Here is a 72,089-nt window from a genome sequence, read left to right as displayed (position 1 = left end):
TCTGGTTGCAGCCAAAAAGTCATTCCTCCGATGTGGAAACAACACCAAGCGACTCAACTTTGATTTTAAATGGGAAATATTTAGGTGTAGCAGAAGTCAGTTTGTTCGCTGAAAGGCTGTAGTGAAACATGGTGGAGGCTACTTGCAAGTTTGGGGCTGCATTTTTGCAAATGGGGTTGGGGATTTGGTCAGGATAAATGGTATCCTCAATGTTGAGACATACAGGCAGATATGTATCCATCATGCAATACGATCAGGGAGGCGTGTGATTGGCCCAAAATTTACTCTGCAGCAGGACGACCCCAAACATACAGCCAATGTCATTAAGAAATATCTTCAGCATAAAGAAGAAGTAGTCCTAGAAGTGATGGTATGGCCCCCCCAGAGCCCTGACCTCAACATCATCGAGTCTGTCTGGGATTACACGAAGAGACAGAAGGATTTGAGAGAGTCTACATCTACAGAAGATCTGTGGTTAGTTTTCCAAGGAACAACCTGCCAGCCAAGTTCCTTCAAAAACTGTGTGCAAGTGTACCTAGAAAAATTGATGCTGTTTTAAAGGCAAAGGGTGGTCACACCAAATATTGATTTGATTTACATTTCTCTTCTGTTCATTCACTGCATTTTGTTAATTGATGAAAATAAACAATTAACACTTTCATTTTTGAAAGCATTCTTAGTTTACAGCATTTTTTCACACCTGCCTAAAACTTTTGCACAGTACCTTATTTTGGAAATATTTCCATGAATCTTTTGCATTTGATTTTATGCAAAAGTTATTTTATCAAGCCCTAATTGTTTTGCATAAATGCAGGAATTTTCAGTAATTAAATTAGGCGACACGACAGATGTTTCTCTATGCTTCTTTTACGGATTTTAAATGCTTCAATATGAATATGAAATGTGTTTTTTGCTTGCTATATAATCTATATGGCTAAAAACATTGTTGTACTGGATGTGCAAATCCAGTGACCAAATTCTGAGTTATATACAGCTCTAAAGTAAAACAAAAAGTATATTTAAATATTAGTATTATTAATGTAGTAATATTAGTATTAGTATATATAATTTCTTACCAGTATTAGGATTCACTGTTACCCTTGATTGGTCTGCTGAGATAAAGCAGATCACCTAAATATGACCATGAAGGACATGTGGGGGGGACTGGGTACTTTATACATTTTTAAGGACAATGTTGTTTATTGCAATAATTCTAGTGACGATAAGCGTTTGTCTGAATTTACATTAATGCCCAAGCCTACTGTCAATTTGTTCTGCACTGAAGACTCTGCTTTTCCTTTTTCTGTCAGTTAGTGTGGGTCTGCAGTGGTTTATAATCTATTAGCCCTGAAAATAATAATCATATTTTTAGAAAATACATACTTTTATGGTCACCTGGTAACTGTACAAACAAAATTAGGGTTGTCCTATCACCTATCATCATCTCATTTGGCAATGCAGTTAAATAATGTTTAAATGATTCAGAGGAAGCTGTTTGCACATTCAAACTCAATATCATTCTTCTAACCAGTGTTAATTTCGTTGAGGAAAATTTTTCGTCAACAAAGCTTTTTTTCAAGACGAAAACGAGACGATAACTAAATAAACACCGCATAAAAAAATTAAATGAAATGAAATTAACTTTGGCAGGGACGAAATCCAATCAGAACTGATTTCGATATATTTCTCTTTTGACGTTGCGAAAAACAAGATAACGTGTAAACCGTGTGGAGCGACTCCATCTCCGGTAAAACACCACTAATCTTTCAGACTTCTGCAGACCAGAGTCACATAGATCACGCAAAGATCAGCGTTTTAATGCTAATATTGTTTCATGAGCTGATGGTGTGTTTAACTTGGCTGTGTACTAAAAGACTCCACTGCTGTTCTGTAAAGTTAATGTTACTGATACAGATTAACTCACTCATTAAGATCAGATCATCTGTTTAGTCTCACAGTGGGAAACATATAGCTAATGTTAAAGCAGGAACAGGTCAGAAAGAAACTCAATAATATAACAAAAATAAAACAATAAAATAAGTGAATATATAAACCCAAAAGTCTGTGTAAAGTTCCTTACAGCACTTTCTCATCAGTTTCTCACTTTAACTCATGAAGTCTCTCAGTACATCCTGAGAGCATCTCTACAGGACAGTGTGTTAATGTGTGTTTTTGAGCTCATTTATAGACTGTAGCTCCAGTAGATGTGCTGGGTTAGTGCTGGAGATAAAACTAGATCATTTAAAAGCTGTTTTTGCGTCTACAGCTCTGTTCAAACTATAATTTAACTATTAAAATGTTTTATGACCTGATTTCTAGAACAAAATTTTAAATATAAAATATTTATAGTCACATACCTACAATAATAATATACATTAAATCATATATAAATATATTTCACATTCAAACATTAACAATATTACACAACTGGTTTATAAATGTGTACAAAACCCAAATGAGAAACAAATTACAGTATATAAACAGCAAAATGTTTTTTACATTCACTTTTATTTGCTAAACAGAAAGGTACAACAGCCAAAGTGTAAGATTAATGCATTCCCAAGTAACAAAATGGGAAAATGTGAATTGGACCTTTTTGGGTTAATTAAATCTTGTTGTTTCTGTTTTTAGGTGTACAATACAAACTGTCTGGATCAGCCATGCCTGGATTGTTGTACTGAAGGTCCCTGATACATAGAGTTGGTGTGTGTGTGTGTGTGTGTGTGTGTGTGTGTGTGTGTGTGTGTGTGTGTGTGTGTGTGTGTGTGTGTTGAATATAAAAAAAATATGTATGTATAAATATATATGTGATTCATCTGAAGACATTTAACTAAGCTACTACTGTTATGCTTGAATAAATCAACTTATCTTTAAAGGTCTTACTCCATTTTTTTGCATTGTTGAACATGGGTTCATTAATCTCCAGATACTAGTAAATTTCTTTAATGTAATTGAAAGGATATAAAGTAGCCTGGTTGCCCTTCACCCTTTCCCGGATTCAGTTATCCCCTACCCTGGTCTGGTTCTTCTGCCACACCCTAATTTAACCTCGAGGGAGATTGAAAGGATCACACACACACAGTTGCTTCCCTTAACAATCTAACTTTATTCAGATTTTACACAGTTCTTTATAGCATTTAGTACGTGCATCCAGCAAGGGCCGGTCCCTTGAAGGTGTGAAGATTACAGAGTATTTGCTCATCCCAATGTCTAGACTAAAATGTCTGGTAAGATCACACTGTACAATGTGTCTCAGCTCATATCACACAGAAGAGAACATATGCAAATTAGAGTTCAACACTTCTAGGCTTCTTGTACAGGCCAAAGAATCAAGCCATAAAAAGACAAAAGGAACAAAGAGTCTATGTGTGGTTTATCAAAAGCAAGCGAGTAGAACACATATAGTAGTATGTAAAGCAAGCAAAAAACTTGTGCTGCCATCAATTTCCTATTCCCACTGCACAGGACAATAACATAATTAGGCAAGAACAACAGCGGAAGGATGCCTTGGAAAATTGAGCTGTCGGGACTTGAGCAGAAAACAAAACTTTTGTAGTAAAATATACTTTGCAAGAAAAAGAGAATTGAACCTAAAGAAATCTGCAAGTTTTTCCAGATGTGCATAATTCTTATCTAATGCTAATTTAGAAAAGTAAGCATGAAGTTTCCAGGTTGTGCTGAAGTACACAGTCATAGTTTATCTTCTGGAAAAACACTGGTGTCATGCATGTTGAAGAGTTTTGTTAATGTAAGAGTTTTATTGTCATAACAGGATTTCGTCCTTCTCCAAAGGTAGGTCACGTTTTCCTGCCTATATAAACGGTTACTACTGCCCCCCACCCTGCGTAGTTGAGTGTGAGTCAAGGGATCCTGTGTGTAATTCTAGCGAGGTGCTTTGCTTGCTACAGTACGAAACTCAGTGGCCACATTTTGCATGTCTCAGCCATGTGGCGTATAATGATGGTAGCATCTGAACTGGCGAATTAATGTAAGACTAAAAATCTAACAGTCATTTGGTTTTGGTTGTGACAGTTTGTACAATGTGTAACATTTGTATTGAAGTTCAGTGTTTCTGACTGGTAATTGGTGGAGGCTGGAGAGGAAAAAAGGGGGAGGAGAGAGACGAGAGCGGGAGGCTGCGGCTGGTGTTCGGAAAAGAAAGAATATAAAAGTATTAAGCATGAACTTGTTTGTGGGTCCTTGTGTTTAATTTCACCCACGTCCACGCTACCTACACTCCTAAGACGGCATTAACATACCAAATGTCCTGCATAACGCAGACGTGTAAACGACGTATCTGCGACCTAGCAAATTAACATACCAAATTTCCCGCATAAAGCAGATGTTTCAGCGACGTATTTAGGGGTGCGTTCGGCCACTGGAGCACAGCGATGTTAATAAGACCAATATAAGATCTATTCAAATGAGGGGCGATGCATTTAAGATGTTCGGACCTTTCCAAGACGTCTTGGAGACGTACGTGTGCTATCAGGGACTACTACTACTAATAATTATAATAATATTAATAATATTATTATTATTATTATTATTATTGATAATATTATATTCTCTATAAATTATTTTCAATGTCCATTCATCATTATCTGATTTGGCTAACCTTACATCTTTAAAAGTGGTGCCTGATAATAAAAAAACCCCACAAAAACAAAACTATAAGAGTACAGATTCTCCAACTGAACCGTTCCAGAACCGCAGTTGCAAAATGCAGACTAAAATTATTTATTAATTATAATATTATATATAATAATATTATTATATTATAATATGATATATATAATATTATAATATTATTTATTTAGACCAGGGGTCTCAAACTCATTTTTGCCAAGGGCCACATTGGCATATTGGCTGTCCTCTGAGGGCCAGATGTAGCTTATAAATATAAGAAAATGTAACCAGATGTAATATAAAATGAATGTAATTACTCCTTAATGTTAAATAACTCTCAATATACTATTTATTCAATCAAATATTACAGTTGCATGGAAAAATGTTTGCTTGTTGCTCTATTAACATAAATCCTTTTAATTTGTCATGTTATGAAATCCAAAAACTCCATCAATCAAGAACCAAACTATTCAAGCGAATAGAAATTACATCAAGTACAAGTTATATTAACTTTGATCAAAACGTTTGATACTGAAATAAGGCTTTATAAATATAAAATCAAAAATTGTGAGCTGTGACAGATTTAGCATTTCCTCAGATTTAGCAGTTCCTCATCCAACCACTAGTCGGAGCTGCAGCAGCAGCACCACAAGCCCGCAGTCTTTGCTTAGTCAGAGCTACAGCCCAGCCACGGGCTACAGGGCTCAGCTGAGCCAGTCTGGAGCGTTTTTAAAATTTTTAAGTTCTTCTGTGTATGAAATAAAATAACCCCACTAACCGGATAATACAGCTCTCTACAGTTCATCTTTCAGCCCAATCAGCTAACAGCAGCAGTTTAGAGCAGCGTCACGGAGTCACTGCTGGGATTACATTATAAACAGGTCAGTTAGCGCGCTGCTAACCTCAGGATGTTTATAACTACGGAGTTTAGAACACACCACGGCTGCAAGGTTAGACTGTTGAAGGCTACTGAAGACTATTAAAGCAGGCAACGCAGCGTAAGCAAAAAAAACAAAAACCACACACACACACACACACCAAAATACAAGTTAAGATAAAATATGAAAACGAACATAATAAAGCATAAATAATTAAATTGAATTGCGGGCCAGATGTATGTTTATTTTGTTAACCCGTGAGGGGCCGTATGAAACCGCGTCGCGGGCCGGTACTTTGAGACCCCTGATTTAGACCTTCCAGGTAGCTAGCTCGCCGCTATTGTATGTTAGCATGTTAGCTAGCCCACTGCTAAAGTTAGCTAGCTCTCCCCTAACCTCAGCTCTCTCCCCGGCAGCTTAGCTAACTCCCCGGTAAGGTCAGTAAGTTAGCTAGCTCTCCCCTAACCTCAGCTCTCTCCCCGGCAGCTTAACTAACTCCCCGGTAAGGTCAGTAAGTTAGCTAGCTCTCCCCTAACCTCAGCTCTCTCCCCGGCAGCTTAGCTAACTCCCCGGTAAGGTCAGTAAGTTAGCTAGCTCTCCCCTAACCTCAGCTCTCTCCCCGGCAGCTTAACTAACTCCCCGGTAAGGTCAGTAAGTTAGCTAGCTTTAGCAATCGTGTTAACAATGCAGGTATCCGGCTGTAGATAAGTTCAAACAAAAACATATGTAGCCGAGCTCCTATTTACTTCAGACTTAACAGAAAAATGCCAGTACAGCACAGAGAACAGTATAAAGCCAATACTTACACGTTTTTATCGATCTGTTGTGCTCTGATGTCCGCCTCCGCCGCTGCTGCCGCCGCCGGTCAGAGCGTCCCCCACACTGAAAATTGCGCGCCCGTTTTACAGAACAACTTCCGGAGCACAGAGCTGCCGCTCAATACCCAATTAGCCAATGGGGACAGCCCCTAGAAAACCCCGCCCACGCGAAACGTTTGTGCCAGAATCGCAAACAAAAAGTCAGGCAGCGCAAAGGAGAGAGCTGGAAGCGTAACTGCAAAACTGAATCTGAGAGCAAAAACCTGATCAGCGAGATACAATCCGAGAGACCCGTAAGCAAATAATTGTTTTGCAAGTAATAATTTTTTTCTTTTGAGATGAATTTTTTTGCTTCAGTAAGGTTTACTTTCTTACAGATACTAAGTTTTACTTTTGAGATGACATTTTTTTTTGCTTCATTGTGTTTTATTCTCATATATATTCTCGTTTTTGATTTACGATTTAAAAAGTTTTGTTTGATAATTTTGGCACAAATCTGATTCCATACAACACCACCATGTTCTTTTTCTTTCAACTTAGCAAAGAGTTCCTCACTTTTGTCATATGAAACAGACCTTGGGCTGTTGCAGAATGAAAATCCACTTATTTGTAGATCATTTTCAGTATGACTTGACTGTATCCATGTTTCTGTCATGCAAATAATATCAGCTTCCATATACCTTTTGTCTTCCAGGTGACATGACAACCCTTGAACATTGTGCAGAAGTGCTTTACATGATAATGATGACCGATGTGTTTCTCTAAGTGGCTCCACAAATGCGGGCATAGTTTGCATGAAACTTTCTATATCAGGTTTTGCATAAATAGCTGTTTCCTTGAAATCTTCTATAATGAGACCTTCCAGAGAAGTCACACGACTTAATGCCACATATGCTTGTCCAGGTGCAAATATCTTTTTAAGTGACAAAACAGCTTTATCCACAGTTAGACCTTGTACTTTGTGAATAGTGCAAGCCCAAGATAATTTCAGGGGAAATTGTCGTCGTATGCCACCACGTCTTGTGACTCTCTCTTCTTCTGGTTCAATTGGTGTAGCCTTTTCCAGTCCTGGGTTTAAGGATGGCCGTTTTGCTCGTAAGCCTCTACCAGCTCTTTCATTGTCAAATGTCACATATACTTTTGTTGGGAAATCTTCTCCAGGATTAAAATGTATATCACTAACTGTACCAAAAGCACCATTCACAAGTCCATCTGAAACATCAATGTTTTTAAGGAGCATGACTCTTGCATTAACTGCAATGTGAAGTGATCGTGAAAGACATGTCTTGCAAACATTGCTGTGGTGGCCCTTTACTTTTTGAAAGTGTCCAGTTTTCGGGTCTCTCTCATAATCTTGTGCTCGAATAACTATAGTATCTTTGCATGTCTTGTGAAGCATTTCTCTATTGTGGTCATCAACTTCATTATTTGTGGCATAAATATGCAAATTGTAAGTCATGTGTTCTTCACCAGTTTCACACTGTTTCAGCATACTTATATCTTTTTCCAGCAATGGATGAGACTTCTGTCGTTTCCTTAATCGATTGAGCAACTGTGCGAATTCCACATCTTTCTGTCTCATTATCTGACTCAACTCAGCCAAAGCAAAATGGTCTTGCCACAGATTCATTCCCACATGATCAGCATATAAAGCTTTACCCTTAACTGGATTGAGCTGATAAAAGTCTCCAACTGCGATGATAGAAACCTTTCCAAAAGGTGAATAATCTCCAGTTTGTTTGATCTGCCTCAGTCTGCCATGAACATATGCAAGGAGTTTGTGATCAACCATTGAAATTTCATCAATAATTAATATATCCAGGTTTCCCAACTTTGTTCTCAGAGAATTAATTTTCTCATCTCCCAGTGGTTGATATGGTAGCTTTACATCTGTACCAATAGCTAAAGGAGTATGTATTGTTGCAGCATTAATGTTATAAGCACTTACACCAGTTGGAGCTGTCAGTAACACACGTGTGTCATCAGGATTATTTGATAAGCGAGATAGGATACGATGTGCTTCATAATGTATTGCTTTAATCAGCATAGATTTCCCTACACCTCCAGGGCCTGATATAAACACATGAAAGGGTTCTGGAGTATCACCACGTGCCTTTTGTAAACACCAGTGTCGGATTTTATAAAATATCTGGGACTGTGTCTCATTCATTGAACGTAGTAGAGCCATGGCTTCTTCCTTTGGCATGTTATGAGAATTATCCTGTAATGAATAGATTTCCTTGGGAAAAAGGTCAGGTATGATGACAAAGTTGTGCCCATGCATCTTCCATTGGACCATGTGCATCTAGGTCTTCCTGAGCTTTGTCTATGGAGTCACTCTCTTTTTCAAACATGGCCATATTTGTGTCTACTGTGTAGGGTTGTCACGATACCAAAATTTTGACTTTGATACCGATACCAACTGTAGTATCACAATTCTCGATACCAAAACGATACTTGGAAGAAAAAAAAACAATAAAAATATCTGAACATAAAATGTTTATTTTTGACTGAACTGGATTGAACACTGAACAATCGGTGCAAACGTTTTTATTCTAAAATGAAACATTTGAACAAAAATTAATCAATCGATTTATTTAATTAATAATAATTAATTAAATCAATTTAATTAAATTAATAATTTAATTGATTTAATAATTAATTATTAATCAACCGTTTACCATTTTTAATAAGCTCATGTTCAGTGTAACGATCAAGCAGGCTACATGCCTGACCACAGATTTGTGATGGAAACGCGAAAACGTGAACATCTTGAGTTCATGTTTCACAGCCAATGGGATAATGGAGAAATAGAGAAAACCACGGGTCCAAAACAAAACTCCTGCACACTCCTCTCCGTGTTAACGTGATTTACTAGCAGTCGCTAGTAAATCTTAGTAAAGCTACAGACAGAGTGTATCTTGACTAACTCCACTAACCTGTCGACTTCTCAGCTCTTTGTAGAGATCAGGGTGCTTGTCTGCTAAATGAATGAGCGAAATACGATCAGAATTATGTTAAATAATACTGTAACATAGAAGCATAGAACTATTATTTAATTAAAATGATTTTTAAGAACAGCTAAACACAGTGCTGCAGGTCAAACGCGGAGGCGTTCACGTGCGAGAGAGAGAGAGACAGAGAGAAAGAGACACAGCGAGAGTGAGAGAGAGAGAGATTTGCGTGTTCTGATGTGAGCTACTCACAGGTAAAGGTTCTCTTTTATCTCCTCGTGCTCATTTTCTAGTCCCACACACAAGTCTGCAGCTCCCTCAGTGTTTTCTGTCGTATTTTGCGGCTAGCGCGAGCGCTTACAACTAACACCACCACGAGGTGCCGCCGCGATTGTGCCGAATCCGCTATTGAATCCGACTCCCGCTTCTCGGACAGAATCAGCACAACACCCCCCGCTGTACAACTGCGGGAGTGAAAACAGCGCTTATAAATAAAGTAGTTTAGTTTCACTTTCAGTTTTCGTTATTTTATTTAAAAATAAAAATATAAATAAAAAACAGATGCCTACATCTCAGACTATTTTCCCACACTTCACTCCTCGCGCCCGTTTTGTCCACAAGTCGCGGACGAGAGACATCTGTTATTTTAGCCGTCGCCATTCTACACTCGCTGCTGCTCTGCTGGCTTGCGCGTGCGTGTGTCGCTCTCAGCCGAGTCAAATGAATCGATTCACACGTGAATCGATTCATTTGTTCAGAACACTAAGTTTATCTGAATCCTGCCACACTGACTGCTGCGGTGTGAATCAGTGTTCTTATGAACTGAATCAAATCGCGCCTACTAATTTGACTCATTTGAAGCTAGTGACTGGGCTATATACAGTATCGAAAGCATCGAACGCTAAAGAACCGAATCGTTTGTGATGACGTAGTATCGAAAAAGAATCGAACCTTCGGTACACCGTGCAACTCTACTACTGTGACTTTCACTGAGACAAGTTCATTATCAGAATATTTCACAGACCCAGCTTCATAAAACTCTTGATATGTCTGGAAAGTGGATGGTTTTAGTTGTGATTTGAGGCAAAAACAACTCTAAAATGCTTTCATAATATTTCTCTGGATTTTTTGTTGGTGAGAAACGGGCATATCGAATCACAGCAGCTTCTGTTCGTGACCTTTTCTTGGCAAATCCTGATCCTTTCAAAAGTTTGATGCTGTCACTGGATGAACGCTCCGATTTAGACAATATTCTATATTCTGATGCAAACCTTGCCAAACACATTTCTTCAAATTCCTTGCTTTTAGGTCTGTTCTTATATCTGTCAGAAATGCTGTACATCCAAATATTGTCACCGTCACCATAGCCGCACTGAGCTTTCCTCTGTATGACATTTAGTGGAAGACTCATTCTGATTGTGTCACCAGTTGGAACAAATTGCACTTTGCGAGATGCCTGTTTTAATTTCATATTCGTTTCATATTGTGTTTGCTAATTCTACTTCCATCGTCTTTGTGGATTTGCTAGCTTTTTCATTTTCATCATTATTGTCATTGTAGATCCATGCGGTTCTTGACTCACTTTCCAACTCGTGTTTTGGGTTTCCAAACCAAAGATTTATTTCTTTAAAAAATAATACACAAGAAACCTGAACAAAACGATTAAAATGCTTATAAACAGAAAACTAGGTACTTATATTCATGTTCCTTATTCCTAAATCCTGAAACTGCGGTCAGAAAAGGTGAGGCTCCTTCGGCTTTTTTCTGCTTGTCTTGTTTTTTCTCCTGCACGAGCCTAATTGTTAATGACCTTCAAAAAACACTGTAATTATCAGAATCTAACTCACTACTGCCACCTACAGGTGCCTAGTGGTAACACACATTTCTAATGCCATTACTGTTATACTAATACTGGCCCTTACACATCCGGCCCCTAATTGTCTTGTAAATAAACAAACAATTACAATAAACCATATAATTCCTTAACACTTAATAGCAGTAAACAATTTCTTAAATAAACAGTTTTAAACAACCAAATATTGTATAATTATCCTTTTCCTTTCTTTCTCTTTTTTTCAAAAAGGGAATTTCTCTATTAATGTCCAATATGTCTTCATAAACTGGAACAACATGGAGTCAGAGGTTCAAGCACATGACTCACCGTTGGAGATCAGTCTTTACCACTGTCTCATGCAACAAGCAATATGCTACATATCCGCTTCAAGTAAGAGACACAGCTTAGTGACTGGTCTCAGGAGAAGATTCACGCTGGTCTTCAGTCGGACTTGACGAACTCTCCCCTTAATGTCCTGGAGGGTCTCGATGACTCGACCCATGATCCAGGAACTTCTGGGAGCAGAATCATCAATCAGCAGCACAATGTCACCAACTGCAACATTACGCCTTGGGTGCAGCCACTTTTGCCTTGGTTGGGTGGTAGACCCCATGATGTGGGATGTACCACATCCTTGCTTCATCTTCCTTGTTGTCGAGCTCGTCTTTGTCACTCATGTCACTCATGAACTTGACGTAATCCTGACAGAACTGCTCATTTTTCATGAACTTCCTTCGCAGGTGCTCTGCCCTTTGCACAGCTATCTTGCAATTGTTCGGAAACTTGGCATCCACCGCTTTCAGGGGAAGACCAATGCTAAAGCGTCCGTCTACCAATTGTACTGACTTAGACACCGAATCCATGAATCGTCTGTCTTCTACAGACATTTCCATTTTCTCTACATGCTGAACGTCAGGAAAGTCAAGCTTCATCTGATGGTGTATGAGATCATCAAGACATGCCACAGAAATTCTGTTCGCTGAAACTTCTGGCCATTCCTCTGCCTTCTCCTTATGGTTTTCCTTCTGCAGAGGGTCATTTACAACCCACTCAAGGACGGTTCTGATAGCATAAGGCCCATTACCTTCACTATTAAAAACCTTCCATGGCTCCAAGGCCTAAGGCACATTGGTTCCTATTAATAATCCTACCTCAAACCAGCCTCAATCTCCTGGACATGGATTTCCTTCAGGTGTGGCCATTTATCCACATATTCTTGTCTAGGAATGCAGTCATCCTTGACAGGAATCTCCTTTTGTGAATACACTTGGGGAAGTGACACATAGGAATCACCTTCCAATCCACAAATCTCAAGTCCTGTGACAACATGTGTGCTAACAGGTCTTTCTTGTCCCATAGTGCGAAGTAAGATATTGGTCTTTCTTCCAGTCACATTGAGATCACGCATCAAGTCTTCAGAACAGCAACAAGCTGAACTGCCTGAATCTAAAAATGCGTAGGTCTGCACAACATGTGCTCCTTTCTCAGACTTAAATTTCACTGGCACTACAGCTAGGGCACATTTTGCATGTTATTTTCTGCTCACAAGTCTTGCTCAAATGCCCAGGTGACAGACAACCAAAGCATAAGCCTTTGGACTTCAGAAATTCCAGCCTCTCTTTATGAGGTTTCTGCACAATAGACTTGCAAGATGCCAACTTGTGTTCTTTCTGACAGTAATTACATTTATCACTGGAGTAACTCAAGTCCTTTGCCTTGCTTGTTGACTGTTTAGTGTCATTCATGGGTTCAGCACTGGTTACAAATGTGCTTTTACTTTTCTTTGGACCTTTGTGGGTGGCCAGATTTAGCTATGCCTTTGTCCTTTGAACTTGCAGGCTCTTGAATGTTGCCAAATAATGGATCAGTAGCTATTCTTGCCTGTCTCTCCACAAAGTACACCAAATCTTCAAACCTGGCTCTGACACCGGTCCTTTCTTGTATGTCACACGCGAATCCCCTCCATCTTTCTCTCAGCCTGAAAGGGAGTTTTGCAATTATTGCACGCATGTTAGTTTGACTATCCATTTCTTCTTTAAACTCCATTCCTTCAACTGTATTAAGACAGCTTGTGAGGAAAACAGCAAATTCTGTTATTGATTCTCTGTCTTCTGATTTTAAGGCAGGCCACTTCAAAGCCTTCTGCACATACGCCACAGTGATGGTGTATTCATTTCCGCAATGGTGGTGCATTAGCCTTTTGGCTTCTTTGTACCCTACGTCAGGATGCATATGCTGACAACTCTGTACCAGAACTTTGGGCTGACCGCTTGTGTACTGCTCCAGAAAGTATAAACGATCTTTACTACTGGAGGTTCTGTCTTCAATTCCATGCTCAAAGGCTTTAGTGAAAAATCTGTATTCAGTTGGGTCACCACTAAAAACAGGAATGTTTACTGATGGTAAGGATGACAACCTTTGCTGTTTCACCAGCAGCTCAGTGATATCATTCTGATGCTTCATAACATCAAGCAGATCTCTAATCTGCATGTTGTCACGTTGTCTTCCAGCAATATTAGCTCCACTATCAGCATGTGAGCATGGGGGAGATGAAACAATGCTGTGTGCGTTTTGCCTTCTACTCACATAGTAATGTGGTCTTAGCTGAGAAGAATGCCTTGCTGGTCGCTGTAGAGGAAAAGCCACATCATCTTCCACAACTTCAGAGAATGCCGCTTCAGCATGCAAATTCCTCACCTCAGGAGGCCTCACTTGTTCTTGCTCTTCCACATCGGACTCATGTAAACCAAGCACTTCAATTTTAGCATTCGCTGCATCAATAGCTGTTTGCAATTCTAGGTCCTCTTTCTTTGCTTGCAACTTGGCCAATTCTGTCAATTTCTTGCTTTCGTTTCAATGCACTAGCCTGTGCAATCAAAGCTGCTCTCTCAGCCTCGTACTTACGCTTTGTAGATGAGGCAGTTGAAGACACAACTGAAGCTGCTCTGCTTGTGTGATAAACTGACCATTGAAGCACTATCTGCAGGGCTCACTTCAGCTTCATACTGTCTTGCTTCTTTAGCTTGCTCATCAGCTCTTTTTAACCATCTCTCAACATCTTTCACAAACCCATTAAGATGTTTGGTCCTAGGTTCATACCAGGTTTCCTGGTCTTTAATCATATCCTCGTCAGACATGTATTCTTTTGCTGTTTTATTTAGTTTGCAAATTTCCACGTACACTCCTGTAAACTCAGTTGCCAATTTTCGGGAAACTGTACAAGCATTATTTTCAACTTCCATTAGGACATCAATATCCTTCATTATTCGATTGAGTTGTGCAAACTTGGATTTCCTATCTGCCAGTGTCATGCTAAGCTTTTGTTCAATTCCTTTAGCAGTCAGCTTTAATGTCCTCTTAGGACGAACAGCTTCATCACTTTGTTCATGCACTTTAAATCCTCAAATATTCCTCTTTTCCACAAACACAAATTGTCACTGAGTCACTGGCTAACTCCATTAGCAAAGCCAGACACATTTCTACCTTGTTCCTTCAACAAAAATCCAAACTTGAGGTCAGTACTTGCATATAGATGACTGAATCCACTCTTCAGCACATCCACAGGGTTTCTTCATCCACTTGGAGCTCTTTTCTGACTATTTATGTAGATCCATGCGGTTCTTGACTCACTTTCCAACTCGTGTTTTAGGTTTCCAAACCAAAGATTTATTTCTTAAAAAATAATACACAAGAAACCTGAACAAAATGATTAAAATGCTTATAAACAGAAAACTAGGTACTTATATTCATGTTCCTTACTCCTAAATCCTGAAACTGCAGTCAGAAAAGGTGAGGCTCCTTTGGCTTTTTTCTGCTTGTCTTGTTTTTTCTCCTGCACGAGCCTAATTGTTAATGACCTTCAAAAAACACTGTAATTATCAGAATCTAACTCACTACTGCCACCTACAGGTGCCTAGTGGTAACACACATTTCTAATGCCATTACTGTTATACTAATACTGGCCCTTACAGTCATTTTTACGTTCCTCAGTCTTACATCGTGTAATAAATGTTCTGTTACTTGGAGGACGTGGAAAGTTAAATCTGCATGTCGTTCCCTTTTTCTTGCATGTTTTTGAGTGTCTCTTGCTGTGCATCTGAACTTGTGACACTTCAATGTCATGCATTTCTTTGTCCTCATCTGAAGGCAATTCACATGTGACATACTGATCAATAACCTGACAGACACGGAGGTCATCATCTCTGTCTATCTGTGGAGCATCTTTTACTCAGAAAAGACAATGAGTGTGAGGTAATCCGCGATTCTGGAACTCAACTCTCATTAAAAAATCTGTTATCTCTCCAATTGGTTTGGCTTCAGACATGATGACATCTTTTAGGAAACAGTGAAATCGATGGTCAAACTTTCTAGCAGCAGTCACAGGGTTACTTTTCAGCAGGTGACATCTCTCAGACCAATCAAGCTCATCAGCTGATACATGTTTTCCTTCTTGTTTCAGGATTGTTTGCATGAGTTCTGGCCACCGGAGGTCAGCAGAGGAAAACGAAGCAAACCAGGTTGGAAGTCCTAGTTGTCTGACCATTGCAAACAAATCTTTCTGCACGCTTTGCCAGAACACTGGAGCACCTCTGATAGGTTTCAAGAATTTATAGCCTTCATCAAAATGTAAAATGCGTCGTAAGGATTCTTCAGCCTTTCTGGTCTTGTCTCATGAAAAGTACCTGTGCCTTTAGGGAACAGAACTGGGAAGCATTTGGCCTCGTTTGACTCATCAGTTAATAGCTTGACTGGATTATTTCCTTCTGCAGGTGCTACAGACATGATTCCATCAAAATGCTGATCCAGAACCTCTTGTGCTACATCAACAGGTTGTAAACAAGTATCCATAAACATGCCATGCTGTTGTCGGTCAAGAAGAGTTTCATCAATGTTCTCATCCTCATTGGTATGCTCAGTGTGTTCCTCATTACCAGCTTGTTCACTTTGGTCATCACACTCATCTGCTTCTGCAGTGTTGCTCAGTGGATTAATCCAATCATTGTTGAATTTAACATCACTGTAGAATTTGTTATGGTTTTTGAGGTACATCAGTGCATTTTGAATTTTCTCTGGGTGGACAAATTCATACTTATAATGCCCCTTGTATGTCAACTTTCTTTTCAATTTCACACGGATCATGAGATCAGCATGTTCTGATCTTGGTAAAAGCTCAGCTGCATCAGCTACATTTGATGGCACACAGGTTATTGGGCCTACGACAGAGCTCTGTGATCCTTTTGGCAGTGGCACAATCTTCATGAATGGTATATGCATAGCAATCAAATGACATTCCAATGAATTTAATGTTTGCAATTCATGAGGAACTGGATCTAGTGACAGATTATTCACAACACTCTGTTCTGGCATTTTTGCATTACAAATCTTTCTGTGACAAGTATAACAAATCCAAAGAGAACCAGCCGGGCTACTTTTAATGGCACAATCTACATCACAGCTCTCATTGCAAATATGCAAATAATCCTTTCCGCTATACATGCAACTGCTGGATCTTTTTTCAAATATTCATGTTTTCGACATCGTATGACTTGGTGTTTGAACAGAGCTCTGTGACAAACTGCACACACGTATTCTGGACCTGTGCTTATTTTGTTTTTGAACTGTGTAATTACATAATCAGTTTCTTTTCTTTTGTCTTCTTTCTATGTTTCTGTTTTTCACACCCTGGGCAAATGAGCTGTCTGCTTTGTATTTTAAAATGGAAATCTGCTTTACATGCTCTCTGTGCTCGTCATCTGTTCTATATTTCATAACACTGTTCGTTTTTACAATTTCTCGGTGTTCCTTGTCCGTATTGTATTTCATTACACTTGAATGTTTTTTGTGCTCTCTGTATTCCTGATCTGTGGCATATTTACGTTTACTTGTTTTTTTAAGGTGATTCCTGTAAAAAGAAAAATCAAAGTTTCACTTTGGGCTTGCTTTTTCTCGATGAACTGCATAATAAACGACAAAACTAAAATCGAAATGCACTGGTAATGTTTTTATTTATTTTCCTTTGCAATAGGCTGCATGTCTGACAGAATTAAAATGAAAACGCAAAATGGAAAAATAAATAGCAAAGTGAGAGTTTGTGATTGAGTTTTTGGTGTGGACTGCGCTTTAAGTGTCAAAATAAAAGGAAAACGCAAAGGAAGACTGGCGCTCCCTGCTGGTGATTTAGTTTTCTTTTTATACATTTCTTTTTCTTTTTCAACTTCACCAGCATGCAAATATATGTATACATTTGTGAAGCAAGTGAAACTTTGATTTTTCTTTTTATAATTAGCTTTTTCATTTTAGATTTGACAATGAAATATCCGAATGGCAATGAAAATGAAATGGCAAAAAGCCTATTTAATTTTTATTTTGTCACGTATGACCCATGCTCAAGTGAAAAATTAAACTGCAAATGAAGTGATTTAATTCTGTTTTTAATTTTGTCATAATATTTTCACACATGTTTGGGAAAAGAAAGAGCAAAACGGTATTTGCATTTTCATTTTAGTGTTTTCATTTCAGTTTTATTTTTGGCAGGATTTACCTCCCATACAGCAAGTGTTTCCACTGCAATACTCCTTTTCACCAACAGGAAATTTCCAAAAACACAAAGAGATTGGAATTAGTAAGAAGATTGGAAATCAAGACATTTTGATAACTCTACACAGTTTGCAACCCTTGCAATACACATCATAAAATGTTACATAAAGTATTCCCCACAATGCTGCTAACACTACCTAAAAGGTGCATTTCAACAAAAGTGTATTTACCATTCTTACCATGACATTTTTTATTATTTAATTTGTTAATTTGAATGAAAAGTCCTCACCTAGTCCTACTTCACTTGGGTTCAGAGAATGATTTAACGTGCATTAGTTAGCCTCATAGATCCAAGATACAAAACAAATTTTAACATCTCAATAAACAAAAATCATAAAGTAAAAAACTGTGTTGCTTATTAGTAGAGGTAGACATTATTTTAATTTGAAATTTGTTTTACCCTAAAACAATCTAACACACATTAATTAAAAACTCAATATGACATCTGAACAGCATATATTAATGTTAACATTGTGCCGTGTAATCCTGTGCACACTGTAACAGAAGTGAGGTGCACTGCCACCTAGTGTCCACATTAATTTCATACTCTCAGATGCAGACAATGGAGGTTATTTAAATTAACCTGCATTATGCTTGCTCCAAACTCACCTATTAATTCATATGAAAACATATACTATGCTGATTAATCTATTTAGCAAAACTACATTGTGCAGCTTAACCTAGCCATGTATCCCAGCACAGACCACAAATATGTTAAAAATCTTCTGGAACATTAAAAAAATAATATACCTGTGACATTATTCTCCATTTTATATTATTAAACACATACAAAAATAAATATGTAAAATATTATAAAGTAAACCAGCCAAACTAATGTGGGTTCACCAAATTCACCCAACGGGGTTTTTGAATGTTTACAGATGATTGACTGACATAATGATTCTTTAATGCACTCAATCTCTGTCAATACATAATGTAGCACCATGTGTCAATTTACTACCTATCTAGATTTAACACCACTTCTGAAGGCAGCTTCCTATGGAAGTAAAACAGTGTCACCAGACTTTGAAATTTAAAAGCACTTGAATTTTTAGCACTGAATTATTTTACATTGAATTATTGCATGTGATTTGTTTTGCCTCTGAATTAAACACTTTAATTTTTCAGTATATCATTTTCACTTATTTTATTTTAATGTAAAAAAAAATCAAAAGTAAAAATTCAAGTTTAAAAAATTCAACTAAAATAAATTCAGGTTGCTCAAATTCGACTGCTAAAATACAACGCTCAAAATTCGCTGTAAACATCCGGGACACACAGGATGAGCAATCGATTCAGTCTTCAATCGAGCCAACAACCAGCCAATCACATCACGCTCCGAAGATCACGTGACAGGTAGCGCCTCACGGCTCAGAGCCGCTCAACGCGAGTCACAGCCCCCTCCGCTGCTGCTCTCGAGTAGGTGAGTGTAAAACAGCTGAAAACAGGGCATTTACCTCACCACTGTGGCCATGTAATATCACTTAAACGCTGCAGAAATCCTCACTTTAACCACGGTCTGCTCTGTGGTTTGTAAACATATTAAATTAAGATAGATATCCAGATATACCTTGTTAAACTAACTAAATAAATAAATAAAGCTCCTCTGTTCATTTCAGAAAGAGCTTCAAACACGAACACTAGATCAATTATTTATAAATACAGCCAGACTGTGTGGAAGATAATTACTACTGTAGAATCTGAGATAGTAACTTAGTTAGCTAAATTATAGCTACCTATCTTGCTAGTTAGCTGTGGGACTGTGGGATTATAGACAAGATACTACCTAGTTAGCTGTGGGACTGTGCGATTATAGACAAGATACTACCTAGTTAGCTGTTTGTTTAGCAATACCTTATTTACACTTTGCTGCAAAGTATGTTGCTTAGTGTACTGGCCACTGTCTAAATAAATATATTGAGCTATATTACACTTACTCTACCCCTCTCAGGCAGGTCCTCTCATTAAATAAAGGAGATTTATTACACTTACTGTACCCCTCTCAGGCTGGTCCTCTCATTAAATAAAGGAGATTTATGCTGCCCGAACATTCTCCTCTGGTTATCTACAGCCTGCTGTAAATCCTTAAACTCAGTCATCTCTATTGTCGGCGAGGTATTATGTAACGCCAGACAGATAGGATTGACAGTCCAAGAACCGAAGCCAGATAGACAGTCCGATAATTTAAATCCGATAAGGGTGTAGCGGGCTCAGTGGTTTAATACCTGGTGCTAATTGAGATGTTGAAATATTTTTAATTGGGCGCCAGTTATTAAATTAATTTAATTAGATTAATTAATTAATTAATTAATTAATCAAATTAATTAATAACACAAGACATCTCAGGGTGTGGTTTCTACAGGTGACAGAAATTTTCATAACCAAGTTATCCAGAAAAACACACTGAAATGACAGGTTTTGTAAAATAAAAGTATTTATTAAATCACACAGATAGGAGTAAATAATTCATTAAAAAGTCATAAATGTAGCCATTAGATATCAAATCATAGTGTAGAATGATAAATGAGAAATAAAACAACAAACACGTTATAATACTGGTATGAAAGGAATAAAGATTAATAGAACTATTAAGTGAATATTTCTAAATAAGGGTCTAAGGCATTTTAAGTCTACGAAACCAGTTCTTATCTCCAACCAAGCAACTCAAAATGAGTCATCTATACTAAAGACGCTCTATTAAAGACCCGACCCAAACCATGACCAACAGACACCATCTGCCGAAAGATTAAACCCAGCTCTGCCTTACTCTGAGGTGTTGAAGTGGGCCTTGGTGACGTCCGCCTGGGTTGTGGTCGTCTGTTTCTTCACCCCGAGAAAGGATCACGTGAGCCTGTCTGCAGGATGGTTTGACTTCCTGTGTCAGCACGGAGCCCCATTAGAACCCACAGGGTAAATCCCTTCGCTCTCAGCTGGCTTGCTGGTGGCCTCCGGACCGCAGGTTTCTGGGTTGGATCTGGCGGATCTCTTTTTCAGCTGTACTTTAGCTAACCTTAGATGGAATAATGCTTGGCTTTGTAGATTGTAAAATAACCTTAGATATTTTAACTAGGATAGCTAATATTAATATACTTGAAGAAGATTAAATGCACTAGTCTAAGAAAACTAAACTAAGATGACTACACTAACAGTCTATCCTTTCTCCATCTCTAGGCCCTCTCTAACCTCTCTCCTCTAACTTCTCTCTTCAACTGCTTCCTTCAACCCATCTTCTCCCACTGCTTCTCCAACTCCAACTGAACTGCTTCTCTTCCACCTCAGTGAAGCTGGCCCCTCATATCATTAGAAATGAAATAAAAATATGTCCATTGGTTAGTGCTGCGTTTGTGCTGGTTTGTGCAGCAAAAATTAATGTTTGTGCTGTTATCGTTTTTGAGATATTAAACATTTAATTTTCTGACCTGTTATGTAACACAGCCCCTCATATGTGGCCAAATCGCACCAAAGTGGTCTCATTGGTTAGTGCTACGTTTGTGCTGGTTTGTGCAGCAAAAATTAGTGTTTGTGCTGTTATCATTATTGAGATATTAAACATTATATTTACTGTTATTGACATATTAAGCATTTAATTTCTGACCTGTTATGTAACACAGCCCCTTATTTGTGGCTAAATTGCACCAAAGTGGTCTCATTGGTTAGTGCTACGTTTGTGCTGGTTTGTGCAGCAAAATTTAGTGTTTGTGCTGTTTTCGTTTTTAATTTATTAGGAAAAAAATATTGAATAGGTGTGAAGCTGGCCCCTCATATAATCAGAAATGAAATAAAAATATTTCCATTGGTTAGTGCTACGTTTGTGCTGGTTTGTGCAGCAGAAATTAACGTTTGTGCTGTTATCATTATTGAGATATTAAACATTATATTTACTGTTATCATTACTGAGATATTAAACTATTTAATTTATTACCTTTTATGGTAAGGCCAGATTTCATCAAAGGTATGTTGTTTTTCTAGTGCTGTGTTTGTACTGGTTTGTGCTATTAGAATAAATATTTAATGGGTGGCATTATCCAGCCCCCCAATACAGCCCAAACCACAGTGGTCTCATTCAGCAGTGCTGTAAAAATAAATGTTTCAGGTATTTTGATTATTCAGCTACAGGAAAAACAATATTTATTTACACATCTAATAAAGCACAGATGAATGTCTTCAGGTGACATGACTGTTCATGGTAAAAACTTATTTACCATGGTAAAAATTGCTCCTGCACTTATGAAAGCATATACACTGCTCAAAAAAATTAAGGGAACACTCAAATAACACAATATAACTCCAAGTAAATCAAACTTCTGTGAAATTAAACTGTCCACTTAGGAAGCAACACTGATTGACAATCAATTTCACCTGCTGTTGTGCAAATGGAATAGACAACAGGTGGAAATTATTGGCAATTAGCAAGACACACTTAATAAAGGAGTGGTTCTGCAGGTGGGGACCACAGACCACTTCTCAGAACCTATGCTGTCTGGCTGATGTTTTGGTCAGTTTTGAATGTTGGTGGTGCTTTCACACTCGTGGTAGCATGAGACGGACTCTACAACCCACACAAGTGGCTCAGGTAGTGCAGCTCATCCAGGATGGCACATCAATGCGAGCTGTGGCAAGAAGGTTTGCTGTGTCTGTCAGCGTAGTGTCCAGAGGCTGGAGGCGCTACCAGGGGACAGGCCAGTACACCAGGAGACGTGGAGGAGGCCGTAGGAGGGCAACAACCCAGCAGCAGGACCGCTACCTCCGCCTTTGTGCAAGAAGGAACAGGAGGAGCACTGCCAGAGCCCTGCAAAATGACCTCCAGCAGGCCACAAATGTGCATGTGTCTGCACAAACGGTTAGAAACCGACTCCATGAGGATGGTATGAGGGCCCGACGTCCACAGATGGGGGTTGTGCTCACAGCCCAACACCGTGCAGGACGCTTGGCATTTGCCAGAGAACACCAGGATTGGCAAATTCGCCACTGGCGCCTTGTGCTCTTCACAGATGAAAGCAGGTTCACACTGAGCACATGACAGACGTGACCGAGTCTGGAGACGCCGTGGAGAGCGGTCTGCTGCCTGCAACATCCTTCAGCATGACCGGTTTGGCAGTGGGTCAGTAATGGTGTGGGGTGGCATTTCTTTGGAGGGCCGCACAGCCCTCCATGTGCTCACCAGAGGTAGCCTGACTGCCATTAGGTACCGAGATGAGATCCTCAGACCCCTTGTGAGACCATATGCTGGTGCGGTTGGCCCTGGGTTCCTCCTAATGCAGGACAATGCTAGACCTCATGTGGCTGGAGTGTGTCAGCAGTTCCTGCAAGATGAAGGCATTGAAGCTATGGACTGGCCCGCCCGTTCCCCAGACCTGAATCCGATTGAGCACATCTGGGACATCATGTCTCGCTCCATCCACCAACGTCACGTTGCACCACAGACTGTCCAGGAGTTGGCGGATGCTTTAGTCCAGGTCTGGGAGGAGATCCCTCAGGAGACCATCCGCCACCTCATCAGGAGCATGCCCAGGCGTTGTAGGGAGGTCATACAGGCACGTGGAGGCCACACACAATACTGAGCCTCATTTTGACTTGTTTTAAGGACATTACATTAAAGTTGGATCAGCCTGTAGTGTGTTTTTTCACTTTAATTTTGTGTGTGGCTCCAAATCCAGGCCTCCATTGGTTAATAAATTTCATTTCCATTGATGATTTTTGTGTGATTTTGTTGTCAGCACATTCAACTTTGTACAGAACAAAGTATTCAATGAGAATATTTCATTCATTCAGATCTAGGATGTGTTATTTGAGTGTTCCCTTTATTTTTTTGAGCAGTGTATATGTCTGTTATTTTCAGTACAGTTATTGCAGCGCTCAGAGCTGAAAGCTAGCCTTATGGGTTGTTTTTAATAAACATTTTGTGCACTTTTTAAGTTATTAATGCCTCTTTTTAAATGTCAGGGCCCTCCGGATTCTATCAAGGAGGTGTGGAGCTACTTTGAGTCTGGATAGCGGTGGATTATTGGGGTAAATTATGCCCCGTATCACCCACCTGTCCATTTTACACAGGAATTCTCCTTTAAATGAGTAGCAAACTGATCCAAGCAGAGATGAACATGGACAAAATAAAAGCACTGCAGCTGTGTGTTGCAAATCACAAAAAAACTAACAAAAAAAAAAAAACACACACATACTTGTTTTCATGCATCGTAAGACCCATCTGGAGGAATTGTTACATTGTGGGAGCCACCATTTCCAAAGGTACTACAGACTTGAAAAAAATCATGTAATGCAAAAAATTCACTTGTGAATCATAATATCACTTCAAATTTCAAATATCTCACCAAAATGAATTTTTACCTGAACGGAAGGTCACTTGTGGGGACACTTCGGGAATTTCAGGTATTCAGTGTATCTGAGGACCATCATTACACACACACACCTGTTTTCATACTTTTTGAGGACCAGTCCCATATTGTGAAGGACCAATTACAAAATAACTAACACAGACAAATACAATACATACTTGTTTATTGTCTTGGAAATCTTCAGAACATTTAGCATATATATAGCAATCGAAAATATATGCTAGTATGCATTTTGCAATACACATAAGCAAAGGTGAATAAGATACACCAAAAGTGCATTTCTTGAAGAGAACAAGAGCTATGGGAGACATTAGGAATGAATGGAGCAGTGTGGGTCAGTATTGAGTATGAGTGGTTTGGGTGTGGCCGGAAATAAATGGGGCTCTACAGGACAAAAAAGAAGGAATATGGGATAACTGCTGGGGGCCTGCCACGAATAACTGAACACAAAATGGCAACTTTGCCAACAGAAGATGAAATATTTCTAACCGTTCAAGAACAATCTGGTTCTACACAGTTACTGTGCATCCAATCAAAAACATTATATAAACAAATAATTAACAAAGAAGCCAACAAAACAAAAAACAAAAAAGACCCTTAAGACCTGGCCTTTGCCAACTAAGCCTTAAACCTTCTTTTGTAATGCTGTGATGCGATTTTTTATATAGAATTTAACAGCCAACCAGTCTCTGTTTTGAAGTGCAGTGCTATGCAGTGATCACATTCAGCTTTTCCTGGTACCTTCCACCTTTGGATAAACGTCATCATATGTTTCTCCACAGCACAGATTTCATTATTGGTCCAGGGTGTTCTCTTGAAGGGACCTAAGAAAAAAAGGTCAAATTAAATTTTGCTAATGCATATCAGCATAAACAACTGGTATTTGACATGCATTACATGACTCATTAAAAAAAAAACAGTGCCTTTGACTCAATGCTGTCCATAAAGCTTTTCACATTAATAATAAATATGAGTTTCAAACTAAGACATGTGCCAGTAAAAGAACCCTTTTGTTCAGTTACCTAGAGCCCTTTAAAAATGGCAAGGCTTATTATTTTATGCTTTACACTGAAGATAATTTGGGTATGAGATTAAAAGATGTATGAGATTGTTGAACAAAATTTTAGATTTAACTTTTACTTGATTGATTGATTAATTTTCCGTCTTATCTGCTTTTACCCCCCACAGACAGCTTTCTGTTCTTCCTGTTGATGTATGTCTATAAGCAGACCTATTCAGACATATTTGTTGTTTAATACGATAAAACTAAAAGGGCTCAATTGGGCAGCAATAACAAAACAAGCTTTTACATTGCACTTCATTTAGAGGACACTGTATGTGAAAAACAAAATATCACAGTACACTGTTGAACTACATCAAACTGGGTCAGGTTACATATACTGGTGCATCTGAAAACTGAAGTTATTTCAGTTCAAAATCAGAAACTCATGTTATATAGATGCATTACACAAAGAGTGATAGATTTTAAGTGTTTTTCTTTTATTGTTGATTATAGATTACAGCTAATGAAAACCCAAATATCAGTATCTCAGAAAATTATATTATTATATAAGACTAGTTGGTACTTTTGGTAGTGTGGGCAGGTGTGCCAAGTCCTGCAGGAAAATGAAATACGCTTCATCTCCATAAAAGTTGTCAGCAGAGGGAAACATGAAGTGCTGTAAGATTTTCCAGGAAAACACTGCACTGACATTAGATATAACACAGTGGATCAACACCAGCAGATGACATGTTTCTCCAAACCATCACTGACTGTGGAAACTTCACACTAGACCTCAAGAAGCTTGGATTGTGTGCATCTCCACTCCTCTTTCCAGACTCTGCTCCCTTTATTGACAAATGAAATGCAGAGTTTACTAATGGTCAGTGATGGTTTGAAGAGACAGGTCATCTGCTGGTATTGGTCCACCGCGTTATATCAATGGTACTTGGTACTTTGAGTGTTTTGTGGAGTGCGTGCGGTGGGGGGTGTGGAGTGCGTGGGTTTTGGAGTGTGTGGAGTATGTGGGGTGTGGAGTGCGTGGGGTGTGGAGTGCATGGGGTGGGGTGTAGCCTGTGCAGGTGGTGTAGTGGGGTGTAGAGTGTGTGTGGTGTGGAGTGCGTGTTGGGTGGGGTGTGGAGTTTGTGTGTGCTGTAGGGTGTAGTGCGTGTGGTGTACAGTGTGTGGTGTGGAGTGGGTGGGGTGTGGAATGTGTGCGGGATGTGCAGTGGGGTGTGGAGTGTGTGGTCTGTATGGGGTGTGGAGTGCATGTTGAGTTGGGTGTGGTGTGGAGTGTGTGGTGTGGAATGCGTGTAGTGTAGGCTATTTGTGGTGTGGACTGTGTGGGGTGTGAAGTGTGGGGTGTGAAGTGTGGGGTGTGAAGTGTGGTGTGGGGTGTGGAGTATGTGGCGTTGAGGGTGTGGTGTGTGGAGTGGAGTGGGTGGGGTGTGGAGTGTGTGGGGCGTGTGTGGAGTGAAGTGTGTGGGGTGGGGAGTGTGTGGGGTGTGTGTGGTGTGTGGAGTTCATGGGGTGTGGAGTCTGTGGGGTGTGGAGTCCGTGGGGTGGGCTGTGGAATGTGTGGGGTGGGGTATAGAATTCGTGGGGTGTGTATAGAGTGTGGGGTGGGGAAAGTGTGGGGTGGGGTGTGGAAAGTGTGTGGGGTGTGGTGTGGAGTGCGTGTGGGGTGGGCGGTGTGGAGTGTGTGGTTTGGTGTGTGGAGTGTGTGTGAGGTGGCATGTAGAGTGTTTGGTGTGGAGTGCGTGGGGTGTGGAGTGTGTTGTGTGTGGGGTGTGGAGTGTGTGTTGTGGGGTGTGTGTGGTCTGTATGGGGTGTGGAGTGTGTGTGGAGTACGTGTTGAGTGGGGTGTGGTGTGGAGTGTGTGGTGTGGAATGTGTGAAGTGTGGGGTGTGTGGGGTGTGTGGGCTATTTGTGGTGTAGACTGTGGAGTGTGTGGCGTGGAGTGTGTGGTGTGTGGAGTGTGTGTGGCGTGGAGGGTGTGGTGTGTGGGGTGGAGTGGAGTGTGTGTGGAGTGGAGGGTGTGGTGTGTGGAGGGGGTGGGGTGGGTTGTGGAGGGTGTGGTGTGTGGAGGGGGTGGGGTGGGTTGTGGAGTGTGTGGAGTCCGTGGGTGTGGAGTGCGTGGGGTGTGGAGTCCGTGGGTGTGGAGTGCGTGGGGTGTGGAGTGGAGTGGGCTGTGGAATGTGTGGAGTGTGTGTTGTGTGTGGAGAGTGTGTTGTGTGGGGTGGGGTATAGAATTTGTGGGGTGTGTATAGAGTGTGTGGGGTGGGGTGTGGAAAGTGTGGGGTGGGGTGTGTGTGGGGTGGGGTGTGGAAAGTGTGTGGGGTGGAGTGCGTGTGGGGTGGGGTGTGGAAAGTGTGTGGGGTGGAGTGCGTGTGGGGTGGGCGGTGTGGAGTGTGTGGTTTGGTGTGTGTGTGTGAGGTGGCATGTGGAGTGTATTGTGTGTGGGGTGTGGAGTGAATGTTGTGGGGCTGTGTGGTCTTGTATGGGGTGTGGAGTGTGTGTGGAGTGCGTGTTGAGTGGGGTGTGGTGTGGTGTGGGGTGTGGAGTGCGTGTGGTGTGGACTGTGTGGGTTGGGGTGTGGAGTGTGTGGGGTGTGGAGTGCGTGTGGGGTGTGGTGTGCATGGCGTGTGGAGTGTGTGTAGGGTGTGGAGTGTGTGGGGGTGGGGGGTGAGGAGTGTGTGTGGGGGGTGCCGTGTAGAGTGTGTGGTGTGTGTGTGGGGGAGTGTGTGGGGTGTGGAGTGTATGGTGTATGGACTGTGTGGGGTGGGGTGTTAAGTGGTTGCTAGGCAGTTGCTATCATTTCTAAAGTGGTTGCTAAGCAGTTGCTATCGTATTCCACATGGTTGCTACGTGTGGAGTGGGGTGTGGAGTGTGCGGGGTGTGTGTGGAGTGAAGGGTGTGGTGTGTGGAGTGTGTGGGGTGGGGAGTGTGTGGGGTGTGTGTGTGGTGTGTGGAGTTCATGGGGTGTGGAGGTCGTGGGGTGTGGAGTGCGTGGGGTGGGCTGTGGAATGTGTGGGGTGGGGTATAGAATTTGTGGGGTGTGTATAGAGTGTGGGTTGGGGAAAGTGTGGGGTGGAGTGTGGAAAGTGTGTGGGGTGTGGTGTGGAGTGCATGTGAGGTGGACGGTGTGGAGTGTGTGGTTTGGTGTGTGGAGTGTGTGTGAGGTGGCATGTAGAGTGTTTGGTGTGGAGTGCGTGGGGTGTGGAGTGTGTGTTGTGGGGTGTGTGTGGTCTGTATGGGGTGTGGAGTGTGTGTGGAGTGCGTGTTGAGTGGGGTGTGGTGTGGAATGTGTGAAGTGTGTTGTGTGGGGTGTGTGTAGTGTGGGGTGTGTGGGCTATTTGTGGTGTGGACTGTGGGGTGTGGAGTGTGCGTGGCATGGAGGGTGTGGTGTGTGGAGTGTGTGGGGTGGAGTGGAGTGTGTGTGGTGTGGGGTGTGTATAGAGTGTGTGGGGTGGGGTGTGGAAAGTGTGGGGTGGGGTGTGGAAAGTGTGTGGGGTGGAGTGCGTGTGGGCGGTGTGGAGTGTGTGGTTTGGTGTGTGTGAGGTGGCATGTAGAGTGTTTGGTGTGGAGTGTATTGTGTATGGAGTGTATGTTGTGGGGGGGTGTGGTCTGTATGGGGTGTGGTGTGGAGCGCGTGTGGTGTGGACTGTGGGTTGGGGTGTGGAGTGTGTGTGGTGTAGAGTGTGCGGGGTGTGGTATGGAGTGTTTGGGGTGTGGAATGCGTGGGGTGTGGAGTGTGTATGGTGTGGGGTGTGAAGTGTGGGGTGTGTGTGGGGTGTGGAGTATGTGGCGTTGAGGGTGTGGTGTGTGGAGTGGGTGGGGTGTGGAGTGTGTATGGTGTGGGGTGTGAAGTGTGGGGTGTGGAGTATGTGGCGTTGAGGGTGTGGTGTGTGGAGTGGGTGGGGTGTGGAGTGTGTATGGTGTGGGGTGTGAAGTGTGGGGTGTGTGTGTGGTGTGGGGTGTGGAGTATGTGGCGTTGAGGGTGTGGTGTGTGGAGTGGAGTGGGTGGGGTGTGGAGTGTGTGTGGAGTGAAGGGTGTGGTGTGTGTGGGGTGTGTGTGTGGTGTGTGGAGTTCGTGGGGTGTGGAGTCCGTGGGGTGGGCTGTGGAATGTGTGGGGTGGGGTATAGAATTCGTGGGGTGTGTATAGAGTGTGGGGTGGGGAAAGTGTGGGGTGGGGTGTGGAAAGTGTTCATACCTGTCAAGTCTCCCGTTTTGGCCGGGAAACTACCGTATTTTACTCCTCTTTCCCGCCGTCCTCCCGTATTAGTAGTTTCCCGTAAATGTCCCGTATTATATTAACATTAAAAAATATATATATATTATTGAGGAGACAGGGAGCTGACTGCTCTGTGTCTCTTAACCAATCGTGCAGCCGGTTCAAGGAGAAAGTCCCGCCTTTCAGTAGAAACAGCCAATCAGCTTGCAAAGGAGGGTCAGTGTGGGGAAGCCACAGGCAGCTAGTCGGAGCAGCTGATGTTAAAACATATCTGGATATTCAGCGATTTTTCTAAAAGAAATGGAACGGTAGGCTAATCATGGAAACTGTGATGAGATTTTTCTGATAGCTGCTTAAAAATACTCGTCTCTGAAATAAAACACACAGATTAAACCTTTTAAAATAAAAAAATACAGCTTGAACTAGAAATGTTAAAAATGAACTAAACTGATCAGGGGTGGAGTGATCAAAAGATTCAGTTTGCAGAATTTGTGCACCCTTTGTTCAATTTTAAATCCATTAAATAAATAAAAAATATATTATAAAAAAGAGTGCATTTATGCCAAAAAGACATGAAATCTTAACTTTTAAAAAAATATTTGGAAAATTGTTTTTAATTTGGCTGTATTAAAAGAATGACATATGTAGGAATGTCCGCAACATTTCAGATTCTGATAATGTAATTGTGTGTAAGTGGTTCACATGTGGTTATTTTAGATTTTTCTTTGTAAACCTGTCTTAAAATGTAAGGGGTACTGAACCTTCGTTGGGCTGGTGGGACAACTTTAAGCGGACAGAGGAAAATATCCCTTATTTTTTAATCTAAAATTTGACAGGTATGAGTGTGTGGGGTGTGGTGTGGAGTGCGTGTGGGGTGGGCGGTGTGGAGTGTGTGGTTTGGTGTGTGGAGTGTGTGTGAGGTGGCATGTAGAGTGTTTGGTGTGGAGTGCGTGGGGTGTGGAGCGTGGGGTGTGGTGTGGAGTGCATGTTGTGTGGACTGTGGGTTGGGGTGTGGAGTCTGTGTGTGTGTGTGTGTGTGGAGTGTGTGTGGTGTAGAGTGTGCGGGGTGTGGTATGGAGTGTTTGGGGTGTGGAATGCGTGGGGTGTGGAGTGTGTATGGTGTGGGGTGTGAAGTGCATGGGGTGTGGGGTGCGTGGGGTGTGTATGGTGTGGAATAAGTGTAGGGTGTGGAGTGCGTGGGGTGTGGTATGGAATTAGTGAGGTGTGGAGTGTGTGTAGGGTGTGGAGTGTGTAGTGTGTGGGTTTGGGGGGTGAGGAGTGTGTGTGGGGGGTGGCGTGTAGTGTGTGGTGTGTGTGTGGGGGAGTGTGTGGGGTGTGGAGTGTATGGTGTATGGACTGTGTGGGGTGGGGTGTTGCTAAGTGGTTGCTAGGCAGTTGCTATCATTTCTAAAGTGGTTGCTAAGCAGTTGCTATCGTATTCCACATGGTTGCTATGTGGTTGCTAAGCAGTTGCTAACGTTTTCCAGGTGGTTGCTGCGCTGTTGCTATCTGGTTGCTAGGCAGTTGCTAACGTATTCCACATGGTTGCTAGGCAGTTGCTAACGTATTCCACATGGTTGCTAGGCAGTTGCTAATGTTTTCCAGGTGGTTGCTAAGCTGTTGCAATCTGGTTGCTAGGTAGTTGCTGTCATTTTTAAAGTGGTTGCTAAGTGGTGGCTAGACAGTTGCTGACGTATTCCACATGGTTGCTAGGCAGTTGCTAACATATTCCACATGGTTGCTTAGTGGTTGCTAAACAGTTGCTAATGTATTCCACAAGGTTGCTAAGTGGTTGCTAAGTAGGAAGTTGGTAGGAAGTTGAAATAATTTCTAAAGAGGTTGCGAAGCTGTTGCTTCCAGGTATTCCAGGTGGTTACTAAGGTATTGCTAAGTGGTTGCTAGGCAGTTGCTAATGTTTTCCATGTGGTTGCTAAGTGGTTACTAGGCAGTTGCTAATGTTTTCCAGGTGGTTGCTAACTGGTTGCTAAGCAGTTGCTATAATTTCTAAAGAGGTTGCTAAGCTGTTGCTAGGGATTTGTCTTACACACTCTCACGTGTAACCTGTTACCCCAAAGCATTAGGGATATATACTACTTCTTCCGACCCTCTTTCTCCATCACCCCTGCCCTTTCCACTTTAATCTATCAATCTATCCATCACGTGTGCTCCGTGTCTGTTGAACCACAGGGAGACTTCTACCCGGTTGAACAGCTGGCTGGTTGTACGTGGGATTGGTGTGTTTTTTTCGCATGATTGAAAAATTTGGTCGCACTCTAGAGCCCTGCAACATCTCCTTGACAGAAAAAAACCTATCCAAAATGTACAGGTTACTATCGTTATTGGATCAAACAGTCTCTGTACCAACAAAGAAATGGGAAGGTGACCTTTCAATTACTCACACTGCCAATTTCTGGACAAACACTCTCAAACACATTTAATATCATATACAGAATAAAGTAATATACAGAGTTCACTACACTAGATAAACTTCATAAAATGAGAAATCTGTACACACTGTTCACTAAACACCCCAGACAGCTACATAAACACTTTATGGTACTGTCCACCTGTCAAAGACTTCTGGCAACTGATCATAAAACACCCAACACCACTACTGAAACAGCCTATCCCCCCCATCCCCATCACTCTGTCTGCTAGGAGAAGCTTCAAACTCAAACCTACACTAGGAGGGCAACATTTTGGAGGCGCCAACCTTCACCAAAAAAAAAAAAACATCCTCACAAATTGTAAATCAAGGGAAAACACTCACAGAACACATAGAAATGGAGAGAATATCAGCATCTATTAAAAACAGATCTCAAGAACACACAAAAATAAAGTTGATACCTAGCCCTAGTCCTGACCATTGAATAACATGACGTGCTTTCAGGCTTGCTATACATTTTGAATGCATTTTATCTCTTTGGTTATGTGATCACATCAATAAACTTGGCTAAAGCTTAAAAATGGCATTAACCATTGCTGTGTTTTTTATGAAATGAAGCATATCTGTTAAGCATTATTATATGCATGCCCAATTACAACCAACAGATGCTATACTCCTTACTAAAAGATCACCTTTACCTTTCTTTCTTTTACTGGACCTCGGCAATTGATCTGTCTCACCGTCATTTTGCCCTGCATTTTCTTGTGGTAAGGAAGAAGGTGCATCACCGCCTGAAAGTAAAAAAAATAAATAAATAAATAAAATAAATAAATATATATATATATATTAGTCTTTATATTCTGTGTCCTCCCTGTTTTATTATGTCTGACACAAATCATATCATACGTAATGAGCTCTTACTGAACTGACAGACTACTAAGCTCTTAAGGTAAATTATGAAATTGGCCCAAAATCAGCACATCTACGAAAAAATATGAAAGTTTAAAACCTTACCCCTCACATTTTTTTTGACCTCTGCACTTCGTCTCTCTCCTCGGCAGCTTGCTCTGCATGGTCTTGTGGTAATGGCATAAGGTCATCACACTCTGAGAAAGCAAAATGAAACTGAATAAACACCATCATTTTTGATTATGTTTATCATCCAGTAGTAGTGAGAAACCTACCATTGCAGAAACATCCAATTTATCCTTGAGTAGAAGGGGGTATAATTCAGCAAGGAAAATACTAAAATTAGCAGGCCAAGTGAACTCCATGGCCAGTCTATTTATGGAGACAACAGAACACCATACATACTTCAGCTACTTGATTTTCCCCTGCCAGGTAAGAAGTTACATATACAGGTACTGGTCATAAAATTAGAATATCATTGAAAAGTTACCTTATTCCAGTAATTTAGTTGAAAATGTGAAACTCATATATTATATAGATGTATTAAACACAGAGTGATCTATTTTAAGCGTTTATTTCTTTTATTGTTGATGATTATGGCTTACAGCCAATGAAAACCCAAAATCAGTGTCTCGGAATATTAGAATATTATATAAGAGCAATTGGTACTTTCTGCAGTGTGGGCAGTGTGCTAAGTCCTGCTGGAAAATGAAATCCACATCTCCATAAAAATTGTGAGCACAGGGAAGCATGAATTACTGTAAGATGTTCTGGTAGACACTGCACTGACTTTGGACTTGATAATAAAACACAGTGGATCAACACCAGCAGACGACATGACTCTCATAATATATGAGTTTCACATTTTGAACTGAATTACTGGAATAAGGTAACTTTTCAATGATATTCTAATTTTATGACCAGTACCTGTAATCTAGTCAAGAAATAACCTGAATGAGGTTTCCAAACTTTCCCAAATATCTATCTTTGTCATAGTCACTACCAAGTTAATACGGCTCTACTACAGCATTTACATACAACGAACCTGTAATGCATGGTTATATAGCCCGTCCTAAAATACATGAAAATAGCCCGTCCTAAAATATTTCTTACAAAATTAGTTCAATATTACTGTTGCACTACACCATATGCTTGGTGCTTGATTTGATACTCACAAAGCAATGGGAACGAAACACGTAATTTACTAATTAATTCAATAAAATATAAGTCCCTATAGTGCAGACAATTTTACAACTGTAAATATAAAGCTGTCAAAAAACAGTCAACACTACCTCAGCTTTTGAATTTGTCCACACAATTTTTTTTACAAAACTAAAAGCACAGAAAAATGTATATTTAGTTTAATTTATTTGTTTACTTGTCTATTTATTACATACTGTGATGTCACATGTCAGGCTGTTATTAGTTTTAGAATAACGTTGTTCATGCACTTGCTTTGACTTTGATGCTTCTCTGGTGCTGCAAGTATGAGCTGCATGTATTGGAGAATAAGGTCTTCAGTCATCTGTGGAAAATACATTAATGTCTTTTACAGACACATTTTCCCGGATGCAACAGTCCCGAATGTCCCGAAACCATCCCAAACAAACTTTGATCTCGTTCCGTGAGCTATTTTTATCGTCCCCAAGACAACGGTGCATTTTTAGTCTGGAGCCATAATAATTACTTTTTGTGCACTCCATTCAAGGTAAATCAGAAGAATTCAATAATGCATGTTAAAATACATTTTTTGTTTAAGATGACATTGAAAAAGTACTGAAGGCCTTGGAACATAAAACTATCCACAGCTGTAAAAAAGTTTTAAATATCTAATAAATTCTCTAATGAAACGAAGGGGGAAAAACTGAGATGTAAGCAGATAGCTGTCATACAGCTTTCAGGTTCTTCCGAGTCGCTGTCCACTGTAACTTGCTCTGAGGTAGAAAGGAAAGGGAAAAGAGCATATAAATAAATTAGTTGCTAACCATACTCCAAGACACGTTTTAACCATGTTTTTCAAATTACATCAAAAGATGTCCTGAATTACATCAATGCTCTGGCCAAAAAAATAAATAAATAAATAAAATAAATGGAAAATCATGACCAAGAAAGACTAATTGTGTAGTGGACAGTACCATCAGGATCAATTCTGATTTCATCGAGATTCATCCCCTTGAATTCTGCCAAGCAGCCTTTCTCAAATGCTAGCAAAACTTTGCTCAGTTTAGCCAGTTGGAGGGTGCCTTCAGGTAAGCGGTAAAACTGCCGATGCACACGAATGTCATGGCCTAGAAAATCAGCCAACTGATCCATCTCCGCATTGCTGAGGTTTAACACTTCAGAGAGGGTTCCAATTTGTTTTCGTAACTTTGTAGATGTGAGTGTACTGGGATTTTTCACACCAGAATCCTTTGCAAATTCCCGGATGCAGTCTGAGCCTCGAAAGCAGGTCATTGCAAAAGCACTCCACATTTTCTTCGATTCTGAATGAGCAGGTCAAGTGATTCTTGCATTGTCGGCGTTACAAGAACAGCAACTTTTCGGCCTCTTTTGCCTCTGATCTCTATTCGTTGGAAGTGCTGACAGAGCTTCTTTTCAAGTTCTGAGAGGGCCAGGCAAACATCTGGATGAGGATCTGATGCATCTCTGGAAGTGTATGCAGACAAGGGCATGCGAGAAACTTCTCCTTCACGTCTCCGATTAAACAACATGATCTGTGTCAGTGTGACCTTTGCCAACTGTGACCAGTGCTGAGATGAAGGATCTGTTGAGAGCATTTTCCGGTAATACTGTTCTTGCTTATCAAGATACAAATGAAGACGTTTAACATCATCTGTGAAGGGAAGCAGCTGAGGGGAGTTCCATTTCGCTTCTTCCAATGTTCGACGAGCTGTACCTGAAATATACTCATGCCACCTGGAGCTATAGACTTTTTGGAAGCTGATGGCCGCTTCTGCAGTTGCTTTTTCTCCTTTTATTGTGGCAGTGCTTTCAACAAGCATAGCAATTCTGTTTAGGCTATGTCCAAGTTTCACTGCTAAACTTGGTGACTGATATGCATCTGTGTCTTTGTTGTAACCAGCTGTGTGCTTCACTGCAGTGACTGTATGCATAAAGTTTTTAGGACAAATTAGATCTTTGATGCACTTAAGGGGTGTGACCTCTTGTGCACTCTTCAGGAGTCTTCCAAGCTCTCGCATCTTTTGACGGATGAATTCATGCATTTTAATCTGCGATCCGTACTTGTTGTACAGATGATTTCCAAACTCAATAATACATGGGTCATTCCTGACTGCAAGTGCTATGCCGTCTTGATTCATGGTACTCAGCAGCTTTCGAAGACCATCAGTTACACCTGGGGCAGGTGTTGCAGCAAAAGAGCACAAAGCCTGGACCCGGGTTTTTCCAGGTTTAGGTTTGGATTCAGAAGGCTTGAATTTGCAGACTTTAACATGTCGCCACAATGTTTTCCTTAGAAACAATCCCTGACAGTAAATACAGGGAAGAAAATCTTCACCATCTGAGAGTTGTTTTGGCAACTTGCGAGGGACCAGCTTTCCTTTGCCCGTTTTCAACACAACAGAATTGTGCTCAAAATTCCCTTTGTTACGCAGATACTCAAGTTGCATCCGTGTTTCTTTTGATCCCTTCGGGTGACTTAGTGCCTTTGCTACCTCCACCTCATTGGAATGCTTACGCTCCAGGTGTCTTGCGAGTTTGGAAGAAGCTAAGCCACAAAACAGGCAGTGCTGTTTTTTGTCATACATTCTTCCCCCATCACTCTTTTTGCGTACAGCAGGAATAAACACTGAGGAACTTTCTTGGTCAACAAAAGATGTGGAATCAGAATTAGCTGTTGTATCACAGCTGTGACAGTTCAGGGTATCATTACTAGTCTGAGGTTTGCTAGTTATGCTGTTTCTCCTAGTCTGAGTATTTGAGCTTCTGATACTGCTCAGATAAAGTGAGTTTGGTCTTCTACTACTGATCTGAACCGGAGAAGCAAGGGGTCTTCCTTTGCACTTCCTCAATGATTCAACTGTGCTATCATCTGAACTATCTTCTGTGGAATCTGGAATATATTCTTCCTCACTCCCTTCACTGTAATCAGAGTGCTCTTCACTGCTGTCAACTCCCTCATCAGGACTCTTCCCTTTCAACTTAAAAAAACAAAATGACAATTTAATTAAATCCTGAACTATGTTGAGCTGCTTGTTGAAATGTGAAAACATAACATAACTGAGACTTACATGGCAACTTGGTCGTTTTCTTAGTGTTTTCCAAGTGTGCTCCAATTTTCTGACCTTAGTAGAATGTGTACCGTTGTCTTCCACACTGCTCTCACTGTCAAAAAGGTCATCTGAATACTCAGGAATGTTCTCGTTCATCTTAGAAAAACCAAAACAGTTCAGTCAAGGCACTCAAAATACTAACTGTTTCACCAAAAATAGGCTTGGACGACAATGTAAATTCAGACACACGATTAACATTAAAATTATCGCAATAAAGAATTTTAACAGTTGAGATTCTTCAAGTGGACTACAAAGGGCTTAAAAAAACAGGAAAAAAATGCACAAGGGTGACATTTAAATTAAGAATAAAAGTAAAATAATGGGAAGTACTTAGCCTTTCTTTGCAATAGGGCTGGACCCGAATATTCGGATATTCGTTCCTTGAGTAGGTATTCGTTTTTTAATTTTGGTATTCAGATATTCGTTTTTTAATGTAAAGTTCTGCCTAGACGTGGCCCCCACTATGTCAGACCTGACTGTATGTGTAACCAATACTAAACTTACTGACTTGTTTAAAAAGAGGAAAATATTACAAATTCATTTAAGCTCCTGAATTACATTAGTCATAAGGTGGCTTACACTGTAATTCAGAAATGAAGTCTGTGTGTTGTTCTGTGAGTGTACTATTTTAATCTAAATTTCTATTACTATATGGATATTAAAAATACCTTCAAGTGAGAAACAGCAGCTCCAGCGCAGGTGACTGGCGCTGAATCTGAGTGGCTTAGTGTGTCTTTCCCCATCACAGTAGAAGTGTCCTCCTCATTGGCAGACTACAGGGATTTAAAACATCACACTAACATTTCAATAAACATCACAATACAGTCTTTAAAACACATACTTTCCTAAAGACTACATAATTATTCATTTCTAATAGCTCTACATTCACGAGTGATTAGTATTCATGACCTGTAAACACACGTTTGTACTAACATTCTATCATCAGAAGAAATGTAATCTGCCTAAGCAAAATGAATATATTTACCCAAATTTAGGGACATCACACATTGCAACCACTTTTAGTGTTTCCATTTATTTCAAGCATGACAAAGCTTCATAAAAGTGTATTAATTTCCAAAAGGCAAACGTTAGCATTCTAAGAACCAATGCTTAATTATAAAAATTAATATCAAATACTCTACAGACCTTCCTTCTCCAAGTCCAGTCACTTCCTCCGTAATCATAGGCTATTTCCTCTCCAGGCATTATGTCCCTCGTTGCAAAAAGGCAGAGATGTGGTCTTTCCTCAACAATTATCTTTTTCATTTTACAGTTGGGCTTCTTCATTCTCATCATTCACTAATCGGCCTAGGCTGTTATCTTCTCTTGTTACATCAATACTTCAGGGCGAAAAAAAAAGACAAAAACAAATTTTCTATATTCTATGCTTGTAACAAGAGCAACGCATTTACTTAGCAGGGGCACAACAATCAGCAAGCAGTAACAACACTTAAAATGCAGGGGTGGGTGACAAACATTGTTGATAAAAATATGATTCTGCTCACATTAACTAACAATGACCAATGATGCATTAGTTAATATTGATATTGCAAAAACATCCAACATTGTGCCTTAGGCCTTATTACTCATCCCTACCGAAATCTAAGCTTTACTCAACATCATTTCATTTTAAATTATTAATGACAATTTAAGTCCTCCAGTTAAAGTGTAGACCAAATAAAAGACAAAATATCCTCTATAATAATGTCAAACTGAAATACTTACCACCACCATTTGTTCTGCCATAAGAAGTCCAACATATATACAGTACTTTTGGAGGAATTCCTTCTTCTCTCTGATTCAAGGGAGTCTATCAATTCTCCTCTGTATTCAACAATAAAATCACCTTTATTCAAATAAGTCAGGGCAAACACACCACGACCTGTCAAAGAAGTAAAAAAGAAAATCACATGTGTTATTGCATCTGTCATACAGTGAGAAAATGTTAAGACAATGCAGAATATACGGTTTCATTTCAAATGCATCTTAGTGTGGAAAACCATATTTGTTTCTAACCGATACATCATTAAAATTTGTCCACATATTACATCATAATCTAGCTTCAGCACCTCACTTTGGGAGTGCCAGTTGAGCAAAATCAACCAAGATAATTATTCAGTTTCAAAGATTTGGATTCCAGGTGGTTCTCCTTATTTTCCAGCTTACTTTTTTCCTGTTCAACCTTAAATGGCAGTAAATTCAGCTACTTTTATGATGGAATAGGTGAGCCTGCACAAGAACCTAATTGAAATCCTTTTCTTAGGTTTTGGGCAGTCTGTATTAAGAGAGTTATGATTTATTGCTAAATTTGTTTGTTTGCACAACAGCCTTTTCCCCATTTTTGTTACTGCAACAATAAAATAAATTTTAAATTCATAATAAAATAACCGCCAAACCACATTTATCAGGAGATAACCACATAAAAAAATAAATCTGCTTTTAAACAGCTTTAGTTTTAGCTGCATACCCCCAAAACGGCTAACAAACTCCACCACAAGGTTAGACCAATCTTACCTTTATATGGGTTTATAAATTTATGCTCCAATACGCTCGTCTTGTCAGTGGCAGTGATGACATGTTGTCTTGCTTCCTCAAAGGGGTTCACCCTCCTGCGCCTCATTTTAACTTCTCCTCCTGAAACGGAGTATTTATAGCACAAATTTGATATATCAGACAGGGCACAATGAATAGTGAAAATATTCAATAAACAGGATGTTAAGACCACCTTCTACCAGGTTCTAATCAACATGTTTGTAAGCAGCAAAAGCATGTCTTCAATGCCTTACACTCCCTCCTCTCCATACTTTATCTCCTGTGCTGTGACTGCCTCACCTAAGCTACTCTAAAACTGAACATAAAAAAAAACTAACCAGAAACACAAACAAACACAAAAGACCTCAGTAGGGTTGTGACGATGGACGATATCATTGTCCATCGTCATTTATGACCCACCATCATGATGGATGGTAACCATCGCGATGCATCGCCCACTTTTTGTTTTTTCCAGAAACATGCACTGACCTTTAGAGCTCCTTCACCTAAAACTTTAGCAGGGATTGTACAGAAAATGATCAAATCAGGTATATAACTTATATGAATTAGAGTCAGGGATGAAAATTAAAATACCCTACTGCTTCTGCTACAAATTATATTATTACTATATTATTTATTATTATTCTATTATTATTAGGATATTATTATTTATACCTAGGTTATAGCTTGTCTTTGTTTTTTTCTGTATTAATTTTAAAAAATTCAGGTTATTCACGCAAATAGAATAAGCCTGCTCTTGTGCATCAGGAAACGTGTACAAAAGAAAATAAATTGTAATTTCTATTATTATTATTACAACAAACGAAAATAAACCCAAAATGTTGACAAAAACATAATCTAACGAATCTCAAAACATAGAAACAGAAAAAGTTAAAATGGTATTAATATAACAGTTTAACAGCTGGATCAAACAGTCAACGGATTTAGCGTCAATGGCGCAGCACCAACACAGCGCATCCTATTCATTTAAATAGAGAGAGCCGCTGCATGAGCACAGCCCTGCCCTCAGTTCAGCTGTGTGTGATAGGCAGAGAACAGCTGCCTTTCAACCACGGAGGAGAAGCTGAAAACGGATTTATAGAACTATAGATCACAGTGCTTAAAAATCTTAAACTTTTGATTGACTACACCTGTTGCTTTCCTTTGAATTAAAAAACATCTTTCTCTCAGATAAAGTTAATATATATTTCTTAAAGAAAAAAACTTGTCATTCTCAGGGACAGTCTTATTTTTCATGTTTAACTGTTCTAGTAGGATAGAGTTCAGTTTGTTAAGGCTTTAATTGTTCTTATTTTGTACATGACTGTTCCTATTTTTTTTTATGTTGCACGTTGCAGTTTTAATAGTGCACACTGTTGCTACCAAAAAAAGCCACTAGATGACATTACATATATATCTTAATAAATAATAATAATAATAATAATAATAATACATAATACATTTAAGTTTTATGAGGCATTAAATAATAAAATGTAAAAATATAATAAAAAAAGAAAATCGAGAATCTAATCGCATCGTGACCCTCAAATCGAAAATAAAATCGAATTGAGGATTTAATTCGATTTGAGAATCGTGACACCCCTAGTGGCTGCAGAGCCAGTGACAATTAAATACCTTCCACACACCTGTAGCTGCCTTCCAAACACCTTCAGTAACATAGCTGCAGAGCCAGTGACAATTAACCCCTTACTGCAGATCCATTTTTTTGGTCATTTTCATGCGATTTGCACTACTATGCTATCACACTGGATATCTTAAGTTTTACATATAGCACAATGACCAGTCAGGGCTTAAACTGAAGTAGACACTTGGGACAAAACAGTAATTCACTTTCAAGAGGGAATTTTCATTATTTAGGATCTATTTGAGAACATTAAATGCAGAGGAAAATGTAAAAAAAACAAAAAGCGCCTATTATATTTTGAGTTTATAGTGTGTGTATGGATGTTGGTGATGAATAGCCAATCATTCTCTACATTTCCTGGTTTATTAGGGTCTTGACAAACAAATTACAAAATTTGAAAACATTATTTTGACAGCCTGGGATTTTACACTGCATTATATATAAGGTGTCCACCAGGCGTCACCAAAGGCTTCAAAATCTCTCCAGAGCGCCCCAGTCTAACACAGAGATAAATCTGTCTCTATAAAACAACATTTTAATATTTTTTTTGTTTCTTTGTGATAAAATAAATTAATGTAAGTCCATCTCAGGGTAATATTAATATTTTTTTGATGAAATGACACATAAAATCACATGTTTGCGCGCTGTGTGCGCTATGGAGTTTTAGCGTTTGGAGAGGGGTGTTTTTTTTGTGACAGCGCAACACGTGGTGACGGTTTGGCATGCCCCTCCCCCAGCCATTCGGAGACCAATCAGGGCAAATTACGTATCAGTGTTTTCGTCTAAGGGTGGACTATTGGTTGAAATAGGTGTCAATCACTTTTGTGACGCTGGAGAAAGGCTATGACCTGATTTGATTGGACAGCCCTGAACACCAGCGCGATCCAGCGCTCACGCCATTGGTTCAAAAGACGATCACTCAAGAAAAGTAGTGGATTGTAGACCAATAAAAACCACAGAATCTAGAAGAGGACACCCTTAGCTTTGTATTCACGTACAACTTTACGTGAAAACATTCCATTGTGTAGGCGCTGGGAGCTTGAGAATACGACGTTACGGCTGCGCTGAAACTAAACGCATGTTTTTGAGGAGCAGTGAGCAGGCAAATAAAGGACTTTATGGATATTTTACCTGCGGTTCAGTGCTGTATTGTGGATGCTGTGATAGTAAGTGAATTTTTTATAATATAATCTGATGTTATTTTATACACTAATATTATTTTATAAGGCTATTTTGTTGGGGAGGCGTGTTTCTCATGTAAACAATGTGAAAAAACAGGCTGTTTTCAGTTGGAGATTTCTGGCGACTGGATTCATGTAGATGGCTGTAAATTTGCATGCAGGTAGTTAAAGTAGTACTAATGAATATGAGAAGGTTAGTTGGTCGGTATGTTTAGAATATTTGACGCTTTTAAGCGTTCTAATTTACATAGTCAGAACGGGCCCGCCGGCGGGCCCGCTAGAGGGCGCTTCCACACACCTGTAGCTGCCTTCCACACACCTTCAGTAACATAGCTGCAGAGCCAGTGACAATTAAATACCTTCCACACTCCTGTAGCTGCCTTCCACAACTTCAGTAACATAGCTGCAGAGGCAGTGATAATTAAATACCTTCCACGAACCTGTAGCTGCCTTCCACACACCTTCAGTAACATAGCTGCAGAGCTAGCGTTCAAAATTAAGCACTATATTACTAGACTGTGGACCTTACACCGCGTTAGCATCAAGCTAAAATGCTAACGGGGAAGTAAGATATAAAATCTGGGTTTCTGTGAGACAAACACGAACAGCGCGGCACTATAAAACCAATAACAGCACATATAACCTGATATTTGCGAACAAATGCACTTATTTAAGCTATAAAGAGCTTTAGAGTTAAGCTAAACTCACCTTAGTCTTCCGAAGTGTGGACAGCTCGCCCGTAGATCCTCTTTCGCGCCACAGGAGGGAATTATGGGAGGTGTAGTTTCCAATTCCTATTCGTACCATTCAAAATATAAAGAAGAAAACTACAGTCGCCATTTTAGCTCCAGGTTTTACTTAAGGGGTTAAGCTAGAAGTATGACTATAACTATAATTAATACAATATAAATGCACCAGATAAACACAAATTGAGTCTATTCTACCGAACAAATAAACATTAAACACTTTATAGTGCTGTTGGTTAAAACAGTATGCTTATCTCAGCAGTGTTATTAGCTTACTAACTACCATAGCATAGCTTAGCATTGCATATCAACAGCTACAACTATCAAAGATAATTACGTTAATTAAAGCTAGCGATATTTAAATACCTTCCACACACCTTCTGCAGAGCCAGTATTAATAACAAAATATACCTCCACACACCTTCAGTAGCTAACCCACAGAGCTAAAAGGTCAAAATTAAATTAAGCACTATATTACTAGACTGTGGGCCTTACACTGCGTTAGCATCAAGCTAAAAATGCTAACGGGGTAGTTTCCAACTCTAACCTGATATTTGCGAACAAATGCACTTATTTAAGCTATAAAGAGCTTTAGAGTTAAGCTAAACTCACCTTAGTCTTCCGAAGTGTGGACAGCTCGCCCGTAGATCCTCTTTCGCCCGTAGATCCTCTTTCGCCCGTAGATCCTCTTTCGCGCCACAGGAGGGAATTATGGGAGGTGTAGTTTCTAATTCCTATTCGTTCCATTCAAAATATAACGAAGAAAACTACAGCCGCCATTTTAGCTCCAGGTTTAGCTTACGGGGCTAATCTAAAGCTATACGTACGATAGTATGATATAATACAATATAAATGCACCAGATAAACACAATTTGAGTCTATTCTACCGAATATATCAACATTAAACACTTTGTAGTGCTGTTGGTTAAAACAGTATGCTTATCTCAGCAGTGTTATTAGCTTACTAACTAGTTACCACAGCATAGCTTAGCAATAGCTACAACTATCAAAGATAATTAATTTAAAAACACATTATAGTTAAACATTTACACATAAGTTCACCCTATTATTACATATTACAATTTATTTGTTGTACATTTTTTTCTGTTTTAACTTGTTAGAATACAGTGCATATTTCAGTAAAATACATAAAAAATACATACAATAATATGATTTTTATATTATTGTAAACTGAAAAATATGCCCGTTTGCTTTCTTACTTTAAATTTTTATGTTGAAAGTAACTTAATTCATTAAATTACTTCATTAATATATTATTATATATATTTTTACCTTGAAGCAGCTTTGATTAAAGCAGCAGTCCTAGTGCCCTGTTTCAGAGCTGCGCAGGCGCAGTAATGAAAGTGTGCTTAGAGTCCGCCCCGCCCCCCAAGTGTGTGTAGGGTGCAGTACCGCCTTGAAACTCCATGAGCGCTAGTGAGCATGGTCCATAAGCACACTTTCACACACATCTCATATTATTGCGAGTGGAGGGGTCCAAAAAAAAAAACTGCACTACACATATCAGCATGGTCTCCCGAGTCAACTGGCAGATTTTGATGGAAAACATTGTGGGGACCAGCAAAATGGACCCCACAAAGTTTTTGGTCCCCACGCTGTGAGTGTGCTAACGGGTTGCGGCCCCCACCATGTAATAGAAACAAACACACACAGACACACACACACACACACACACACACACACACACACGCACGCACACACATGCGTGTGTGTGTGTGTGCGTGTGTGTGTGTGTGTCTGTGTGTGTGTGTGCGTGTCGGTGTGCATGCGTGTCGGTGTGCATGCGTGTGTGTGTGTGTGTGTGTGTTGGTATTCATCACGTTATGGGGACAGCAGACTGTTTACACAGTCACGTCATGGGGACCTGTTGCGGTATGGGGACCAAAAACCTGGTCCCCATAAAGAAAATGGTTTAAATCAAGTGCAGGAGCTGTTCTGAATATGTCTATGTGATTTTTAGCTCAGGCCCATACCACACGTTTTTTGGTCAGTGTGTGTGTGTAAGGGCAGGAGCTCAGTTGCGCCCCCGCAGGTCATGCACTCACAGTGCCACACACACTTATTCCAAATATGGACATTTCCTGGTCCTCATAAGGAAGGATTTCAACGGAACATACATTTATGGTGTGTTTACATGGAAATCAGTTCAATGGACAAGAACGAAGATTATTTTCAGCAGATACCAGCTAAGGAGCTTAAAACTTGGATGAAGGAGCAAAAGTCAAACCCAAGGTAAGCCCATTTTTGTATTAAATATAAGATATATGCATCCTAAGCAGCCAACAGTGGAACAACTGGAGCTAACAGCAAGCAACCAGGGTTGCCAGATTGTTACACTAGTTTTCTGCCAAAACAAATGCAGCAAAATGCTAATCAAAAATATAATACAATTTATTGCAACCATGTTGATATTTTAAATATGTACTTATCAGTTATTAAAAAATACACATATAATGTATGCTTTAATAGGACATATTACCATGTGCTTTTAGAAAAGTAACTAAACAAAAATAAAAATTTAAGCAATGAAAGAAGTTACCACTAACTAACACATCATTGTTCATTCTAGTTTCCAACAGCAGAACTAGCTTGGTACTTTGTGACAGATTAGCAAGTTAGAACAAGGAGTAAAATTTATCCAACAACTTTGGGCAAAGAATCTTGGCATTTTAGCAATTTTGTCCTCTTGTCCAATTATGTTTTTCCTTGCTTATTTTAAACAATAATTGTTCAAACATAATGGGCAAAGATTTATCCATAAACTGAAGTGGTTTTACTTTCTTTAATTCAGAATTCACATTGTTTGGGCATACAGCTCAGTCAAGTTTTTTATGTAAGTGGTGCAAATATCTGTTACTGATGAGGTAGGGTTTAAATTCACAATTGCCATGAATAGACCACATCTGTTTCTGAATCAGTTTCTCTGATTTTGCTATTAATAGGTATATGTTTAAATAAAATTAACATTGTTGTTCTATTCTATAAAATACAGACATTTCTCCAAAATTCCAAATAAAAATATTGTCATTTAGAGCATTTATTTACAGAAAATTCAGACCTCAAATAATACAACAAGTTCATATTCTTCAGTTGTTTCCTATATGGTGGAATAATAATGTGGGAGTGGGCAGCCATTTTATTCAGCTTAGGATAAGCCAAAAGCTGGTTGGACACTTTAGCTAATGACCTGTACATCATGTTTTTTATTTGAGTTTGATGGGCTAACTTTGTCAGCATAACTGACTTGACCAAGTTGGTTTTACTGGTTGAATGCTTTGGTTGAGCTAGTGTAGTCATGCTGGTCAGTCAGCTTTACAATATTGATAAACTAGCATGGCCATGCTGGTTATAAAGAAAGACCAGTCATACTTGATGCTGGTCAACTTGTGTAATCATGATTGTCTACCCCTATGGTCATACTGATGTACCACTTTGAACATTCTGGTCATGTGGATCAACTAGAGTGGTCATACTGATCAGGCAGGTCAACTAACATTCACATCATTGTCAGACAGGTTAGCTAGTGTAGTCCAGTGTTTTTTCATTCTAGTCAATCAAATTGGTCATGCTGGTTGACTAAAATGATTATACTGGCAGTCATTTAATGGCCATCAGCAATCCAAATAATGTGGTGTCAGTGTAGAATTTACAATATTTTGTTATATTTAAGCAATACAACATGAGAGGGTCATGTGTTACTTTACTGCTTAAATATAACAAAATATTGTAAATTCTACTCTGCCAACACATTATATGGATTGCTATTAGCATTAACATTTTTTTGTCAAACGGAGCCAACTTTTACATTACATTACATTACATTACATTTGGCAGACGCTTTTGTCCAAAGCGACTTACAATAGTCAAGTACAAAAGTAATAGAAGTAAAGATAAACCATTTTTTAGACAGGGCTTAAAGGAGGTCGAAGTGAAATAAAGGGATAGAGAAGTGAAGGAGGGGAAGAAGGAAATGAGGTTGGAAGTAGTTAGTGTGTTAGAGGTGTTAGGAGAGTAAGTGCTCTTTGAAGAGCTCTGTCTTCAGGAGTTTATTAAAGATAGTGAGAGATTCTTCTGATCTGGTAGTGGAAGGTAGTTTGTTCCACCATTGGGGAACTCTGTATGAGAACAGTCTGGATTGTTTTGTGTGAATGTTTGTTTGGTAAAGCGAGGCGACGTTCATTGGAGGAGCGCAGCGGCCGGGAGGTAGCGTAAGCCTTCAGGAGTGAGTGCAGGTAGGAAGGAGCTGTTCTGTCATCACCTTGTAGGCGATTGTAAGAGCTTTGAATTTGATGCGAGCATCAACTGGTAGCCAGTGGAGCTCAATGAGCAGTGGGGTGACGTGCCCGTTTTGGCTGGTTGAAGACCAGACGTGCTGCTGCATTCTGGATGATTTGGAGTGGTTTTACTACGCAGGCCGGGAGGTCAGTTAGTACAGCATTGCAGTAGTCGAGGCGTGAGATGACAACTGCTTGCACCAGGAGTTGGGTGGCCTGTTGCGTCAGAAACGCTCTAATTTTTCTGATGTTATAAAGCACGAAGCGGCAGGATCAAGCAACTGAGGCCACATGGTGCGTGAAGGAGAGCTGGTCATCAACCAGAACACCCAGGTTCCTAGCAACCTTTGACGGTGAGAGAGAGAGAGAGTCGATGCTTATAGAGAAGTTGGGTTGAATAGATGCTTTTGCTGGTATGACCAGAAGTTCAGTCTTTGAGAGATTTAATCGAAGGTGATGCTCCTTCATCCATGAGGATATGTCACTGCAATATCCGTGCAGAGATTGAGTGATCTTCAAGTGAGAATGACAGGTATAGCTGGGTGTCATCAGCAAAGCAATGGTAGGAGAAGCCATGAGAGTGGATAACCTGACCAAGAGAGGCGGTATTTATTGAGAAGAGAAGGGGACCCAGAACCGAACCCTGGGGACGTATGATCTGAACCATGACAGCACATTGTGTGAGATCCCCATGTTTGAGAGTATAGTTAGGAGGAAGTCGTGGTTGACCGTGTCGAAGGCGGCCGAGAGGTCCAGCAGAATGAGCACTGAGGACGGACCTGCAGCTCTAGCAGTTTTCAACGCTTCAGTCACAGACAACAGAGCCGTCTCGGTAGAGTGTCCTTTTTTAAATTCAGATTGGTTCTGGTCCAGGAGGTCATTCTGGGAGAGGAAGCCAGAGACCTGATTTAAAACTTTTTTTTTTTTTTTTTTTTTAGAGAGAAAGGGTAGTAGTGAGACCGGTCTGTAGTTATCAACCTGGGCGGGGTTGAGAGAAGGCTTTTTAAGCCTTTTTTTTGGTGTCACATGTGCTTGTTTGAAAGCAGTTGGGAAAACACCAGAAGTTAAAGAGGCATTGATGGTGTGAGTGATAGCCGGAGTGATTGTAGGTGCAATGGTTTGTAGTAGGTTTGAGGAAATTGGGTCAAGCGGACACATAGTAGGACGGCTACGTGTTAGGAGAGCCAGTGTCTTGTTCTCAGTGAGAGAAGTGAACGAGGAGAAAGCAACGCCTTCGGTGGAGGGACACCGGGCTGCAGAGCATGTAGTAGGACTGCTACATGTTACATCAGTAAATTGGTTGCTGATAGCTGCCACTTTACCAGTAAAGAATGAGGCAAGTGTTTCAGCAGTATGTAGCCAGAGGAGGAGGAGGAGGAGGAGGAGGGTTGATTAGTGATTTTAATGTAGCAAATATTTTCCGGCAGTCTGTGAGGGAGCTGAATTTATTGTGATAAAATTCAGCTTTAGCAGTTGTGATGCTGGCTGTAAAGGAATCCAGGAGCAGTTGGTAGTTTTTTAGGTCTGCTTGTTTTTTGTTTTTTTTGCCATTTTCTTTCGGCAGCTCGGAGTTTGGAACGTAGTTCCCTGAGTGAGTTATTTTTTAGCCATGGCTGCGGTTTGCTTGAGCTAACAGCTCGAGATGTAAGAGGACAGAGGTTGTCCAAACAGGAGCTTAGTGTGGAGCAACTTCAGCCTGATTTGCTAGAGGCGGTGTGACTTTCCTGCTGTCAGAAGTATGAAGTATGGGGGAGTGTCCACTTCAGCTCTTCCAGTGTGTTCCCTCTCTCACTCTCTCATTTAATTCTGTCCAGAGCTGCAGTCATTTTTACCCAAGATCTTGTGGTGCTAATTTCCTATATCGCCCGCAGCTGTGCGCAATTTAGAATCCTATTTCGTCACTCGCCGAGGTGTCAGCTGAAGGCGTCAGCTGTTGTGTGAAGACCAACTTGGGTAAAGACCTGCGAGTCTACCTGCGCGAGTCCACCGAGCAAGTCCACTGACAAGGCAGCTGTCTTCAGCCCACTCCTTATCCACTGGGGTTCCCCAGGGTTCGGTGCACTTTACAACATCAAAAATATTCAACCATTTCTGACGCAACAGGCCACCCAACTCCTGGTACAAGCGGTGGTAATCTCATGCCTCCACTACAGATGATCCAGAATGCAGCAGCATGTCTGGTCTTCAACCAGCCAAAACGGGCACGTCACCCCGCTGCTCATTGAGCTCCATTGGCTACCAGTTGCTGCTTGCATCAAATTCAAAGTCCTTACGATCGCCTAAAAGGTGATGACAGAACAGCTCCTTCCTACCTGCACTCGCTCCTGAAGGCTTACGCTACCTCCCGGCTGCTGCGCTCCTCCAATGAACGTCGCCTCGCTTTACCAAACAAACATTCACACAAAGCAATCCAGACTGTTCTCATACAGAGTTCCCCAATGGTGGAACAAACTACCTTCCACTACCAGATCAGGAGAATCTCTCACTATCTTTAAGAAACTCCTGAAGACAGAGCTCTTCAAAGAACTCTTACTCTCCTAACCCCTCTAACTCTAACCTCTAACAACTTCTAACCTAATTTCCTATCTAAAGATGTTTTTACTTTTACTTCTATTATTTTTGTACTTCACTATTGTAAGTCACTTTGGACAAAAGCGTCTGCCAAATGTAATGTTATGTACTGTAATGTAATGTAATCTTGTGCTGATGATGGGATATTTGGAGTCTCCTACAGCACATCCCAAACATTCTCAACAAGGTCTTGACTCTGTGGTGGCCAATCAGATGAACGTCTTTTCCCAACCACAGAACATGTCTTTAACATGGTTGTTTAAGAAATGAGAAGCTATTACTGCATTGGTAAATAACTTTTAACTTATTGCCAGCTGAAACATAATCATCCATGGAGTAATTATTCAATGGCAGGCTCTTACCTGTTTGTTAAGTTACATCCAAATCCCTTCTTTTTATTTTGGTGAAAAAAAATCTTGGTCTTGTCTCAGTCTTGTCTTAGTCCTTGAAACTCCTGCTCTTGGTCTTGACTCATGAACAAGTCTCAAGTATAATACATCATTCTCCAAATTAAATAACAATTAAAACAAAATTATTGAGAAAATAGTTTGTAATATCAAACTCAAGACCATTAAAAAAAATATCCAATTAGAAGATGTTAACACTTGATTGGTTTATATAATAATGCTGGATGGTGTACAGTAAGCATACTGAAAAGTCCCTGTAGGTTAAAATGTTTGTTTTTTATCGGCAAGACTTAAATATATATATATACTGGATATTATATGAGTGCTGTCAAATTTTTACTCCTTTTTATTAGGTTAGTTGTTTTATTAGGTTAATGACTAGCATGATCACAGTGGTCAACTAGCTAGCTAGCTATTTCTCCTGTTGTCCTTTTAGCATATAACATGTACAGATCTGCTGAACACCCCCTATACCTCTCTTTTTTCTACCGCCCCTCCCCCAACTAGCAGACAGTTCTAGTTCTAAAAAGTGCTTCACACAGTAATTTAACTAAATAAAAAGACAATAAAAATGCCAAAATGCATGTCATTTTAATTATAAATGATACAATTATATTTGTTATATAAAAATGGTGGTCTCCATTATAAGACTTTTAATTTGATACCATGTAAGCTGAGTATATCTTCTACATTACTCAAAAAAACCTTATGCACAACCTCTGCAAAAGTACATGTGATGTTCATGATTTAACCAGTTTAGCAGCAGTTAGGAGCTGAAAGTTTAGCTTTAAAAGTTTTAAAGTTTATTAGAGTCAGGCTGTTTCAGCAGCAGCAGTAGTTACAGTGTGGGGGAGGGGTGGTGGCTGTTTGCACTGTTAGAGGGGTTGGCTATTCCAACAACAGCAGCAGCAGCAGCAGAGGGAGGGGCCTTGATTGCTTGCTGGAACAGCACAGGGCGGCTGCTGAAACGGCAAGTAGAGGGGGGAGGGCGGCTGCTGAAACGGCAAGTAGAGGGGGGAGAGCGGCTGGTGAAACGGCAAGTAGAGGGGGGAGAGCGGCTGGTGAAACGGCAAGTAGAGGGGGGAGGGCGGCTGCTGAAACGGCAAGTAGAGGGGGGAGAGCGGCTGGTGAAACGGCAAGTAGAGGGGGGAGGGCGGCTGCTGGAACGGCAAGTAGAGGGGGGAGAGCGGCTGCTGAAACGGCAAGTAGAGGGGGGAGGGCGGCTGCTGGAACGGCAGTCGAGTGTTGGGGGAAGGGATCTTGTTAATCGCTGTAAGACATTTTGCCGTTCAGAGGAGAGTTGGAGAGTGTGGTGAGCAGATGAGAGCTAGTTTCTGAAGTTAGTGTTTTTTTTTTGTAATATTTAAGTTTAAGAATAAAAACAAGCTTTTAAATGTCTAGTGACAAATGCTAGACTGGCTGCAGACTGCTCACATAAGCTAGCTAGTGTTAGCTAACCTTCCTACCTAAATTTAGCTAGCTGACAGGTTAAGTTAGTCTCAGCAGGGTAAAAAAGGTAGATATTTGCTGACTGTATTTCACAGTGCTGCTCAGGCACCCTTAATTTCTTTGTTTTGTTAGTGTGACAGAATGAGTAGATAATTTTGGTTAATGGTGTTATAATTCCTATATTATTGTAAACGTGGATGTATATCTGATTAATGGTGTAGACTCATGCATAAGGGTGTTAAAATAGGTTAAGAATTATATATTATGGTGTATAGTAGCGTATAGCTGGTTAAGGGTTCTATGTAATGGTGTATAGTAGCGTATAGCTGGTTAAGGGTTCTATGTAATGGTGTATAGTAGTGTATAGCTGGTTAAGGGTTCTATGTAAAGGTGTATAGTAGTGTATAGCTGGTTAAGGGTTCTATGTAATGGTGTATAGTAGCGTATAGCTGGTTAAGGGTTCTATGTAATGGTGTATAGTAGTGTATAGCTGGTTAAGGGTTCTATGTAAAGGTGTATAGTAGTGTATAGCTGGTTAAGGGTTCTATGTAATGGTGTATAGTAGTGTATAGCTGGTTAAGGGTTCTATGTAATGGTGTATAGTAGTGTATAGCTGGTTAAGGGTTCTATGTAATGGTGTATAGTAGCGTATAGCTGGTTAAGGGTTCTATGTAATGGTGTATAGTAGTGTATAGCTGGTTAAGAATTATATATTATGGTGTATAGTAGCGTATAGCTGGTTAAGGGTTCTATGTAATGGTGTATAGTAGCGTATAGCTGGTTAAGGGTTCTATGTAATGGTGTATAGTAGTGTATAGCTGGTTAAGGGTTCTATGTAATGGTGTATAGTAGTGTATAGCTGGTTAAGGGTTCTATGTAATGGTGTATAGTAGCGTATAGCTGGTTAAGGGTTCTATGTAATGGTGTATAGTAGTGTATAGCTGGTTAAGAATTATATATTATGGTGTATAGTAGCGTATAGCTGGTTAAGGGTTCTATGTAATGGTGTATAGTAGCGTATAGCTGGTTAAGGGTTCTATGTAATGGTGTATAGTAGTGTATAGCTGGTTAAGGGTTCTATGTAATGGTGTATAGTAGTGTATAGCTGGTTAAGGGTTCTATGTAATGGTGTATAGTAGCGTATAGCTGGTTAAGGGTTCTATGTAATGGTGTATAGTAGTGTATAGCTGGTTAAGAATTATATATTATGGTGTATAGTAGCGTATAGCTGGTTAAGGGTTCTATGTAATGGTGTATAGTAGCGTATAGCTGGTTAAGGGTTCTATGTAATGGTGTATAGTAGTGTATAGCTGGTTAAGGGTTCTATGTAATGGTGTATAGTAGTGTATAGCTGGTTAAGGGTTCTATGTAATGGTGTATAGTAGCGTATAGCTGGTTAAGGGTTCTATGTAATGGTGTATAGTAGTGTATAGCTGGTTAAGGGTTCTATGTAAAGGTGTATAGTAGTGTATAGCTGGTTAAGGGTTCTATGTAATGGTGTATAGTAGTGTATAGCTGGTTAAGGGTTCTATGTAATGGTGTATAGTAGTGTATAGCTGGTTAAGGGTTCTATGTAAAGGTGTATAGTAGTGTATAGCTGGTTAAGGGTTCTATGTAATGGTGTATAGTAGTGTATAGCTGGTTAAGGGTTCTATGTAATGGTGTATAGTAGTGTATAGCTGGTTAAGGGTTCTATGTAATGGTGTATAGTAGTGTATAGCTGGTTAAGGGTTCTATGTAAAGGTGTATAGTAGTGTATAGCTGGTTAAGGGTTCTATGTAATGGTGTATAGTAGTGTATAGCTGGTTAAAGGTTCTATGTAAAGGTGTATAGTAGCGTATAGCTGGTTAAGGGTTCTATGTAATGGTGTATAGTAGCGTATAGCTGGTTAAAGGTTCTGTGTAAATGTGTATAGTAGTGTATAGCTGGTTAAGGGTTCTATGTAATGGTGTATAGTAGCGTATAGCTGGTTAAGGGTTCTATGTAATGGTGTATAGTAGCGTATAGCTGGTTAAAGGTTCTGTGTAAATGTGTATAGTAGTGTATAGCTGGTTAAGGGTTCTATGTAATGGTGTATAGTAGTGTATAGCTGGTTAAGGGTTCTATGTAAAGGTGTATAGTAGCGTATAGCTGGTTAAGGGTTCTATGTAAAGGCGTATAGTAGCGTATAGCTGGTTAAGGGTTCTATGTAATGGTGTATAGTAGTGTATAGCTGGTTAAGGGTTCTATGTAATGGTGTATAGTAGTGTATAGCTGGTTAAGGGTTCTATGTAATGGTGTATAGTAGCGTATAGCTGGTTAAGTATAGCTGGTTAAGGGTTCTATGTAATGGTGTATAGTAGTGTATAGCTGGTTAAGGGTTCTATGTAATGGTGTATAGTAGCGTATAGCTGGTTAAGGGTTCTATGTAATGGTGTATAGTAGCGTATAGCTGGTTAAGTATAGCTGGTTTAAGGTTCTGTGTAAATGTGTATAGTAGTGTATAGCTGGTTTAAGGTTCTGTGTAAATGTGTATAGTAGTGTATAGCTGGTTTAAGGTTCTGTGTAAATGTGTATAGTAGGGTATAGCTGGTTAAGGGTTCTATGTAACAGTGTGTAAGGATGTATAGCTGATTAGGGGGTTCTGTGTAATTCTGTATAGTAGTGTATAGCTGGTTTAAGGTTCTGTGTAAATGTGTATAGTAGGGTATAGCTGGTTAAGGGTTCTATGTAACAGTGTGTAAGGATGTATAGCTGATTAGGGGGTTCTGTGTAATTCTGTATAGTAGTGTATAGCTGGTTAAAGGTTCTGTGTAAATGTGTATAGTAGGGTATAGCTGGTTAAGGGTTCTATGTAACAGTGTGTAAGGATGTATAGCTGATTAGGGGGTTCTGTGTAATTCTGTATAGTAGTGTATAGCTGGTTAAGGGTTCTATGTAATGGTGTATAGTAGTGTATAGCTGGTTAAGGGTTCTATGTAAAGGTGTATAGTAGTGTATAGCTGGTTAAGGGTTCTATGTAAAGGTGTATAGTAGTGTATAGCTGGTTAAGGGTTCTATGTAATGGTGTATAGTAGCGTATAGCTGGTTAAAGGTTCTATGTAAAGGTGTATAGTAGCGTATAGCTGGTTAAGGGTTCTATGTAATGGTGTATAGTAGCGTATAGCTGGTTAAAGGTTCTGTGTAAATGTGTATAGTAGTGTATAGCTGGTTAAGGGTTCTATGTAATGGTGTATAGTAGCGTATAGCTGGTTAAGGGTTCTATGTAAAGGCGTATAGTAGCGTATAGCTGGTTAAGGGTTCTATGTAATGGTGTATAGTAGTGTATAGCTGGTTAAGGGTTCTATGTAATGGTGTATAGTAGTGTATAGCTGGTTAAGGGTTCTATGTAATGGTGTATAGTAGCGTATAGCTGGTTAAGTATAGCTGGTTAAGGGTTCTATGTAATGGTGTATAGTAGTGTATAGCTGGTTAAGGGTTCTATGTAATGGTGTATAGTAGCGTATAGCTGGTTAAGTATAGCTGGTTTAAGGTTCTGTGTAAATGTGTATAGTAGTGTATAGCTGGTTTAAGGTTCTGTGTAAATGTGTATAGTAGTGTATAGCTGGTTTAAGGTTCTGTGTAAATGTGTATAGTAGTGTATAGCTGGTTAAGGGTTCTATGTAACAGTGTGTAAGGATGTATAGCTGATTAGGGGGTTCTGTGTAATTCTGTATAGTAGTGTATAGCTGGTTAAAGGTTCTGTGTAAATGTGTATAGTAGTGTATAGCTGGTTTAAGGTTCTGTGTAAATGTGTATAGTAGGGTATAGCTGGTTAAGGGTTCTATGTAACAGTGTGTAAGGATGTATAGCTGATTAGGGGGTTCTGTGTAATTCTGTATAGTAGTGTATAGCTGGTTAAAGGTTCTGTGTAAATGTGTATAGTAGGGTATAGCTGGTTAAGGGTTCTATGTAACAGTGTGTAAGGATGTATAGCTGATTAGGGGGTTCTGTGTAATTCTGTATAGTAGTGTATAGCTGGTTAAGGGTTCTATGTAAAGGTGTATAGTAGTGTATAGCTGGTTAAGGGTTCTATGTAATGGTGTATAGTAGTGTATAGCTGGTTAAAGGTTCTATGTAAAGGTGTATAGTAGCGTATAGCTGGTTAAGGGTTCTATGTAAAGGTGTATAGTAGTGTATAGCTGGTTAAGGGTTCTATGTAATGGTGTATAGTAGTGTATAGCTGGTTAAGGGTTCTATGTAAAGGTGTATAGTAGCGTATGGCTGGTTAAGGGTTCTATGTAAAGGTGTATAGTAGTGTATAGCTGGTTAAGGGTTCTATGTAAAGGTGTATAGTAGCGTATAGCTGGTTAAGGGTTCTATGTAAAGGTGTATAGTAGTGTATAGCTGGTTAAGGGTTCTATGTAAAGGTGTATAGTAGTGTATAGCTGGTTAAGGGTTCTATGTAATGGTGTATAGTAGTGTATAGCTGGTTAAAGGTTCTATGTAAAGGTGTATAGTAGCGTATAGCTGGTTAAGGGTTCTATGTAATGGTGTATAGTAGCGTATAGCTGGTTTAAGGTTCTGTGTAAATGTGTATAGTAGTGTATAGCTGGTTTAAGGTTCTGTGTAAATGTGTATAGTAGGGTATAGCTGGTTAAGGGTTCTATGTAACAGTGTGTAAGGATGTATAGCTGATTAGGGGGTTCTGTGTAATTCTGTATAGTAGTGTATAGCTGGTTAAAGGTTGTATGAAATAGTGTAAAGCAGTGAATAGCTGGTTAAGGGTTCTATGTAGTGGTGTGTATGGATGCATAGCTAATTATGGTTTCTATGTAATTGTGTATAGTAGTGTATAGCTAGTTAAGTATTGTGTATAATGGTGTGTAGGGGTGTATAGTTGGTTTAGGATTTTGTGTAATGCTGTAAAGGGATGTATATCTGATTAAAGGTTGTATAAATATGTATAGTAGTGTATAGCAGGAGTTAAGGATGTTTAACTGGTAAAGGATTGTATAACATTGTGCATGAAGATGTACAGCATGGTGCATAGTGATGCATATGTGGTTAAAGATTGAATATGACTCTGTATATGGATGTATAACTGCTTAAGAATTGTATATAACTGCATACAGGGATTTATAGCTGTTTGAAATGCAGCATATGAGCAAATCATTCATTATGTTTGTGTATGTATGTATTTTTATGTTTATTAATGTAAGAGTCAGGTTGTATCAGCAGTAGTAGATGGTGGGGGAGGGGTGGCTGTTCAGCCGCAGTTCCCCCACACTCTACTACTGCTGAAACAGCCACCTCTCCTGAACCTAAGAAATTAATTTTATTTTAAAATATCTAACCATAAGAGTTAGTTAAAAATCATACAACTGACAACTTTAATATATCAGACAGTAATTAATCACAGGGCAAGTAATTTTTTGTTTAATATTCTTGCAGTTTAAAATGCCACCACGGATCAGTCCCCTTAGGGATGCCATAGAACATGTGGTTTCAAAAACAGACAAAACAAGCAAGTTGGAGGTGAAGTACATTAATGCAGTAAAAGGTAAGAAGGCGTCTGAAGTTTTTTAGTCATTAATGTCATACATTTACACGCAGCCTGATGATCCATGAGAAGACTCAGTTAAAATAGAGCTTATCTTAATATGGTTCCCTCTTTCTTTCTTTGTTGGTCTAATTGCCATCTATCATGAGCTGAATGTCTGTTCAAGTAAATGTAGTTTATCCTGGTTAAAATGTTTTTGCTGTCTTTTACAGGACGTGGAGTATTTGCAAAGAGTTCTATTTGCAAAGGAGATTTTCTTGTTGAATATCGAGGAGATATGATAAATGAAGCAGAATCCCAGAGAAGAAGAAACATTTACCACCCATCATGTACTGTATTTATGTTTGACTTCAAGTGGAAAGGGAAACTATGGTGGTAAGGCTTCTGTTTGCTCCAAAACTATAATATACCATGTGGCTTAAATCGGGCTAGTTATGGTTAGTTTAAACTGGTCCTGTCAATGTTGTCAAGATGGTCAAGCTGAATACCCACTTGATAATGATGATTATGCAACCCGATTGGTCACAGGGGTTGAGTTGTATGGTCTTGATGGCTGACCACAGTGGTCATGCTACTAATAGTGGTGGATGAACTTGGTTATGCTGATAATGCTGGTTTAATTGATTGCTTATGCCCGGTCAGCCAGCTTGGCCATAATAATTGATAAGCCAAATCAAATTGGTCTAGATGGTAAAGTCATGCAGCATGAGTTTTTGACTTTTTAGCAGAATTTATTTATTGTATTTAATCAAATGAAGTTATTATTTTTGTTATTGTGAAATTTGTATTTCTCTTTTTGTGTTTAAGTATTGATGCCTCAAGAGAAGATGGATCATTTGGGCGGCTCGTTAACGATGACCACAGACACCCAAACTGTAAAATGAAAAAAATTGATGTGGATGGAAAACCACACCTTTGTTTGTTTGCCCTGAATGACATTAAAGAAGGAGAAGAAATTGTCTATGACTATGGGGGTGATGACTACCCATGGAGAACACAAGTATGTTGCAAAGTATGCAGTATACGTAATGCTGTGATTCAGAATGTATTAAGTATTGTTCATGATGTCTTTATGGTTTTATATGTTTGCATTGTCTTTATAAAATGTGATTGCAGACGACCAGTGCTACTTCCCATGCTGTGGTGGGTGATTCTGATCTTCCTCAACCATCTCAGGCTCAGACTAGTGTCTCTCCTGGTCCAGACTATTCTCCTGAACAGGTACCGTATTTTTCGGACTATAAGGCGCACTTAAAAACTTTTAATTTTCACAAAAATTGACAGTGCGTCTTATAATACGGTGCGCCTTTTGTATGGATTTTACTCGTCAGGTTGTAAGGAGCAGTAAACACACACTCGGTGCAGCGTTATAGAGAGTTTCAGTGCTATACAGAGTCCAGAGCCGTGCAGCTCCGAGGCTGGAGCAGCAATAGCATTAGCTAGATGCTAACCGCTAAGCTAGCTAGCTTATTCACTGTTCAGAGATCAGTATTATCTAAATTTTACCCGTCAGGTGTAAGGAGCAGTAAACACACACTCCGTGCAGAGCAGCAATAGCATTAGCTAGCTTATTCACTGTTCAGAGATCAGTATTATCTCAATTTTACCCGTCAGGTGTAAGGAGCAGTAAACACACACTCCGTGCAGAGCAGCAATAGCATTAGCTAGCTTATTCACTGTTCAGAGATCAGTATTATCTCAATTTTACCCGTCAGGTTGTAAGGAGCAGTAAACACACACTCCGTGCAGCGTTATACAGAGTTTCAGTGCTATACAGAGTCCAGAGCCGTGCAGCTCCGAGGCTGAGCAGCAATAGCATTAGCTAGATGCTAACCGCTAAGCTAGCTAGCTTATTCACTGAGATCAGTATTATCTAAATTTTACTCGTCAGGTTGTAAGGAGCAGTAAACACACACTCCGTGCAGCGTTATACAGAGTTTCAGTGCTATACAGAGTCCAGAGCCGTGCAGCTCCGAGGCTGGAGCAGCAAATAGCATTAGCTAGCTTATTCACTGTTCAGAGATCAGTATTATCTCAATTTTACCCGTCAGGTGTAAGGAGCAGTAAACACACACTCCGTGCAGAGCCGTGCCGCTCCGAGGCTGGAGCAGCAATAGCATTAGCTAGATGCTAACCGCTTAGCTAGCTAGCTTTTTCACTGTTCAGAGATCAGTATTTTCTAAATTTAGTACTTTTAATACTGCTGGAGCAGTATTATTAGAGTTAGATGCTAATCGCTAAGCGTTCACCGTTCAGAGGTGAGTTATCGGCCTGTAAGTCTGTGCTGCTTTGCCTGGCTAGCATTAGCTAGATGCTAAGCGCTAACTCTCTCAGAGGTGAGTTTTATCAGCCTGTAATCTGCTTGTTTACAGTGTTAAAACAAGCTACGGGGGACGAATCGCTAGCTAATATCTCACTGTCTTACCAGAACACGCAGGATTACTCAGTGTAACGCTGTCGTTTAAGTTTGGGTTAACTTTACTAGTTTAGGTGACTAGCTAGCGTGCTAGCGGATAGCTATGCTAACGCTGGTGCAGCAAGCCTTAGTGGACATCTGGAAATCTAAGCTTACTGTAAATAAACTGAAGCATGTTACTCACCCAAATAAACAGTTTTCAGGAGAGGAATCTGTGTAGATTAATATCCAGCACTCGTTTGACTTTGAAAGAGCTAGATTTGTATACTGAGACGCTCCACCGGCAAGAGACCACCCCCGGTGGGAAGGGAAACATGGCGCCACCCCTGTTCACTTTGATATAGGCACCCTTTCTAGTGTCACTTAACGCGCCTTATAATGCGATGCGCCCTATGTATGGAAAAATAGCAGAAAATAGGCGTTCTTTGATAGTGCGTCTTATAATACGGTGCGCCTTATAGTCCGAAAAATACGGTAAGTTCATTTTCTTCACTTTAGATTTAGTTCTACTCTCTCTCTCTTTATAGTTTTTCTGGGTAATCACGGCGTCCCCACAACACACCTTTAGTCGGTTTTAGAGTGAAATATAAGTGTAAAATTAGTCATAACAGTCCGTGCAAGGAACCGTCCCCACAAGGAACGGTTAGAGTGTGTGTAACGTTTCCACAGAGCATGTTTTATATACTCTGTGTAATTAGTAATTGAAATGGGATGGGCAGTATGAAATATCAATTAAATAGTATTATATTTGTATTTTAGTTGTTTCATATTGTAAATTTAGTCTTTTTTAAAATGTGATTACAGACGACCAGTGCTACTTCCCATGCTGTGGTGGGTGATTCTGATCTTCCTCAACCATCTCAGGCTCAGACTAGTGTCTCTCCTGGTCCAGACTATTCTCCTGAACAGGTAAGTTCATTTTCATTAAGTCAAGTCAAGAGGCTTTTATTGTCATTACAACTGAGTACAGGTACACAGTGTAGTGAAATTACATTCCTCTGGAACCATGGTGCAACATGGAACAAGAAGCAATAGACAACAAAGTGCAGGAGTGACGCCAGTGCAACATAAAACTATTACACTATTAACAATAAATAAAAAAAACGAGACAATATAATAGACAGGACAGTGCAGTACCGATATGGTATAATAAAGTGTAAAGTGAGGATAAGGTGCAGAGATGTGTAACATACTGTAACATATAGAACATATATAATCACAGCAGTTACTGAGGTAGAGAGTTTATAGTTTTTGAGAGTGGCTGATAGGGATAAAGACATTTCAGTCTCTGTGTGCTGAGTGTGTGTGTGGGTGAAGTTCAGTCTTTGTGTGTGGTAGGTGGGGTGGGGTTCAGTTCTGTCTCTGTGTGTTGAGGAGTCTGACTGCCTGGTGGATGAAGCTGTTGCAGAGTCTAGAAATGGAAGCTCGGATGCTCCTGTATCTTCTGCCGGACGGCATCAGAGCGAAGTGTTCATGTGAGGGATGGGTGGGGTCATCCACAATGCTGGTGGCTTTGCGGATGCAGCTTGTGGTGTAGATCTCCTCTCTGTATGCTGACTCATCGTTCTTGCTGATGAGGCCAACCACAGTTGTGTCATCAGCGAACTTGATGTGGTTTGAGCTGTATTTTGCAGTACAGTCATGAGTCAGCAGAGTGAACAGTAGTGGACTGAGCACACAGCCCTGGGGGGCACCGGTGCTCAGTATGGTGGTGCTGGAGGTGTTGTTTCCAATCCTGACTGATTGTGGTCTCTCAGTCAGGAAGTCCAAAACCCAGTTACAGAGGGAGGAGTTCAGGCCCAGCAAGCTCAGTTTTCCGATCAGATGCTGAGGGATGAGGGTGTGAATGCTGAACTGAAGTCAATGAACAGCATTCGAACATAGCAGTCTTTGTTGTCCAGGTGGGTGAGAGCCAGGTGGAGCGCAGTAGAGATGGCATCGGCTGTTGATCTGTTTGGACGATACGCAAACTGCAGAGGGTCCAGTGAGGACGGGAGCTGGTGTTTGATGTGCCTCATGACCAGCTTCTCTAAGCACTTCATGATGATGGGAGTAAGTGCAATGGGACGGTAGTAATTGAGACACTCGAGACTTCTTTGGCACAGGGGCGATGGTGGACGTCTTGAAGCATGTTGGCACACACGCGGTGCTCAGAGAGATGTTGAAAATGTCCTGGAGAACACCGTAAGTTGTTCTGCACATCCTCTGAGCACTCTGCCAGGTATGCTGTCTGGTCCTGGGGCTTTCCGAGGGTTGACTCTGAGTAGAGTTCTCCGCACATCAGCTGAGGACAGGCACAGTACCTGGTCGTTTGGAGGAGGTGTGATCTTCCTTGCTGTCGTGTAGTTCTGTGTTCGAACTTTGCATCGAAGTAGTTCCGTGCATCTGGAAGGGAGGCATCACTGTTACAAGCAGGGGAGGGTGACTTGTAGTTGGTGATGGTCTGGATGCCCTGCCACATGCGCCGAGTGTCAGTAGTGTCCTGGAAGTGGGCGTGGATTTTCTTTGCGTAGGTGCGCTTTGCCTCTCTGATCCCCCGGGAGAGCTTGGCTCTAGCTGTTCGGAGGCCAGCCCTGTCCCCTGACTTAAAGGCCTTGTCTCGGGATCTCAGCAGCGCACGCACCTCTGCAGTCATCCACGGCTTCTGGTTGGGGCGGGTTGTGATGGTTTTGGAGACAGTAACATCCTCAATGCATCTGCTGATGTAGCCAGTCACTGAGTCTGTGTACTCCTCCAGGTTGATGGAGTCATCAGAAGTAGCAGCTTCTCTGAACATGTCCCAGTCAGTGTGCTCAAAACAGTCCTGAAGAGCACAGATGGCTCCTGGAGGCCAGGTTGTTACTTGCTTCTTCTCCGATTTGGCATGTCTGATGAGCTGTTTGTATGCTGGGATGAGCATCACAGAGATATGATTGAAATCACCAGCAACAATAAACAGTCCGTCGAGTTCTGGAGTTACAGTGATACAGGAGTTACAGTGATAAGTCGAGTTCTGGAGTTACAGGAGATAACAGTGTACAGTTCTTGCAGAGCATTAGCATTAGCACTGGGTGCTACATACACTGCTATTATGTACACGTTGCTAAGCTCTCTGGGCAGGTAGAATGGCCTGGCTCTGACTACAGCAAACTCCACCAGCGGCGAGTAGGGGCTGGAGATCAGCGCAGCGTTGTTACATCATACTGTGTTGATGTAAACACACACCCCACCTCTGCGGACCTTGCTGGAGAGGCCGGCGTCGCGATCCGAGCGGAGGCATAGCATGCCGCTCACCTCTATGGTGGAGTCCGGGAAGGCAGCTGTTAACCACGTCTCTGTGAAAACAAACACACAGCAGTTCCTGAACTCACGCTGGGTTTTCCGCTGGAGCCGGAGATAGTCTAGTTTATTCCCCAAGGAGCAGATGTTGGAGAGGAGGATGGATGGCAGGCCAGTTGGAGTTTGCCATTAGCTTTGTGTGGACTCCGGCTCTCTTACCGCAGTTCCGGCTCCTCGCGCACCGCTTTCGGGGAGCCCTCTTCCGGCTAGCAGGCTCAGGAAACGCCACGGATCTTAGCAGGCCTCTCGCGCGTAGCTCTGCTCGTAGACCATCTGTTAGTCCAGTTTTTGGTTGATTTTGCAGGTTTAGGTGGATCTGTCGGTCGTAAATGTGGGTGCCAGTTGTTCTTATGGCGAACTCTTGCGTGGTTGCGAGTTCAGATCGGATTAGTTACAACAAAAAAAAACAAAAAAGCACCGTGTTCTCGGAGTGGCCGCTGCGACTACTCGCGCCGCCGACAGGAAGTCACTTTAGATTTAGTTCTACTCTTTCTCTTTATAGTTTTCTGGGTAATCACGGTGTCCCCTCAACACACCTTTAGTCAGTTTTAGAGTGAAATATAAGTGTAAAATTAGTCATAACAGTCCGTGCAAGGAACCGTCCCCACAAGGAACGGTTAGAGTGTGTGTAACGTTCCCACAGAGCATGTTTTATATACTCTGTGTAATTAGTAATTGAAATGGGATGGGCAGTATGAAATATCAATTAAATAATATTATTTTTGTATTTTAGTTGTTTCATATTGTAAATTTAGTCTTTTTTAAAATGTGATTACAGACGACCAGTGCTACTTCCCATGCTGTGGTGGGTGATTCTGATCTTCCTCAACCATCTCAGGCTCAGACTAGTGTCTCTCCTGGTCCAGACTATTCTCCTGAACAGGTAAGTTCATTTTCTTCACTTTAGATTTAATTCAGCTCACTGGGTTAAATTAAGTTTTTTTATATAATGCTTTTTAGAAAAAATGTCAAAAAGTAGCTTTCAGTGTTTATTTTATAAGTCTTTGATTTGGATTATTGTTTCTCACCTTTGGTTCTGGAGGCACACTGCCTATACATTTAGTGTTTTTTATTTCATGTTGCATCTGGTCAACTTGACAAATTTTGTTTTTTAATACAGTCAAGTTACTTTTTACAAATGCCTGTTTAAACTTACTGTGCAAAACAGAAGCCTTATGTTAAGCTTGTCCAGTAGTGGTGTCTACTTCTTTGGGGTCTGAGGCAAGATGGTGCAAAACTATTTGGTGCACACATTAGAAAGGCATGGCAATTGCATTCTGTATACTTTCCCAACTTTTTGTGTTTGGGTTGTACTATTATGTTATTATTATTGTTTATTTGCAAAAGTATAATGATAAAAAAAATTGTTGGTTTTATTTACAGATTGTGACTGAGTCTGAAAATGAAAATGAGACGTTACCAAGACTAAGACGCACTAAAAGCATCATAGTAAGCTCTCAATTGATTGTCAATTTCTGAATTTCATTGTTTGTAGGTTTTAAAATTCATTAATTATTTATAAATATTATTATAAAATACCAGCAAAAAATCATAAACTATAAAACTTTAAATGTATAAAAAAAACCCTGAGTAGTAAAATGATTAAATTAATAATTCATAGTTAAATAAGTAACAAAGTGACTTCATTTTAGTCCTAATTAGTTTTGTGTTTTGTTTTCTTAGATGGAAAATGCTGATCTGGACAATTCTGATGAACTGTATGATTCTACTCCAGAGAGTTCAGATGATTACATTCCAGATACAACTAGCGACAGCGATAGTGACAGTAGTAGTAGCCTTAAACAAAACTCAAGGAAACGTCAGTCTCTTGATTTGCCAAGTGACTCTGGATCAGATAGATCACCTGTCTGTGACACCACAACTTCAGACAAATTGGTTTTTGAAAGGCACCACCTTACATCTGAAAACACTGAAACAGAAGAAGAACCCTGTTCAAGTCAAAGCATAAGTAACAGCATGGTTGTTAGTGCATGCAAAAAACGAGGTGGGAAGAGAGTGTACGACAAGAGACATTACTGCGTATATTGCCTTAAACCTTTTGCTAAGATGGCAAGGCATCTTCAAGGTGCACATAAAAATGAATCTGATGTTGCTAAAGCGCTAAGCTTTTCAAAAGGTTCCAGTGAGAGAAAGAAACAGCTGGATTATATTCGTAACAAAGGAAATTACATTCACAATGCTACTGTCATGGAATCAGGAAAGGGGAAGTTAGTACCCTTTAAGCGACCACCTAAAGATGAGCAGGGAAATGACTTCATGCACTGTGCATACTGTCAAGGACTATTTACAAGAAAGGTTCTGTGGCGACATATGCGTAGCTGTCAATTCAAACCTGGATCAGTCGTCCCCAAACCAGGAAAGAACCGTGTTCAGTCCATGTGTACATACACAGGACCTGTGCCTTCACACATTAGCAAACAGCTGTGGAAAGTAATCAGCGCCATGAATCCTGACCCAGTCACTGATATAATAAAGAATGACCAGGCCATTATTGACACTTGCTAAATAAAGGTGGGCTGTCAGCCAAAAACCAACAGTATGTGCGAGAGAAGATGCGAGAAATGGGACGGCTCATGTGCAGTGCCAGGAGAGTCACCAGCTTGAAAAAAATGGAAGATCTGATAAATCCACAAACCTACATGGAGACTGTTGAAGCTGTTAGAATCACATGTGGGTTCAACAATGAAACAAACAAGTTCTCTGTTCCATCACTAGCAAACAAGCTTGGAAATGTCCTAGTTAAAGTAAGCAAACTCTTAAAAGCTCAGGGTTTAATCACAGATAACAAGGAGCTTGTGAAGAATGCCAGTGAGTTTCAAGAAGTTCATCGGGAGAAGTGGAATGAGATGATTTCATCTGCAGCCTTAAGGAACATCAGGGAAGCAAAGTGGAATGTGCCCACCCTAATGCCCTTTACCGAAGATGTCCAAAAACTGCATGCATATCTTAGTCAAGTGCAAGATGAGTGGTACAATTCACTCACAGAAAGTCCATGTACAAAGGCCTGGATGGAACTGGCAAAAGTGTGTCTGACCCAGATCATTCTTTTTAACCGACGCAGGGAAGGAGAGGTGGCAAGCATGCCGTTATCAGCATATTTATCTAGAGACACTACCGATCCACACGAGGATGTGGACTGGGCGCTCTCTGAAGTGGAAAAAAAACTCTGCAGACACTTCTCTAGGATCATCATCAGAGGAAAACGTGGTCGCCCAGTTCCAATTCTGTTGACTCCAAAAATGATGTCTGCTTTAGAACTCCTTGTTAAACAAAGAGAGGCTTGTGGAGTTCTAAAAGATAACAGTTACATGTTTGCAAGACCGGAAGCGGCAACACATTTCAGAGGTTCAGACTGCATTCGTGGCTTCGCGAAGGCATGTGGTGCGAAGTGTCCAGAGTCACTGACCTCAACCAGGCTGAGAAAGCATGCTGCAACCCTTTCAACGGTGCTAAACATGACAGACACAGAGATGGACCAACTAGCCAACTTCCTGGGACATGACATAAGAATCCATCGTGAGTTCTATCGACTCCCAGAAAAGACCCTGCAACTTGCCAAGATCAGCAAAGTTCTTGTGGCTCTCGAGAAAGGACGATTAGCTGAGTTTCAGGGCAAGAATTTGGATGAAATTGGCATAGATCCTGATGGTATGTATGTATGTATGTGTATATATATATATATATATATATATAATTTTTTTTATGTATTTTTTTGTTATTCTGCCCTGGTTCTGTATATTCCTTTTTGTTTAATCATGTACTTTTTGTATGACTTTTACAGAAAAGGTTCAGGCCAGTGATGAGGAAGATGGAAGCATACAGGAGGAAATCTGCTCATCCACTCCTGATGGTGTGTATTGTTAGTAAGTTACTGTACAAATGCTGGGTTTCCCACAGTATGTTATAATTTGAAGAAAAAAGAAATTTAACTTTAATTCAGACATTTACCTTACCAGCATCTTTGAGGCAAAAATTACAACCTGAATGGAACAAAATGCCCTAGCAGTTAGTTCTGGTCGATAAAACAATAACGATAGTTATCGAGGAAAATGTATATCGCGATAACTATAATAAACCGGGGCGATAGGATAAACTTTCTCTATTTCTCCTTTAAGTAGCGCTGCGAACAGGCGCAGCATGTGATCAGGCAGCGCTCTGAACTGCATGCTCAGGACTCCCCCTCCCCCCACCCGCGAGCCTCTCACTCTGAACCTCACACAGCTGATCCAAACAGCGGCTGCTCTCTCATTTACTGGATAAACACCATTTATAAGTTTAGCTGCTCTACAGTGGAAAACTCAGTTCTAAATATGTAGTATGGAGTCTCCTCACCAAGATATTTAGAGAGCTGAGCTTGTTCAGATTTCTGAAGGCAGGTAACGCTGTTTGCTGCTAGGTTAAGTTAGCTTGTCTGATAAATAAACTAATGGGTAACACACGTTAGCCGTGTTAATCCACTTTCCGTGTAAATTAACGTTAACTTCAGCACGAGTGATTGGGTTAGTATATAAACACACAGAAAAGAAGCACTTTCCATTTTTTCCTAACCCCTTACTGTTTCTGTTAGAAAACCCTGAGGGCAGAATTCTCCTCTGTCTTTGTGTTTTTAGTTTTTAACAGATAGAGAGTCTGTTGTTCTGGATATTTTACTAAATAAAGAAGATTATATAATCTGTGTAGCTGTATTTGAAAAGAGATAAATATTGCTGTTACTGAACTGGAGTTTTAAATACACTTGTTAAGTAATGTAAGTCTAGTCTACTGAAAGCCAGTAATGTTAGTATAAATCTGTACTGCAGGAGAAGTGTTTCATTTTAGAAACTTGACTTTATTCCTCCCACCTCCATTACAGCTCAATTACTTTAAAATATTTAAATGTAGCATAATTTAAATGCAACAAAACTTAAAGGCTATTGTTTTAATAAACATTAGCAGTAAATTATCTCAAAATAACAACAAATATAAAATAGAAAAACAGTAAAACATATGTAATACATACTTTTTATATGACCAAAATGTATTAGACTAAAACTAGACTAAAATGAGAGTAAAACTAATAATATCCGATAGACTAAAATGTAACTAAAACTATTATACATTTTAGTCAAAAGGCTAAGACTAAACTCTGGACCTGTGTGGATGTATAATGACTTTTAAAATTAATTTAAAAGCTGTCTGAGCACCTTGTGCCCACCTGGTAAGATGTGGACATCCCTGTGTCTGTCCACAAGACTCTGAGCTGCTAGTGAGCTTAGCCATAACTTCCTTATTCTCTCACTTATGAGTAAAAAGAAACCGTTAAGTGTAAAAGAAAGTGATTTGATTTATATCGTGATACAAATCGATATCGGCTGGTATGGAAAAGCCATATCGTGATAAGATTTTTTTCCATATTGCCCATCCCTACTAACAGTCCTGTAATGAGGGGTTCCAATAATTATATCAAACTTGTTGTGGGAGTGGTGACCGCTGTGAGGCATCAGTCAAAATGCTCTCTGTCAAATTCTTGGATATTTATTCGCCATAAAAGAAGGTTTTACATATACTTGCACACTGGTGCAGTTGGATCATTAGGAGTGTGGTATGTGTGTGTGTGTGTGAGGTTCTACAAACAGAAAGAGCAGAAAATATACCTAATTAGCATTGCCATGTGGTTGGCTAGTCATCATAATTACAATTACCAACCATCATCAAACTGCACCAAAATACATCTAACTAGAAATAATGACATTAGTCATTTACTTACATGTCCTTGGACGCACACAGAACACAAAAATCAGTGGATGGCGAACTAAACATAAGATATTAATCAGATTGTGTCTTCACACATCTTTCCACTAAACTGCCATCTTGGGAATGAAGGAAAAGAACATGACTGGGCAAATCTAACCTGCAATACCTACCACTAACCTAAGGGGGCGACATTTACATACTACAAATGAGAATAGACCTAAATAAATTACTCAAAATCCACCAAACCCAAAGTTCTTCAATACAAGTCCTTTCCACTTCCTAACCACTTATCTAATTTCACCTCCTGTGGTTTACATCATCACAAACTGATATTGCCAGGCTATAGTATTCTATAGTTTTCTGCTGTTTTCAGCTCTGCTTTAATGCAGTGAACTGATGGTAGTGTGCTGTGATGAGTATCAGTTAGTAACTGCCGTAAATACTGGTTCTCTCTTACAGCACTAGACCATTTTAATACATTTGTCTCAGTTAAAATAAGCCAACCATAAAAATTAGACTGTTCTTTGAAAGGGGGTAAACTTAGACAATAAACAGAGGATTTTATTTTTCTTATATTCAGCTTTGTGTATGTGAAGATTAAATGTTTCTGAAAATGTTATATTTTGTAATATATGTTTTTTTTTATAGAACTATTGGCAGAAGAGACACTTCCTCCTGCAGAGAGGGAAGAAATGCCTCCACCACCACCACCCTCCAAGAGGTACAAACCATCATCAGAAGTCAGTACTAAAAATCCTTCATCCAAAGGTGAGTTCTTTACCACAGTTAGCGGGCATCATCATCCAGAGCGACTTGCATTAGTGCTTCGCTGTTAACTTTGAAAATAGAAAATAAGGCATGATGGATGAATCACTTCAGCTGTCTCTCTTTTTACACTAATGAACCCTCACTTTGGAACAGGGTAAATCTTTACTTATCAGACCTTCACATGACCTTTTTCCATTGCTCCATAGTTGACTCTTTATGCTCTGTACAAAAATTTATGTTTTTGCTGGTTAGCCTCACTGGTGTTCTTAAGTCCTTCACATTTTTTAATGGAAATGCTCCTACTAAGACGTCTTGTCTATCTCTGTTTCTACCTCTCAAAGGTTTTTTTTACAGTTTTTTTTTACAGTTTTAAATACTTTCTTAGCAAAAAGTTATGAATGAGATTAATTTTGAATCAACCTGACTGCACAAAAAAAGTTAAACTAGGGATTAAGGATGCATGAAATAAAGCTGTTTCTGTACCCAGTGCAAATAGCATGTACTATACTGTAGATGCTTGCACATATTGATATAAGATGCAGAACTGGATTTTTTTTTTTTTTTTTTATTATAACACAAATGTGTTTTTCTGACTACTTTAAGGTAAACCTTTGCAAAAGAAGACTCCATGGCAGCAGACAGAGGTGCAGGCAGTGGAAAAGCACATGAAGCGCTTCATTACATCTTGCATTGTTCCTGGAAAAGCTGACTGCGAAAAGTGCATAAGAGCTGAACCAGAAGCCCTTAAAAACAGGGAATGGCAGAATGTAAAATTTTATGTCCATAATCGCATTATGTCACACAAGAGGAAATTCCAGAAAAAAATGTAAAGACTTTCAGGTAGGACCATTTTTGTTCCTGTTCATGCTTCAGCAAAATATACCACATTGGTGGTTGTTCTATTGTATGTATATGTTTTATATATATACAGTGTTAATTGATGTTAATTTGAGTTCAGCTTTACATAACTCATAACAACTACATTGAGTTGTGATAGTGAAAGTGCTTAAACCTGTTGCTGGGTGATTGACTGTGGATAAAAATATAAAAACAAATGCTTGTATCTGGAAAAAAAAAGAAAATAAAAGCTCTAACAGTGGGAACTTAAAGTGTTTGAAGGTTGGATTGACTATATGAGTTTGCAAATATATGGAAAATTCCACTATTCTTTGAACTTTTATGCAAATGGAAACAAATGTTTTTTGATTTACCCAATTATGTGTTTTACCTAACTGTATCATAGTGATGGTACAAACACTGTAACAAGAAATATAAAGTTGTCTCATATTCATGTAAAATCCTGTAATATTACTCTACTCCCTCAGTCCAGGGCACTTATCAGCTGTAGATGGAGGCTAGGAGTAAAAAAATACCAATTCCCACTTTTAATAACCAATTAGAATTTTATTTAATCATATTTATTTCTCTATCTTTGAATCTGGTTGTGTTGTATTATTGCTGGACACATGCTAAATCTCTATACATCATTTATGAACATTTAAGCTAAGCTAAAATTCAACATGTTTTTGTTTATTTCAGGATCTTATAATTTGCTGTAGATTAAACCTGATTTAGATTTATTTGTAATGCATTTATTGTTTTTGCAAGGTCCCCACTAAACACACTGGAATTTGTGTGAATTATTTAAATAATATGCAGATAATATTAAAATTATGTCCCCATTATTAATGTTAACTTGATTTTCTAAGGTCCCCATTTAGCATGGTCATGACATCTTACTTGCTCAAATTGGATATTTGAAGTCGTGTATAAGCTTACAAAAAATCGGTAAGTATGGATTATTATTTTTGTACCTCTAGTACCTTTAGAAAGGGTCGTCCCCACAGGTGACGTTCATAACATTGGTCCCCATCCAGCATGGAAACCAACATGCACACACACACGCATGCACACACACACACACTCACACACGCACACACACAGACACGCACACACACACACACCCACACACATACACACACCCACCCACACACCCACGCACACACGCGCACGCACACACACGCGCACGCACACACACGCGCACGCACACACACGCATGCACACACACACACGCATGCACACACACACGCATGCACACACACACGCATGCACACACACACACACACACACACACACACACACACACACACAGACACAGACACACAGACACACACACTTATATTTAAATGGTAAATTAAAATTTGACATGAACCAGGCAGAATAAACGCACAGCATTGTAAGAACTTACAGCCTCGGGAGAACACGGATTCTGGACAACGCAGAACAGTTTGAAGCCCAGGCGCTGTCTAGAACCAGACGGAGTGACAGCCGCGGCGGCCAATGATACGTTAGCAAGAAACGGCAGAGCCAGTGGATGAGTTTGTGGGTGGTCTAAATGGAAACTGGATCCGCTTGAGCGGTCGTTTTCTGCTGGGTCCTAGCGCTTGATCCGTCTCCATTTAATATAGTGTGACTGGTTCTTAACCATAAAAACTGCAGGGGACCAAAACTGGCTTTTGAAAAAGTGCAGGGGACATGTCCCCCCGTCCCCCCAAATTGCGTCCGTGTCAGTGAGGGATTACCTGGTGTTGGTGACGCATGCAA

General features: G+C 40.1%; 1 protein-coding gene and 2 long non-coding RNA genes across 8 annotated transcripts in view; all 3 read left to right on the top strand.

Annotated features, from left to right (window-relative positions):
• The window catches only part of LOC111192665 (uncharacterized), a 9,535-nt gene extending 6,660 nt beyond the window's left edge, over nt 1-2,875 (top strand). For all 4 annotated transcript variants that reach the window (XR_007427956.1, XR_007427955.1, XR_007427954.1 and 1 more), the window contains one exon: nt 2,632-2,875. This is a non-coding gene — a long non-coding RNA (uncharacterized LOC111192665). The remainder of the gene's footprint in view (nt 1-2,631) is intronic.
• A 42,297-nt stretch (nt 2,876-45,172) lies between these two features.
• On the top strand, nt 45,173-58,261 carry LOC125785644 (uncharacterized). Of its 2 annotated transcripts, none has more exons than XR_007427959.1 (4): nt 45,173-45,239; nt 57,121-57,229; nt 57,442-57,604; nt 58,037-58,260. It is a non-coding gene; the product is annotated as an uncharacterized LOC125785644 (long non-coding RNA). The 2 variants fall into 2 exon arrangements; XR_007427960.1 differs by lacking the exon at nt 45,173-45,239 and adding an exon at nt 51,540-51,598 and having other exon boundaries at nt 58,037-58,261.
• A 7,223-nt stretch (nt 58,262-65,484) lies between these two features.
• Nucleotides 65,485-71,369, top strand: LOC125785632 (uncharacterized). 2 transcript variants are annotated; one of them, XM_049469582.1, is made up of 5 exons: nt 65,485-66,632; nt 66,766-66,834; nt 69,366-69,485; nt 70,089-70,325; nt 71,195-71,369. In XM_049469582.1, exons 1-4 carry the CDS (start codon nt 65,537-65,539, stop codon nt 70,313-70,315), a joined length of 1,512 nt encoding a protein of 503 aa, XP_049325539.1. In that variant the 5' UTR covers nt 65,485-65,536; the 3' UTR covers nt 70,316-70,325; nt 71,195-71,369. The 2 variants fall into 2 exon arrangements, with proteins under 2 accessions (XP_049325539.1, XP_049325538.1); XM_049469581.1 differs by having other exon boundaries at nt 70,089-71,369.
• The last annotated feature ends 720 nt before the right edge of the window (nt 71,370-72,089 follow it).

Source organism: Astyanax mexicanus, chromosome 21 (genome assembly GCF_023375975.1).
Source record: "Astyanax mexicanus isolate ESR-SI-001 chromosome 21, AstMex3_surface, whole genome shotgun sequence".
In the NCBI taxonomy this organism is placed as follows: Eukaryota; Metazoa; Chordata; class Actinopteri; order Characiformes; family Acestrorhamphidae; genus Astyanax; species Astyanax mexicanus.
The sequence above is the reverse complement of the archived record's forward strand: the minus strand, read 5'-3'. Positions and strand labels throughout refer to the sequence as shown.

Excerpts from the sequence above, each read along its gene's own strand:
- LOC125785632 (XM_049469582.1), top strand. The coding sequence starts at position 65,537 with ATGCGAGAAATGGGACGGCTCATGTGCAGTGCCAGGAGAGTCACCAGC. Across the intron at positions 66,633-66,765 it reads AATTGGCATAGATCCTGATG|AAAAGGTTCAGGCCAGTGAT; the intron begins GTATGTATGTAT and ends TGACTTTTACAG. Across the intron at positions 66,835-69,365 it reads CTGCTCATCCACTCCTGATG|AACTATTGGCAGAAGAGACA; the intron begins GTGTGTATTGTT and ends TTTTTTTTATAG.